General features: G+C 35.0%; 2 protein-coding genes across 2 annotated transcripts; one reads left to right on the top strand and one right to left on the bottom strand.

The window, feature by feature from the left end:
* Window positions 1–30410: 30410 nt before the first annotated feature.
* Window positions 30411–45699, bottom strand: LOC129269572 (uncharacterized). The gene is made up of 3 exons (XM_064105996.1): window positions 45613–45699; window positions 39826–39960; window positions 30411–38682 (listed from the first exon to the last, which is right to left on the bottom strand). Exons 1-3 carry the CDS (start codon window positions 45647–45649, stop codon window positions 37811–37813), a joined length of 1044 nt encoding a protein of 347 aa, XP_063962066.1. The 5' UTR covers window positions 45650–45699; the 3' UTR covers window positions 30411–37810.
* A 2229-nt stretch (window positions 45700–47928) lies between these two features.
* LOC135155828 (uncharacterized) lies at window positions 47929–50133 on the top strand. Its single transcript, XM_064106101.1, has 3 exons — window positions 47929–48176; window positions 48878–48996; window positions 49813–50133. The coding sequence occupies exons 1-3, from the start codon at window positions 48113–48115 to the stop codon at window positions 50131–50133; spliced, it is 504 nt and encodes a 167-aa protein (XP_063962171.1). The 5' UTR covers window positions 47929–48112.
* Window positions 50134–72089: the final 21956 nt, after the last annotated feature.

The following is a 72089-nucleotide window of genomic DNA, read 5'->3' as shown; positions in this document are numbered from 1 at the left end:
AGGTGTCCACAGAGTGAAATTATATGCAAATTGTTGATATTTAGTATCTAAGTGTGAATCACACTTATGTGAGTATATTGTGAACACACATTGAACACACTGTGCATATATTGTGAATACACTCGAAACACACTGTGGACATGATGTAAAAACACTGTAAACACTGTGAGCACACTTTGAATACATTATGAACACACTTTGAGCACACTCTGAACACACTGTGAACATACTGTGAACTCACTGTGAACACACTGTGAACACATCGTGAACACACCGTGAGCACCTTCTGAACACTCTGTGAATACATCATGAACACGCTTAATGCACACTCAGAACACTGTGAATCATTTTCTATAATCATTCTTATGTTTTATTCTTGGTTAACCCTTTTTTCAAGCCTTTGAGGCTTTTGGGGACACCTTTTTCTTTTATTATTTTTTTTTCAAAAAATTTCATCTTAATGTTTCATGATTATATTTGTATATTTATGTTCAAATGTATGATATTTGTATGTTTTTACATGTATATATCATTGGAAGAAATACATGAGAGTATTTTCACTCTCCCTCAACTCAACATTGTACCTGTGAACACATCTTCATGAAGATAGATGTTCAAATATGATATAATTCATATATGTACACAAAGTGTATACACTGTGAACACCTGTTACTGTGCATGAACCCATCTTCACGTTAAAACACTGTGAAACACAGTTTACACACTACGGCATCACTGTTCTGTCTAACACGGATACTCAATGTCATTCAAATGCTTTTGCACTTTGACATGATACAGATAGTTGGCCGTGTGAGCTTGACAGGACTCGGCTTGAATACGTAATTAGCTGAAATTATTAAATGTTGCCTTATACTAAAACTAAGGTATCAGAGACATATCATAAGTCGGTGTCTTTAGAGATTACACTCTTAGGTGCTAATATTACATCATAGAGTTTGAACAAAACACCAAATAGTGTTAAAACAACAAATTTATTGCAGGATTTTCTGCATTTATTGGAATATATACAAAACGAATTTACAATGCTTGAGACATAATCATAATATAGCATAAAGTACATAACCAAGTGACAATCTTATATGTAGTGACTGGAGAAAGACATAAATACAATATATAAAAAATATATATAATAAGTAAAATGCAGAGGCAAACTATAAAAGCAAATATATGCTTGAAGCATAGCAGCCAACCTTAAACATAACACTATAATAATGTTGCCTGTTTATTGTATAGGCATACGTAAAACACCACAGTTTTCGCAGCGGTGGAAAGAAAGTCAGATTTTGAGAAAGAACTTGTTACATGTGAAATGTAAATAATAGAGACCACAATTTTCAATTACGTCTGTTCTTTCTTTAATGACGGTTTACAAAGGCCAACGAAAACTGTTATTGCAGGAAACACAGCCTGAGAGACCACAGAAAATACACGAGGTGACAGTTTTGTTGATTCAATCAAAATGACATAAGGCTTGATCGTGCAAACAATGATTCACTAATATTGACATTTCTCAACTGGGCGCGATTTGGAAATCACTTTAGAAAAGAAAGTAAACTTTATTTGTCGGAGCTTGACGGTGTACTTTTCGATTTGCAACGTTATCTAATAAAACAATCCCCGACTTCAATCACCCTGAATTCCATCCTGACCCCACCCCAACCCCTTCTTCTGTTAATTCGGATTACCTTTACCATGTATGATATTGACAAAATAGTACTTCACGGGAACTGTTACGTAAAACATATGGGCCATTTTTTATACTTTTTGACTTACCTGCGAAGCAGAGTGAGACTATAGGTGCCGCTTTTCCGACGGCGGCGGCGTCAACACCAAATCTTAACCGAAGGTTAAGTTTTTGAAATGACAGCATAACTTAGAAAGTATATGGACCTAGTTCATGAAACTTGGTCATATAGTTAATGAAGTATTACTCAACATCCTGCTTGAGTTTTGGGTCACATGACCAAGGTCAGAGGTCATTTAGGGTCAATGAACTTAGACCATGTTGGGGGAATCAACACCAAATCTTAACCGAAGGTTAAGTTTTTGAAATGACAGCATAACTTAGAAAGTATATGGACCTAATTCATGAAACTTGGACATAAGGTTAATCAAGTATTACTTAACATCCTGCCTGAGTTTCAAGTTTGTTTGTTTGCTTGCATTTATTTCTGCGTTCAAAAACACAATACAAAAATATTTACAATTACAATATACAAAATAATTCACAATATAAACAATGTAGTCATATTACATAATAAATACAAATAAAGATGTGAGTATAAATTAATCTTTTATAAATGTGAACATACATATATAATGTAATAAATGAACGCAGGATCACTAAACGTCCTGTGCGAGTTTCAGGTCACATGATCAAGGTTAAAGGTCATTTAAGGTCAACGAAATTAGGCCAAATTGGGGGTATATGTTGAATTACCATCATAACTTTGAAAGTTCATGGATCTGATTCATGAAACTTGGACATAAGAGTGATCCAGTATCATTGAACATCCTGTGCGAGTTTCAGGTCACATGACCAAAGTCACAGGTCATTTCAGGTTAATGAACTTTGGCCATTTTGGAGGTAATTATTAGATTGCTGTCATAACTTTCAAAGTTTATACATATAGTTTATAAAATGTGGATATAGGGGTAATCAAGTATCACTGACAAGTCTTAGGTCGCATGATCAAGGTCAAATGTCATTTATTGTCAATGAACGTAGTATTGTATCATTATATGAATGGTGTTTTTTGTGAATAATTATTTTATAGTAGTTTTAAAAATCAGCACTTCTGCTATATTGAATCGTGCGATGCAGGTGAGACTGCCAGAGGCGCTCCACTTGTTATTCGTTCCCTAGCCCACATTCGGAATAAAACCAGACACAATTTTGTATAAAACAAATTAAGATTGTTTCTAAATGACATCACTTTATACAGAGGATGTATTGCATGCCTCAGATTAATTTTCTGTAGGAAATGTGAACGATTTTAAAGGATTTTAAATGAATTTTCCATAGTCAGATGCTCGGGGTTTGTAAAGTCCCTGCTGGTAAAATCACAGTGACACATAGTGTAATCACAGTGTGTTCACATAGTGGACTAAATGAAAATATTATTCACGCTGTTAAAATTATCAAATTCAACACTATGACGATATTCACACTAGACACCTCGACAGTTTGAATGTTCACAGCGCGTTCACAGTCATGGTCGACTATTATGAATATGTGATTTACACTGGTGAAATGCTCAAGTTCATCAGTGTGAAGGTGATTTCACATTGTGTCCCACACTGTGAATACACTGCGGTACACACTGTGGGACACTGTGTTCTTTCCAGTGGAGTTGGTCCATTCCCTAACCATTCACTTACAACTCGTCTCTCCTTCTGCATCTGATGGAGAAGTAATTTAGCCACAGTGTGGAATGCAATGTGAAATCGCCTTTAACAGTTAAATTTGAGCATTTCAACTGTTGGAATCACATATATATTCACATAGTCGACCATGTGTATATGCTGTGAATAGTCACACTGTCGAGGTGTCCAGTGTGAAAATATATTCACACTGTTAAATTTGAGCGTTTTGATAGTGTGAATAATATTTTCACAGTCTACTCTTGTGAACACACTGTGTTCACACTCTATGTGATACTGTGTTCTTCCAAGCAGGGATATCTCAGCTATGAATTAAAAACTAACTTTAAACAAATGATTCGGCGCCTACACATTATTACCCCTTGTATTTTGTGGAAGAGCCGGGGTGTAGTGGTTCTGACTCTCGCCTTGTAAACAGAGGGTCGTGTGTTCGAATCCCACCGCGGTCTAGCGTCCTTTGGCAAGGCGTTAACCCACACTTTGCCACTCTCGACCCAGGTGCTAAATGGGGACCCGGTAGGATGCGAAAGATATTGTATGTTTGATTTTGCCAGCGCCATAATGAGGCTGCAATGAATGCCAGGAATGCTCCCCAGTGAGTGGAAATTGTGCACTTTTCGTGCGGGATTGAAATGAATCCAATGACCAGGGTAATAATATGCTGTAACGCGCTTTGAGCCATTCAGGGAAAAGCGCTATATAAAAATTGGCTATTATTATTATCATTATTATTTCGAGACCTGTAATATGCAATTTCTGTTTATTCAGGGTTGCACAGAATAAAAAATCTAGATGACATTCATTTTGCTCCTGTTAGATTTAATATGACATAATTTTAATTATCGCATTCACTTCCCATACAATCCTGATACGGAACAGCTAGAATCATTTTATAATCATTCATTTTTTTCAAAGAAAATGCCATGAAAACAAAATTTGGATAGCGAGGTAAGGACTATCATGTTAATCGTGTATCAGTTGTTTATAAATAGATAATATTGGAGGGTTGAGATTTATTTTATAAGACGATCAATATCTCCTTTGTAAATCGCTATTTCACAGACTCCATGAAAATCCTCCTGAAATTTGTATTTTGTCACGTGAGCTTGACCGCAAGTATACTCGAACACGCATGCAAATTGCAATGGTAGGCAAACCACAAGCCTGATAAACACTGCTGCATACTCGCTTTGCGGTGTACATACTTGTATCACGTTCATCATTATGCCAGGATAGAAGATGAATGGAGCTAATAACACTTCAGTATGGCAGCAACGTGAAACTGCTCACATTGCTCACGAGTGAAAAGGTTATGCGGACACTTCCCCAACCCCCACAAAAAAGGTAAAATAATATAAAATTTAACAGAGTAACACCGAATGTCAAGACCCTGGCTTATATTGTGAGATGCTTCCCTTTTCTTCCTTTTAAACGAAATTTACATAATTATCAGTCAAAGGTATTATTTTCTTTTCACCTTAAAAGATTCTTGGAATCATTTTTTTTTTCGAAAATGTTCTTACATTTTATTTACAGATTGGAATCAAGGGGTGTCCCTCTTCTCAAAGAATTTGCTGGTTAAAGGAGAATGAAACTCTTGGAGCAAGTTAGCTTTTGTGAAAGCAGAAAAATCAAAGAATAAGATCAACAAAACTTTGAGTAAAATAGGACTAGCAATAAAAGAGTTATGAGCATTTGAATGTCGAGATCACTAATGCTATGGAGATCCTCCCATTGGCAATGCGACCAAGATCTGTGATGTCACACACGTACAACTCTCCCATTTGGACACTGAAAATATACCCCAAAACATCTCTTTTTGCTCATTCTAATCATATGACAAACGATTCATCAATGATATAATGTTGTGAAACCTCTGTACTTGTCATCTCATAAAGAGAACACCTTACCTTGTGATAGACTCTATAAAAGTGAGAATATAAGTGAAATAAGTACTAAAGTAATGAGGGAGTTGTACGTGTGTGATATCACAGATCTTGGTCGCATTGCCGTTGGGAGGATCTACATGGCACTAGTGATCTCAATATTCGAATGCTCATAACTTTCTTATTATTCATTCAATCTTCCTCAAACTTTCAACAATATGTTTCTTTGATTTTTCTCTTTGATATGGATTCAGCTGGTTTCAAGGGTTTCATTCTCCTTTAAGGAACTTAATTCAAATTAGTTTCGTTATCTTCTCTTTAAAGGGATGATCCAGGCTTGAAATATTTATATCTCAATAAATACAGGAAAATTCACAGAGCAAAAATGCTGAAAATTTCATCAAAATCCGATAACAAATAACAAAGTTATTGAATGTTAAAGATTTGCATTATTCCGGTGAAACAGTTCTATAGGCATGTCTTTATGAATATTCACTAGGGCTGATGATATCCTATCCCCACAGAAGGGAGAAACTCAGCCTGGATTTCGCAATGTCTTTAACCAAACATCCAACATTCAGTACCTGGTTACCTCCTCCAAAAAACTTAACCATCAATCTCCGACATACTCCTAGATATCAGCAATACAAATGTAAGACAAATCGATTTCGCAATAGCCCCATACCATATTTCATACATCTCCTGAATAAAGACATGCCCAATCAATAAACCAATTGCTCATTTGAAAGCAATACCAGCCTACGTGCAATATCAAGTTTTTTCATGAATGAGGAAATCAATTCTTTTATTTAATATCCATATATTTTTATTGATCTTTTACAGCTTACTTATTTTGTTTTTATTATTCTTAATTTATCTTTTCCTCATTATCTTATGAACATGTATATAAATTTTCATTCCCTAAGTATTCTTGCCTATACACATATTTCTCATGTCAGTTTTTACAAAGGTTACTGCTTTTTAATGTTTGAAATATGTAATGAGTCTTTTAATTGTTTTTACTTTGTATACATGACCAATTCAGCCATTTGGCTGCGACTCATGTTTTTAATAAACCTTGAATTGAATTGAATTACGTATTTTATTATATGAAATTAGATTTATTCAATTTTTTCTACAAAGAACTAAAACAATTGGATTGACAATTAATTAAGTGCATTAGTTATTTATTGCCGTAACTTATTTCATCATAATGGAGACACATTATTTACACATAATAATAATACTAATAATAATAATAGTCGGTTCTTGTATAGCGCATAACACATTATGAATAACGTCTCTATGCGCTTCCAAAGGACTTGGTTATTATTAACCCGGCTGTAGCTCAAGCAGCTAGCTTCCAGCACTCGGCATTTTAAGAAATAAATTCCTGCCAGGTACCCATTCACCTCACCTGGGTTGAGTGCAGCACAATGTATATACATTTCTTGCTGAAGGAAACTACGTCATGGCTGGGATTTGAACCCACGACCCTCTGTTTCAAGTCCGGAGACTAATCCACTTGGCCACAACGCTCCACATGTATGAAAAAGTGAAACAATTATGATTTAATGTAATCTGTGAATTTTACTCAATTTATTTAGATAGAAATTTTTGCAGCCCGGAGCATCCCTTTAACGAAACAAAATAATAATGTGTGATCACGTGTAAACGGATGACAGCGCGAAATGCAACCGGGGAAATTTTTTTTTTTAAAGATCGGCTCGGAAACTATGCACTCTCAGACATGTCAGAAAGAGTATAGAAAAAATTATGATCTTGCATGTTGGTCAAAACAAAATAGCATAAAAAAGACCGGCTTAAACCAGCAGTTATTATTAAATTCATATATGACCAGCCTATCAGATTTAAAAATATAATAAATCAAGTAACAGCTGTTCCGTTAAAGTCAGTGTAATTATGCTGCATAACATGTAGAGTGCTTATGAGACATCTGATAAAGCAAGTGTTAAGTGCTATATAAGTATAATTATCATTAATGTGATATAATATATACTTTATTCAACATCACATTCCACATAGAATGGAATTGTTTAACATAAGCCTTCGCAGTATCCAGTCTGACATCGGTAGCGGATTACACATTTGTAATGATCCCACCACATATGGGATAACTATATAAATAGAACTCATTATTTCCAAGGAAAAAAAATATTCGATAATAATTATCACTGGGAAAGCGGAACCTTCAAGGAATAGCAAATGGTCATTCTACACAAAATAATTAATGATACTGTACACTTTTATTTCATTTTGTTATTCATCCCCTTTTCAATGCTTCCTTCAATACAAGTTTCTTTCAATGTTGGTAAAAACTACAGCCCTTAAAATATATGTGTTAATTTTTTTTTTCGTTAGCGACAGATACAAAAATCAGTATAAAGTGAGTCCTAACACCAATGTCCAACAACGATTGATTTATTTATTCAAGATATAAATCAACACTGCATCGGTAGTTATCAGAACAGGAGCCACATATCCCGTATTTAAATAAAATACAAACCAATAATCTTTAATTTGCAGGAAGAATTCAGTTCAATTCAAAATTTATTTCCAAAGATAAAGGCAGTAATACATTTTCAAAAATCTAACAATATAGTGGAGGTAACAACTCAGTGGCCAGAGCTTGTAATGAGTGCACCGTGTCATATTATAGACAATATAGAAATAATACATTAAAAAAAATATATCCATACAAATTACATTACATAACAAGGGATAAACAAAACCGAAAACAAAACAGGGGAACTTTATAATACATTTTCACAGTACTGAAAAAAAAATCTTCACAGTACTGATTTGAATCCCAAAACAGCAACCCAACTGTCTAACAGTATGCCCATCTTTCCTGTCACCCCCCCCCCTTTTTTTTTAAATCTCATTCCTGAACTGCTCTCATCTCCCCTTTCCCTCCCTTATCTGTTCCGCGCATAGTCCCATTTCAGTCACTTTCTTATTACCAACCACCCTCTTTATCCCTTTCTTGCCCCAGTTTGTAGACTAACGGCACGCTGCATCTCTAGCCCTCGATCTACCACTATACCCCTCCCCACCCCATCTCTCTCAAGTACTGATGGAAGATATCATCTGATTTGAGAGACTGTTGGAATGTGTTTACGATTCCAATGTTGACTGATGTTAGATGCAATTGATCATCCCTAAGAAAGAAAAAAAAAGAACATCCACATCTGAGGAGGTGACGCGATCCGTGTTTACATACAAGGTCGGTAGGAGAGAATAGATGCGATCCATGAGATCCTCCCACTTCTTGAAGGGAATCTTTGTCTTATTACATCTTAGTTTTGTTTCTTGATATGAATCGCGCTATCTTCCGAATTTCTGTTATTTCTAGCGTCCAGCTATTGTTCCCCTGCTCCCCATAACCTTCTTCCTCTTCTTCACCTTCTTCTTCTTTTGTTGTTCGTGTTGTTATTGTTGTTCTTCTTCTTCTACTACTTCTTCTTCTACTACTACTTATTCTACTTCTTCTTCTTCTTCTACTACTTCTTCTTCTTCTTCTTCTTCTTCTTCTTCTTGTTGTTCTTCTTCTTCTTTTTCTTCATCTACTTCTTCTCCTTTTCCAGTCTCATCTAATTCTCTAAATTCGTTTTTCCCTTCCTCAACAATATTTCTTCCTCTTCTTCTTTGAAGTCAATTATCCTCCCCAAGAACAAATTTAATCCACAAATACATAAGAAAAATTAGTTGTAAAAATAGCAAAATAAATAATACAAATATTGAAGGCTTGAGGAAAATCCATCAAATATTAGGAAAGATATTAGAACTATAAGATTTTGATTTCTGACTTCATATACGAGATAATGTAAATATAAAATGCATAAATTTCATTTTTTTAATGGTTCATAGCGCGGTTGTGAAATAATTTGTCTGTTGATATACTGCAATTACAAAAAAAAAACATTATAATTTTTTTTGAAAATGACATTTCGTTGTTTTTTGTTTTTTTATTCACCATACATAGGAAGCTGATTGCATATGACGTCACAAATAAAAAAAAAGTCTAATAACTTTCTAAATCTTTGATGGATTTTCCTCAAACCTTCACCAATTATTGTTTTTACTTTTTTTTCTATTTTTCTGCTATTTTATCAGGGTGAAGTTTTTCTTTAATGATGCAACTTTTTAAAATGAAGGTAATTTGTACGGACACCATTTCTTTTCGAAGGGTGCTAGATCATGTGGATAATACCAAATAAGAATGTTTTACAAGAACCAAGCCACATTACAGAACCGATTAAAAACTCAAAGCATGGAGTACGGATGGGTGAATGCAAGTGACGTGTCTAGGAGAAGACCGAGAAAGCACATTCAAATCTTAAAGCTCCAAGATATATGTTACCTTAAAGAGTTAGATTGCAAGATTGAAATTAGAGGACATCTTCCTATGTAATCACGATAGATGACGAATTCAAGACACATTTTACCTTTTCTCTCAAAGTTTTAGACTAACGTAATCTTTTCTAGAGAAATTGTTATCTTTCCACAGACGCCTGATCAAAAGTTGGATTAAAACTATCATTTTATCTTTCTCCAGTAATATAATTGGTTGGATATCCTTTTTAGAATGTCCCTCCAGAAAAGTCTTTGATATCGTCACGAGATAAAAGAATACAATCAATATTTGAATGGACTGAGATGATATCATTCTATTCATATAGACGAATTTCATTTTTATTCTTATTTCTTTAAATAATCAGCAGGATTCAGTAAGCCTCCTGTAAGGTATTAGAACTTATGACCTTCGAGTTGACCGGCTTTTAAAAAGCCTAGCAGTCATTTCCACGACTGTTTTCTTAATCGAATGATAAAGCACATTAACAGAGGTCTGTATTGTTTCTATTCAAAATGCATTACCCTAAGACCTGGTTCAGCTAATAGTGTACTAATGATAAAGATCAAACATAGCCAATGGCGTGTCTGGTCCTTAGATTAAGTCTGGCATTGGATTGAGTCATGGGAGTAAAGGTCATTCAATTAATGCATTAATATTTTAGATAGTTGATAGCCGTCATGTCTATAGCATAGGCTTTGACAAGACTATGATATATGATACTAGCTATATTGTTTTAAAGGGTGATGGGTAAATTCGTTTTGAAAAGTTCCAAAACTTTTACCCGCATGCAACCTAAAACAGAAATAAATTAAAATGCATTTTAATTTTTTTTATTTTTGTTCGAATAATTTGCATGAAGCTGTCGTATTTGGGGCTAGTCGTTGAAACAATAGTAGTCAAGCGATGAAGGCATTTCTTAATATTTTTATACAGTGCGTATACAAAAAACGGGACAGTTTTGCAAAGTCTATTAAAAAATTGCTTCAAATTATGATATCTTTATTTTGATGTTAATAGATGCTCTAAAATCTTATCTTTGAAATGCCATTTAAAAAAATAAATTTTGTTCATGCTTGAGCGAGCACGGGACGTTTTTGTCGGGGGTTCAAAAAGAGGCTTGCGCCAGAATGGCAGAAATGAGAAATTTGATGATCAGACTTCTTGCCAATCAGCAGACTTCCTCTTAACCTTTTCATTATCTTTGCAATGACTTTCGAATTATGCTGTCAAATTTCATTTACAAATCTATTTATTTACTTGAATTACTTTGTTTTATCATTTTTTCTTTAACCTTTGAATTTTCCTTAAGAAAAGAAGACTTTTTGTCAACCTAGGCAAAAAAGATTTGCATTATTAATTGGGAGAACTTGTGATTATTCAAATCGTATTTTATTATGTTAAACAAATAATGTTATGGTACCTTTAAAAAAACATGAATTTCATATTCAAGGGGTTATTGATTCCTTGACCAAGATTAATTATGTGCTTGACAGGACAAACAGGAAAGGATTCATGTCTTTCAATGACAATGGTGTATTGAGTCAATTTTGAACGAGCTAGATATGGCAGATCGGATAACAATTTATTTTAAAGTTGTGAGCGAGCGAAGCAAGCAAGCAAAAATTTCCACTTTTATTATTAAAATATCAAATTTGTGCTAGATTTTGACATAATATTCAGAAAATAAATCATATTTCACCTTCTATCTTTCCTTTTATTTCCTTTCCACTTTTTTGGGGGGACACCCCGAGCCCCTGCCCATCTGTATGGCACTGTTCAAAGGTACCATAACCTTTGTAGCACACGATGAAAGGATTTGAAAAAAAATGCACGCTCTCCCATACTTTGGTTGATTTTTTTTGTTTTTGCTTAAAGAAGGCATATTGAAAGCTAAAAGAGAACATATCAAAAAGAAACAACAGAACAATTCAAGCAAATAAACAGATTTTAAAATGAATTTTGACCGTATAATTCGAAAATTATGGCAAAGATAATGAAAAGGATAAGAGAAAGTCTGCTGATTAGCAAGAAGTCCAATCATCATATTTATCAGTTTATGCCATTTTGGCGCAAGCCTCCCTTTTAACCCCAGACAAAAACATTCCGTGTTCGCTCAAGCATGAACGAAACAATTTTTAATGGCATTTACAAGATAAGACTTCAGAGCACCTATTAACACCAAAATATAGACATCGTGATTCGAAACAAACATTTTATAGACTTTTCAAACATGTCCCGTTTTTTTATACGCACTGTATATAAATAAATCTCACCACACGAATTTGAAAACGATCGGACGTAGAAAGATGAAAGTATTCGAATATTTAACCAGTGATCATTATGGACGTGTGCCAAAAATAACTTTCTTTAATTTTCCAGCATCGATTTTAAAAAAATCAGATAATAGTCGCCTATAAAAATCAATTAGTGCTGAGCGCAACGGTTAAAATTGTAGTTCCAATAGAAATTCATATAATTATTCGACTTCAGTCGTTTTAAAATATGAAGTAATCTGAGAAGAGTAATTTGATAAACCAATGATTATGATTCCTCTATCGACTGTTTCATCTGATCTATACGCTATTGCTAAGTATATTAATATTAACATATATAACAAGTATTGTTTTCGATTCCGAAACTTTTGCAGGAAGATTTTTTTTGCGGACTTCCTTCCGACTTTAATAGAAAGCATTAAAAAAACATTAAGCCTGTCATTGATTCATGTTACATGTTGTATGATTTCTTGTTCACTCTTTAATAGGTTCAGTAAAAAAACAATATTTGGTGGAAAGGAAACACGCGCACTTAGTTTCTTTTATAGATTCTAAACGACATTGACTAGATTTCAAACGCGTTTTTCTTACACAACGTTAATGTTGAATACCGACTTTAATGATGTGTTGGATAAACCGTGTCAAGATAGTATATGTGTGTTGTTGAGATGTAATAGTTTAGGCAGGGCAATGCATTTTTAGATCAAACATAGACGAAAACTGATCCTTAATTCTGAAATACATCTAATATAATTTATCGCGCCCAAATGACGCAAAGCCTTTCGAGTTGTAATTAGAATACCAATTTAAAGCCTGAAAGACCAATGAATTCTGAGATATTAAGATGGTTACAGTTCGTTTAACAATTCACAAAATGATTCAATTTATTATTTTGACTGATTACTACTGAATGCAGATGACAAAGGTACACATCAAAAACTGTAATGTTAACCGGTGTACATAGAGGACCACACCAGTTATTTTACACCGGTGTTAAATTGACAGTGTTAGTTTAACATCTATAGGTGTTATTACAACACCTTTGGTTGTTACATTTACACTCTTTGGTGTTATGTTCAATCTCTAGGGTGTAATTTCAACACCTCGGGGTGCGGTCCTCTATTAACACCAACTGGTGTCAGTTTTAACACCACAGTTTTTTAATACAGTGGAATAATTTTTTTTACTGAAGTGATTCACCATTTTTAACAATAAGAAATATAGGTTCTGGCATCATCAAGCAAACATTTTGAACATCATGGCAATGTTTGCTCGTGTCAATATGTGATGTACCCGGGGTGATCTAAATCTATGTTATTTAGGCCTACACCTTGTCAAACGGTCGAGTTGAAAAAAAATACCCTAATCAATATTCCGTTAAAAGAGAACAAATCTATTTGAAAGAAAAGGGGGAAGGGGACCGCCCCTAAGCAGTTACGATTGTGGAGTTTAAGATTCTACCCCTGGTACCTCTGTGACGTAATTAATAATCTTCCACGGTGACTTGACCTGTCCTCAGACAACATGTCACTGATATATCACCTCTGAAGCATGCACATCTAAATCAATCGTTAATTATTGAACTGAATCATACTGGTGCAATTCTACAGGATTAGTAATAAAGACAGTATTCCATATGTATTAGTTGATATTGTAAGAGTGCATATTTTTATCACAATATCATTTGGCCAATTCATTCAGGGCGGTTTTTTTTTTTTTTGATAAAAATATATTGTTATAAAGTTGTGTGGATTGATAAGAACAGTATCTCAACACGATGACATGTTTGGAGATAGAATCCTGGAGAAAATAAGTTAATAAAGACGCAACTGACAGTGCATGATATGCATTTATTATAAGCATACTGGTAATATCATAACGAAGATTACTACAAATAAAAATTAATATCACTGGCAGGATAATCTTATTAGCTGTTGTAATTGTATGCGAGTATTACATTGATGGTGGATTGTATTTCAATGTTGAATGATAAAAGAAACCAGACAGATACCATGAGAATTTCCCTACATGTTAACACAGTTAAAAATACAGCGTGTCACTTATCTATTAAACGGTGAAACTATACTAAATCATATATAGGCCTGCATTTAACAACTCGCTGATCAAACACACTTTCTGCATGACTGTTCACATGAAAATGTCATGTCATACTGGAAGAGGAATATTGTCTGGTCATGTTGATACAATAATTTGCCTTTAATCAAATATCTATATGGAATATTTTAACTTTTATAAGTGTTCAAGAACTTTTTTTGCCGAGTGTATATATACCTGTATATATATATATATAAGGGTGTGTGTGTGTGTGTGTGTGTGTGAGGGTGTGTGGGTGCGTGTGTGTGTGTATTAACGTCTGACAATGGGCTTCCTACTCCAAGACCATGTATACGGTGATAAAGTAATGTATTTTGTATAATATATTATGTCGTAGAATATGGTATTCTTCTACTTGAGTTACAAAATACATTACTTTACTCTCGCTCGCTTCGCTCCATACTTCATGCCCCCCCCCCCCCCTTGAGAACGGGGAGGCTCATTACGTCACTGTATAAAAAAGTATACCGTGGTCTCATGAAAGCGGGACTGTAGATTTTAAGTAAGCATACTTTGGTTTCAAAATGTTCTTATATGTTTAAAGCATCTTCTAATGAAACGAATATTACAAAGATCACCTAATTCCGATTTTAGGCGAGGTTTGATTTAAATTCTGGTCTTAATATATATAAAGGTTTGCTTCAAAATAAATACATTGTTTGCAATTTCCGGCTATTTTTAACACATGTACTTAGACCATGGACTAAGTGAAAACTGAACATAGTGTTTAGGCCAAGATGTTCCTCCAGATCAAGATAAACATAATATGATTTGAAATGTATTTTCATTAACATGGTAGCTGTGGGTGGGGAATACTTTTCATGGATTGACATATAGCCAAACAAAACATTAAAGGGGAAGTTCACTCCGACAAAAAAATTATTGTAAGAAATAGCAGAAAAAATGATAATAAAAAAAAAATTCCGAAGGTTTGAAAAAAAAATCAACCTATGAACACAAAAGTCATTAAAATTTTAATTATTTGATTTGTGACGTCATATGCGACCAGCTTTCCTACATATCGTATGGTAAAAAATCAATGAAATATCAGTTTCTCAGAAAATTGAAAATGGTTTCTACTGTACCTTCAGTACATGTATATCAATAGACAAATCATTTCACACTTGTTCCTATAAAGAAAACAAAAATAAGTCATCACGAACCATCAAAAAATTGAAATTTATGCATTTTATATGACATAACATATGAGGCAGCTGCTGGTTTATGACGTCACAAACCCAAAATCTGAAATTCTAATAATTATCGTAATCTCTAATGGGCATTTTCACGGTAACTGACATTACACGGCACAATGTTTTCACACCTTTCATTGTGTGTATCTCTAAAACAACAAATGATGGGAGTTTGCTTTTGATAGAGTTAATAAAGTGAACCTTGCTGTATACTCTGATACTAAGTTTTCCTATGTAACCACATTTTTTTACGCATCAGCAAGCAAAAATGTGTCGGTAACTGACATTACGCAAAAGGCATGCAATTTCAGGGTGTTCATTAAAATTGAAATATCTCATGTCCCTGAGTAGATAGAGTAATAATTTTAATATGTAAATATACCTCCGTTACTAGGTTAAGATGTGTCAAAATATTAAAAAATTCGTTTTTGTCTTTTGGGGAATATGATAATTTTTCCACAACCATGCTGGTAACTGACATTACGGTAACTGACATTACACTTAATTTGCCATAGAGATAACACATGGAAGTCAAATGTGTGGAATCATTGCATTGTATCTTCTGTGCAGGGCTTCACATGAAAGTGAGCTTGATGTGGAAGTATACCCGGGTTTTTTTAGGAACATTTCAATGAAAAACTTTTTCTTTTTCTTAATTCCTTTCTTTGATTTGAACATTTTTATCATTACTTGTCGGTAACTGACAATACACATTAAAATTTACCAGTGCTATATGATTTTCAAAGGCATAATTTTCTTGGTACTTATATGTAAGGCTTTTTAAAATCATAAAAGTTTCATAATACTTCACATTTTTAATTATCAAAAGATAAGAAATGTATGTTTTACTTACTCGGGGGGGGGGGGTTTATAGCAGCAGCTACAAAAAAGTGTCTGATACAAACAATTAGGTACTTGGTAAGTGCATGTAGAAAACAATTTCATAGTAATTTTTTTTTGCACGATGGGAATGCAACTTCCTTCATAATTTCATATAGTATTCCTTGTGAACTATACCTTTTAAAAGTCAATAGCAAGCTCCTTCTGGTGTGACTTGACTTAAATAACAAGTATACAATATTTCTTCACCATAAAATTGACCACATATTTGCATTTCAATATTGGTAACCAATGTTTTATCATGGTAACTGACATTACATCTCGGTAACTGACATTACATTTTCCACTTGGTAACTGACATTACATATATTTAATGGTACCCTATGGCTTCATTGTTAATTGGTAATCTTTAATTTTGGTGTAGAAGGGAGGGGTGTTACCTAGAGAGGAAATCTACCAAGTTTCATATAATATATCCTCTTTTCCAGGAAATGAGAAAAAAAAGGTCATGTTTTCGGTAACTGACATTACATACCATATCACATACTTCATCAATGTTTTTTTATCAGATGAATGAATTACTCGTGTTTCTTTCTGTGGGATTTTAAAAAAGTGTTATAATAGCAAGCTAAATCACAGGCGAAAACATCATGATCAAACCTGTTCTTTAAAAATCTGTCAAAACAAAATATGTATCAATATACTATTTTCAACACTAATTTGTATCCATACTTTGGCAGCCATTTTGAAATAAAAAATGGCTGCCAGAGTCGGAAAAATTTTTTGTCTCAGAAACTTCAGGTCTTGTTTTATTAAAAAACATAAAGCATTTTACATGAATATCAACTTGATTTTTTTGCCTCTGTGTCCATCTGTGGTGAAAATGCCCTAATGGATTTTCCTCAAAACTTCACCAATATTTTTAAATCATTTTTCTGCTAATTTTACAACAAACTTTTCTTCCGGGTGAACTTCCCCTTTAAATGCTGTTGGGCTGCTTCTCCATGAATAGATAAACCAAAATGTATTGCTGTTCACCAAGCACGCATGTAACAGTGCCTGGATATTGAAGAAACACGAGACAGTTTCGATCGAATTGTGTCAGTACCCCCCCCCCCCCCCTCTTATACAGCCAGCATGTTTTTCGTCCGCCTGAAAAAACTCTTGAAAGTTCACGCTTTTTCAGCACAAATATTATTATTCATGTTAAGGCTAAACAAACACGCGACTTAAATCATAGGTTTACAATACAACCGCAATGGGTTCAAGATGATCAAAGAGCATAAATATAGCGAGAAAATTAATGATCAGATACTCATTCGTAAATAATAGTCCACGCTTATCATACCGCCGATAATAAAATATATTGGTGTGCGTCACATTGTGACGTAGAACAAATTTAAATGTTATTCATTATTTATTATGGGTAAATTTTGTTTCTCTATCTTTCATGACTTGGTGGACGAAACCCTACAAGATCATTGATATTGCCATGATCATAATTTTCATGGCAATTAATAGGCCTATATATACACAGTAAAACGCTGTTTAAGATTTTATACAACGCTGTTTACTATATGAACCTTACAGTATTTGTTTAACCGTTTAAACAATCATGTTTAATTTATTGAAAATTAGATATAGAAAATTAAACTTTGTTGCTTAAGATTTAAACACTTGTTTAAACTGTTTAAACAATTACTGTAAGGTCCATATATTAAACAGCGTTGTATAATATTTGTTTACTGTGTACTGTCAAGAAAGGGCCACCTTCCTCTCTTTTTCCATAGATACTGGCTCAATCCTGGAAAAGACAAGCCACTAGACAACTGCGGGAATCTACATTTTGACTCCTTATCCGCACTTTGAATGGGTAAATTCAATTGCATTTAATTACGTGAAAATATTTAAAGGGCACTTGAGACTCAATGCTGAACTTTTAATTTGTCACCATCTTCGGATTAAGAAGGATGAGGAATGGAGGAGGAGAAGAAGAGGAGGAAGAAGAAGAAGAAGAGGAGGGGTGGTGAGAGGAGCGAAGAATAGGAGGGGGAGATGATGGAGAAAGAAAAACCAAGACGATGAAGATAGTATTATTTGAAAGAAAAGAAAAGACACAAACACAGAACAAGCAGGAAGGGGATCGCGCCTATGACTATTTCAGAATATTATATCCATTATATCTACTTGAATGAAACATAATGGGCAACTCTCCCACTCAATTGATGAGTGGGTGTGCGTGTATTTACGGGTACATTATGTGTGGCAATTAATGTTTGGGTTGTTTTTAAGTTCGGAATAGTTTCATATTACACACAACACCTCCATACATACACAGTAAAAAAAATTATACAACGCTGTTTAATATATGAACATTACAGCAATTGTTTAAACAGTTTAAACAACTGTTTAAATCTTAAGCAACAAAGTTTAATTTTCAATATCTAATTTTCAATAAATTAAACATAATTGTTCATATAGTAAACAGCGTTGTATAAAATCTTAAACAGCGTTTTTACTGTGTACGCATCTCCACCCCCCTCCCCCCCCAAAAAAAAAAAAAAAAAAAAAAAAAAAAAATCCTTAAATTAAGTGCCCTCTTCGCTGAAAAAACATGTCCCTGGTGAATACAGTCATGAATGAATGATGACTTATGAAACTAATGAATGAATTTACCTTCACTGTATCCTAGAATATGGTCAGGATCGCAAATCCATGATATATTCCGAGTTAAATCACCTGCCCATGTTACGATTTCAGTCCATCCACATTCGTCGGGGTTACTTCTGGGGTTTGGGTACTTCCACGACAACCAGCCGACGGGGAGCTCGCTATCGCCCTCGCCGCTGATCGCTCCAGGTAGACATAAACATCCAATGAAAGACCAAAAATATACCGTGAATATCAAGCCGTTGACGACGTCCAATTTGGGAGAAATCCTGATTTTGTGTAACCCCGAGAAGCGTTGGTGGAATGCCGTGAGGAAGAAAGAAGGCCGTGGCATAATATTTTAAGGCCACGACGAAAAGAAATAAATCGGACCGAGTGGAAGATGAGAGCGAAGGACTGGCGCTCGATCGCCCACGGATTCGCCAGGAGATTCCCCGCCTTTTCGTCCGACTCGTTACTTATGTGAAAACTTCTCCAAACAGCCAGAAACTGTCACGTATTCATCGCAATCAACTAAATGGAAGCGTCGAAGGTCCCTTTAAATTATGATTCATCTTCCTCGCAGTATCAATAACTCCAATAAATACTAGCAATAATCCAAAATGATCTTCGCAGTTCTTGGTTACCCGCCACTTTAACAAACGACGAGGCAAAATGATTCTAAACGATAGCAGACGAGGAATTCGGTGAATATCGCTAGTAAATTACTGTCGTCTGCAGAGTGCATTTGGAATGAATGCGGCCTTTGGACCGTGGTGTCTATTCATTGTGTACATCTTTCCTTGTGTAAATAAAACAGAATCTAATCGCGAGTTCAACGTGCTCCGTTACCTTTAATGAAGACACATTCATTCATATAATGTTCTCCACAAGCAGTTTTCTTGGAGACCCTCTTATTTCACCGCGGTGGGGCAGATGTTCGCTTTTGTTTTTTAGAATAATACTTAACCTCTGATGTGCGAGGCATCTATCTTTGGCGCGCAATGTGTCAGAGAGGGCGCAAATACAGGCTTGTCTAAAAGTTTCAATCGTGCCAGTGAGTAACACTGTACTGGCTTTAGTTTGGTCATTTATGACATTGTAATAAAGTAATATGCAGTGGCGTAATGAGCAAAAAAAATTAAGAGGGGACATTATGGCAAAAGAAGTATAAGAGTTCTAAAAAAGGCGAGCGAGCAAAAATTATGACCTTTTTAATAAATAAAATCTAAATTTCGGATAGATATTGATATAATATTCCGAAAAAGATAAAACCATTCACTCTTTACCTCTCTTTCTTTTTTCTTTTTTTTTCGTGGTCGTAAAATACTTGATGGGCCGTGGCCCCAAAGATCCCATCTGTACGCCAATGGAACATCGAAAGAACTATGTGGCATATTTCATGGTTATTACTTTTTCAAGTACTCTAAAATAATACCCCAAATAAAGTTTTAATGAGTTTTGATTCATTTACCAGATTCAGTTGAGGATACTTTTTTTTACAAAAGGAGCTTGTTCTTACAGGCCCCATCTTCATATCTTGGAATTTGCTATAATTAGAAAGTTTTTTTTATAACTTAGTATATATATTACTGCAACGTGATATAGCAAGGCCCCTATATTCATGTATTGACAGTTTGACACACAAAAGATTTATTAAACCAAACAACCTAACCTCAACTGGAATAAGCAGCAATGGGGAATAGCCTATATATTTTTATGTCCCTGCATATTATATCCACGTACGGCCTAAATATCCAACTCTTTCGAACACCATTGTAATATAACAATAGGGAATAACTATCGTACCTCTGTCGCTCAAATTCATGAATGTCATGGTAACTTGATTATTTACAAAGAGAGACCATGACCTTTATAAAACTGCGCTAAATTTAGACAAAAGAGTAAATGCTTCTGTTTACATGCCTCGTAGAAGTGAGAAAAACATACATCCTTATTTGATCTAGCAAGGATTGTAAACAGAGAATTTTAACACTCGTGTTTGACTCTCATTTTCAGGTAAACTCTGCATCAAGTTGACGTGTCCTTTATTTGTGTTATAAATACTTGGCCAGAAAGTAAAATTTTTGTAGGGCAGAGGTAGGTAGATCGTACTTTAAAAAAAAGAACTTTTTTTTGTGTGGGAGAAATCTGAAATCTCTTTTTCAGTTAAAATGTGCGCCAAGTTGACGTGTTCCTTATCGGTGTATAAATACTTGACCAGAAAGTAGGATTTTTTGTGGGGGCGGAGGTCATAATTGGAAAAAAACGGTACGTTGTCGGGGAGAACGCTATACCGAGTAGGAGAGGGAGGGGAGGGTGTGATCACGGGTACGGTCTCTCACAGAATATGCAGTAATTGATACAGCCATAGTTATATTTGCTTTACAGATGATACTTTTGGGGTAGAATGTGAGGCAGGGGGAAAAACTGAACGGGATTTGAGATCACGCGATCGAGCGAATGAATTCAAAATGACATTTATATCTTATCAATGCTAAATAGAGTGCGATGTTTATTGTGTGCATCGTCATTTCCTCTTTGATTTACTTGTACACGTTAAAAGATTGCTTTGATGTATATTCTAGATTTATAGGTAATAATCTAATGGATTTATGTTTAACTTATATATTTTTTAAACTAGACGCCCAAATTCGTTACAACTGACGGTAAGTGTGTTTAACTGCATATATGCCTAGCATTGAATAAAACACAAAACAGACAAACTTATAAACAAATAAACAACAAATCTTTTGACGCTATCTCATCTTCTATCAATGAAATCATTGAAATATCTATAGGACTTGATTGCTCACTGTCTTGGTGAGTGACAGTCATGTACACATAATTATGATCAATATTTATTTACTAAAATATTACAATATATTTAATGATATAGTGATTTATATTACAATGCTGAATGCCTGACAATGCCAAACATTCTCCTCTTGAGAAACAACTGATGAATCAAACCACCCTACAGGGAAGAACAGTGTCCCAACGTGTCTGTCACAATGTTGAACACAAATCGCCTTCACATTGTTAATTAGAGCATTTCAAAAGTGTGTATCACATATTCACAGCCATAGCCTACCTATACCGTTATACCGAGGTTGTTTTACCTGACTGCTAAGAAAGCACGAATGCCTGTGAGCAAGCAACCAGGGGACCAACGGCTTAAGGTCCTCTCCGAGGGACCTGGTAATGAGGACAAATGCCTTACCAAAGGGCACTAGCGCACCACTTGGGAATCGAACCCGGGTCACCGGAATCCGAAACCCCCGCTCTACCGACTGAGCTATCGCGCCTCCTAATGAACACACTGTGAACAGTCACACTGTCGAGGTTTTCACAGTGTGAAAATATCTTCACACTGTTGAATTTGAGCATTTTAAAAGTGAGAATATAATCACATAGTTCACTATGTGAACACACTGTGATCACACTGTGCGATACTGTGTTCTTTCCAGCCGGGAAATTGAACTCTCCCATCAAAATGCAATGTTTGGAATTGTTTCCCATGCAATGCAATCGTAATTGGTGAAAATTAACATGGTGCCGTGGTCTGACATCAAAATGACTAAAAATTAATTAGTTGGATTAGAAGAAATAGTTCCCGTGATTAGACCAATCATCACGTTTGGCACGTTCATGTCCAATTGAACTTGTTGTCAACTCTGTCGGTTCAACATACTAGTAGTTCATATAGTGTGGTTCAACTCTCGTCATCTCTCCATCGCTATTACTGGATGAGCTATAGAGGGAGGCATACAAGTGTGTCATCCCTTCGGACTCGACTCGGATGAAGCCCTTTGCGGAAGTTTTCAAAACTATATATATATATAGAGGTTTTACAGGTCAAATGTCCGCAGATTGGAACCAATCGTCCATATATAGGTATTTCAAATATCCGTGTACATGAACAAATGTCCGAATAAGAATATGGATGTCCGATTAGGGATTTCAAATGTCCACGTAGGTTCAAAGTGTCCATATAGTTAAATCAAATATCCGATTAGGGAAACCAAAAGTCGCATAAAGGGATCTAAATGTCCAAATAGAGAGTGAAATATCCCACTTGGGAAAACAAATGTCGTATAGAGATCTCAATTGTCCACGGTTTGAAATAGTGATTACTCGAACGTGATAACTACATTTTTCGTATTTCGCTTGTTCATTTTCTGTCACTCAGCTTTCCCTTTTTCTTCCTGCTCGATCTATCCATTTGTTAGGCAAGGGATTTGCCCCCCCCCCCCCTCCCCGTATCACAAATTTGCTGACCTCCTTGATTTTTATCCTTCTTTTTTATTTATTTATATATTCATGTTTATCTACTCTTTTTTTTTGTGGGGGGGGGGATGGGGGTCTTGGCCCTGTATGTTTTCATCGTCTTATTTATTAATTTATTTTTGTACATATCTATATATTTCTTCCCTTTTCATTCTACCCCGCCCCTGTTTTTAAGCCGTTTATGTCTTGGTGGAGATGGAGCGCCTTTTTGCATCAGGCTCTTTTCTCTTCCTTCCATTCATTTCACCTTTTCAACTTTTCCTCCTCTACTCATTTTTTTTATAGGCAAACAAACAAATGTCATATAGTGATTTCAATAGTCTTTATGGGTGTAAAATTTACCAAATTATTACATTCCTTCCACTACATATCGAACGCCACACAACATGATCTACAGACAAACTACGGATATTATTTACAATATTTTTTACTCCAACCCAGAAAATATAAATCTTAACATCGCATTTAATTTCATAATTCATATGAAGAACTATTTTTTTGTAAAAAAAACTTTGTTCCTTATGAAACCTATTCAACCCATAAAAATAATTATTGTTTAATTCTTCTTATAAAGTATCAGTTTATATATAGATAAATTTCCTCAGTCTCTCACCCATCCCAAACATGTATTTATCTTCTTGCAGGCACAAATGAAAATTATTTCTATTTATGTCTATTTTTATCATGAATATATCTACAACCTTATTTTTGTGCCATACACTGTATGCTAAACCATCTCTTCATGAAAATGCATGTTAATTAAACAAGTGGAATGCCTCTGGCCGTCTCACCTGCATCACGCGATTCAATATAGCAGCAGTGCTGATTTTGAAAACTACTATAACTCGCACAAGATGTTCAGTGATACTTGGTTACTCTTATTTCCACGTTTTATGAACTAGACCAATACACTTATAGAGATATGATGGCAATTCAACAAATACCCCCAACGTGGCCAAAGTTCTTTGACCTTACATGACCTTTGACCTTGATCATGTGACCTGAAACTCGCACAGGATGTTCAGTGATACTTGATTACTATTATGTCCAAGTTTTATGAACTAGACCAACACACTTTCAAATTTATGGCTGTAATTCAACAAATACCCCAATTTGGCCAAAGTTCATTGACCCTAAATGACCTTTGACCTTGATCATGTGACCTGAAACTTGCACAGGATGTTCAGTAATACTTGATTACTATTATGTCCAAGTTTCATGAATCAGATCCATAAACTTTCAAAGTTATGATGGTAATTCAACAGATACCCCCAATTCGGCCAAAGTTCATTGACCCTAAATGACCTTTGACCTTGGTCATGTGACGTGAAACTCATGCAGGATGTTCAGTGATACTTGATTAACCTTATGTATAAGTTTCATGAACTAGGTCCATATATTTTCTAAGTTATGATGACATTTCAAAAACTTAACCTTAGGTTAAGATTTTGATGTTGATTCCCCCAACATGGTCTAAGTTCATTGACCCTAAATGACCTTTGACCTTGGTCATGTGACATGAAACTCAGGCAGGATGTTCAGTAATACTTGATTAACCTTATGGCCAAGTTTCATGAACTAGGTCCATATACTTTCTAAGTTATGCTGTCATTTCAAAAACTTAACCTCAGGTTAAGATTTGGTGTTGACGCCGCCGCCGCCGCCGCCGTCGCCGCCGCCGCCGCCGTCGCCGTCGCCGTCGCCGTCGCCGCCGCCGTCGGAAAAGCGGCGCCTATAGTCTCACTCTGCTATGCAGGTGAGACAAAAACGATTACATTTCATGCACTCATTTGCATTACCTGAGGCATAACGTGCAACAACCTTGAATGCTGTTAGAAATCCTCTTAATTATATTTTGGTAATTCAGATAAACGTCTTAGACGATATAATTTTCAATGTTGGATTTGATTTCAATTACTTTAAGTCGATTTAATTAGACGGGGTGGGTAGGGTGTATCTATTTCGATAAGAAGTAATAATTTTGATAGGCTTACTCAGGCATTGTAGCCGTTTCAAATTCTTGTTAAAAAATTATCATTATGCAACTAAACTTGATTTATTAAAAGTACCTCCTATTCCTTGATTAATTCAAACAATAGTTCTGTCATCTTTATTAACGATTATTCATTTTTTCATATCTTTTTCATCATTGGTTAATTACCTTGTTTTGGATCCTATATGGAAGACTAGCAAAGTGATGCCTACATTGTCATTTGGGACCTTTCGCAATCCTCACGGACGCTAATATTAGGGTCCCCTAACACAAAAGTTAACGCTTAATCATACACTTGATTTTTAAGATTGAATGTGCATTATAGTCAATAGAATCAAACGTAGAAAACTGCTCTACAATCAATGCTAAACTTTGTGTTACAGGGGGGTTACAGGCCCTACAGATCTGCTTTTCTTGTGCAAAATCCTTTTCTGCGACACTCGCACCATACATAGCATGTATATTACGACTGATGGTTTGAGATATTCGAAATGAAGACCTAAAATAGATTATGACATGGATAAGAAAGTGGTTTTTCAAACAAATCGAGTACATATTGAGTGAGGAAAAACTTACTGAATGAAGGCTTAGATATAGATCATTACAGTCCATCGAATCGATATTACATTTAATGTGGATTATTGGTGTATCACTGGCAATTGATTTCATGGGTCAGATCAACCTCTCCAGCCGAACATTTCGCGTGAGTTGATATGTGCACACCATTATGTAATACATTTGAACTCGTTTCTTTTTGTTTCTTTTGTTTATTCCTTCTACACAAACGATATGCCTCTCGCACACGATGTAATGGGCATTATGTTTTACCTCCCCCAGAAATGGGGATTAGATTCAAATTCCGGGGGGACCACTTCCATTAATGAGTGGATACCAGGCACGACCATGGGGTTTCGAAAAATCCCCTAAACAAGCTGGGAAGTAATTCTTTTCCAGATTATGAAAATGCATCTCTTAACAAGAATTTGGCTTGTGAAACCCTACAAGTATTGGATATCCCTTTTTTGTCAGCATTTTAAACATCGTTTTGACACCCTTATAACGTTACATAGGCCTATACGTAACGTACCTGCCCACTCTGTCCCCTTTTACGCGTGGTTGCTCCTGGGATCCACTAATCAATGGAAGTGGGCCCCCCGGGCGCAACCGCGTAGCGAGGATTTCATTTTGGAGGGGGCGGTAAATGCACGCGAAGCGTGCCAACGCTTACAGAGCGCGCGAAGCGCGCTCCCTAGGGGGTGGGTGCAGGGAGGGGGAGTTTCCCCCTCCCGCGCGAAGCGCGAAGCTTTTGGTGTTTCATAAATTAAAATGAAAATGAGTCGTCTCTCTTGTCTCTAGTATCTATATCAGCTCCAATTCAGTTGACTATATTGTGATTTTGAACCTTGTTTTCAAAAAAGATTGTGAACGCACAAAAAAGGAATACAATGGAGGAAATTAAAATGATAATAACCCCGCGCGAAGTGCGGAAGCTAAAGCGTTTTATCACTATTTTTTGCCATGAAAAGGGTCCCGAGAAAAGGATATTCTCAAACATATATTGAATACTTCCCTTGGAAAGATCAGATTTGATTACAAACAATTTAGCGACAGTGCATATCTTTAACTCGCAAAACAGAGGAGAAGAAGTGTATATGCCAGGAGGAAGATATTCCTCCCCGCGCAGAGCAACGAAACTCTGAAATTTCAAAGGGCGGATGTTTCATCAAAATAATGCAGATATCTCCAATACCCCATCGGCTCTAATTCAATTAATTTTCTAAGATTATTGAACTTCATTAAAAGGAAAATAGTGCGCAAAAAGTTGAAACTTCTGTGATTTATTGAAATCATATAAAAAGGATGCCTAATTTCTTTGACTTATCCTGAAGCGCTTCATTTTGAATTATAAAGAAACTTAAGAGTCATTCAAAACTTCAAACTGAGGGCGAAAAACAGGACAGGAGATGAATGTACAGGGAAATGACATGAAGTTGAATAGAATTTGATAAAAAATATTGTACTTTTTTATTTAATACCCTTATACGATACGAATTTTATACCTTCCTCTTTTTGGATTAGGAACCTGTTTGCCCCAAAAATTATGGTTGTTTAGTAATGAGCTGAAAAGCGGGAGAAGTTGACTTTATGGAGGTGACGGCAGAAATTGATATAAAGATTTTACCCGCCCGGAGCCGACCCGACCAGAAGTTGCGCGATCAATTAAAAAAAAAGATAACTTCATATACTTCGGCCTAACCTTACTCTAATTCCATGCCCTAATGTATACATTTGAACTTTAACTGGCAATAAACACATATAGCTGAGGTAGAAAAACAGGGTTAGAGAAAGGGTGGGGGAAGCAATGGAGATCTTCAATATTTTCATTTGACCGCGCGCAGCGCGGAAGCAAAATTCATAATCATAAATTTAGAGCAAGAGTGAAGGAGTTTCTCTTTTGAGAAAAAAAAAGAATAAAAAGAAAAAAAAAAACACAAAGCTACCTTTCTTCCCTTTCCTCCCTTCCCTTTTCCTTTTCTCCTCTCTTTTTTCCCTTCTTTTTTTTCTTTTTGGGGACGTTTTGGGGGGGGCGACCGCCCCCACCGCCCCCCCCCCTGGCTACGCGCCTGCCCGGGCGGCCTCTCGAGCTCTAGGAGGAGTCAAATGTGGCTTTGGAAAGTCGTCCTCAATGAGATATATCGCTGTTACCATAGTAGCAACCAAAATTTTGCACACGAAACGCATATTGAATGTTTCCGTCGCAGATGCGAAACGAAAAAAAAATCTCATGTCACACAATTTGCATTGCAGGACGACCATGATGACGGGCCCAAAAAGTCTCTTCCAAAATCAACTAACGTCGTACGTAAATAAGCGTGCGCGTCCTCAAACGAAAGGTCCGGAGTGTTCGATGAGAACAGGTATTTAGACATAACAATCAATTTCAACGAATTTTCCTTTAAATAAATGTTATTTATGTTACACTCTTGGTATGAAACATGTTTGTTTCTGTTAAGCTTTCAATAAGTGTTCAACAGTGGCGTACCTGGGATTTTTCACAGGGGGGGGGGGCAAAACCGTCCGCCAAAACAAGCAAAAAAAAAAAAAAAAAAAAAAAAAAAAGCCTTCAATCACAAATGAAGGATTTCGTACCAGAAAAAAATATGACAAGCAAAAAAAAAAAAAAAAAAAAAAAAAAAAGGGTCTTCAAGGTCCTCAGGGGGGGGGGGGGGCAGGGATACGTCCTTTGCATGGGTTGTGGCTCGTCAGTACGGGTACGCTAGTGGTGTTCAAGTATTTTCCCCTTTTTATTTCAGTTAACCAAATTGTAATTGGTTTTTACCCTGTTGTTTGAATAATCGTTAGTACTGAACAGAATTTCGATACTTAATGTGTACATTTGTCATACATCATAAGAAAAATTCATTCTCTTTTCAGCATCATTAGCAAATGGACATTTGAATTACCTAAACGACATTTGATTTACCTATGTACGACTTGATGCCTTAATTTATGCATGATTATGTAACAATTGCTATTGAACGGATATTTGAATTCCCTATGGACATCTTATTTACCTATTAGGACATTTGATTTGCAAGATGGACATTTGATTTACCTATTGAAAATAAATTCTTTTGTGCGGACATTTGACTTCTCTAAGGACATTTTATTCATCTACTGGGATAAAATTCTGGCTAATAGGACATTTGAATTCCCTATTGACATTTGAATTACCTAATCGGACGCTTGATCTGACACGGCGGACATTTGACCTGGAAAACCTTTATTATGTTATAGCAACTCCCAATAAATATTTAATAACTCATTGACCAGTACGTCGATGTGGTGGTGGTGGGGGGGGGGGGGGATAAAACAATTACCTGTACACTATCTCCCCCACAGAGCTCGGAAAATCCACGTACAACGGAACGTAGGCCTACATTGTACATCAATGCTTGTACCCCCGGGCCACTATTTTGAACATAGTTTGAACATTTAAGTTCAAGTAGAACTGGAATGGTTGTCATTTTCTGTATATCACCATCTACGGCAGACGTTTGATATTTTACAAATCTTCAAGATATCGCTCCATGGCCCCTATCACTCAGAGACGATTAAAAAAAAAATAAGAAAAATTAAATTTTCTTGGAGCGTTGTGGCCCAGTGGATTAGTCTTCTGACTCTGAAACAGAGGGTCGTGGGTTCGAATCCCAGCCATGACGTAATTTCCTTCAGCAAGAAATTTATCCACATTGTGCTGCACTCAACCCAGGTGAGGTGAATGGGTACCCGGCAGGATTAATTCCTTGAATACGTGAGCGCTGAAAGGCAGGTCGAGCCAAAGCCGGGGTAATAATAATAATAACATCGCGCCTCGGAATAGAATATTTCTAGATAAATGGCGCTATATAAATGCCTGTTGTTATTATCATTATTAAAATATCTTTATCTTGCATGATTCGTATCAGATGATTTTTTTTGGCACTCTTTCAGCCTTTACCCCCCCCCCCCTTTACTTATCTCTCTTGCACTCTTTCATTCGTCCTTTTTAACACTACCCTCTCTGTTTCCATATCTCTCTCTCTCTCTGTATCGGTCTCACTCTGCTACTTTCTTCTTCCTGTGTCTCTAACCACCCCCCCCCCCTCCCTCTCTCTCATCCATATTTCATATTTAATTCGAGATTACATGTATATAACATTATTGCTCCTATTCACTGCACAATCCTTTGATACAACTACTCATCCTAGTACTTCCACTGGAACTTCGTTTCTTTATTCGTATTTCTTGCTCATTAACATCCTTAATAATATGACAGTATTGTTAGCACATTGTTATATTACTCTCTTGCAGTTCTTGCTCATTCTATGGAGTGTTGCAAGAAAAAAATACATGCAATCGCAAATTTATATTGCCATCTCAATAATAATAGTAATGATAATAATATAATAATAATAATACCAACATGCTTATGATAGCATATATCACTGCCAAATGCGTCACTATGCGCTCTTTGAAGACAGAAAAAGCGAGGAAAAGAGAGAAAATTGCCGGTAATCGTGGCACTAACTCATTCAAAATTCTTTTGAAATAATTGATTGATCAATTTTAACTACAGTACATCAATTTATGCTCTTTGTGGCAAGGAGCACAACAGCAATCAGGTGTACTTTTCCGATTGCACTGCATTCATAATTAATATTGTTGTGGGGTCTCAAATGATCACAAGTTCCTTATAATGTTACCTCATCTCTCTTCCAAACCTTATTACCTCACCTCAACTCTCCTGCTCTTTCTTAACCATGTAACCCAGCCCCTCTCTATCTCCCTTTAAGAGTTTACAACAAATCCAAAAGCAAATGACATAAAACCAAATCACGAAAGAAATGTGGATGATGATGCTTTTATTATCAATCCATTCTATAACACAATGGAATAAAACTCAAGGACATGTACAGTCATCAAACAAGAGATGCAAGTTTGTGGGATCATTTCTGACATATCAACACCAGGGAAAAAAATTAGGGTAAAGTGTCTCTTGCAAAACCGAAACTGACAGATCAATGTTAATAGGATCAAAGTAATAATAGTAATAATAATTGTTTGCTCCATCTATTTGGAAAATAATCTATCTTGGAAGGGGGGCACATTAGTACCCCGACTTAAGCTCGAGCTGTTTTCTCAGTGCATTCACCTCACCTGTGTTGAGTGCAGCACAATGTGGCAAGGAAAACATGCCATGGCTGGGACTGGAACCAACAATCCTCTGATTCAAAGATGAGAATCAAAACCACTAGAACACAACTATAGCAAACCAATCACCATTGTCCATTGCAAAATGTATATTGGCAGTCACTTCCAAATTTGCAACTAACAGCAGCATATAGACGAGTAATCCTGTAACCATAATTTTACTTTGTGTCAATATATGCATGTTCGACAATTGCTAGTCAATTTAGAATGGCATACAAAGAAATGCAAATGCTAAATTGATATAAGTGTCACACAACTTTTAATTATACATCATTTGTTTTATACTTCACTGTACTGTATGTATTCAATCATATGCTTGAAAATTCTTACTTAAATGCAAAATCTTCACAATCATTTGCAAAAACAAAAATAATAATTCAAGTTTAGAAGCATCGAACAGGTATTTAGTGAGATTTGAATAATGTGGGGGATTATGTGCATTTGTGTTTTTTCTTTGCAATCTGTGCTTTCAGAATTATTGATCTTTACTCTTTCATGAAATAAATAGCAGCTGTTGATTTAAAGAAAAGAAAACCCTCTGTAAAAAGCTGTGCAAAATCCAGCAAATTACACCTTATTATGCATTACCTCTCTTCTGTTACTAACAGATGCTGAATGATGTGAAATACGGAACTCATGAAGATAAGCAGTTATAGCAGAATGAATGCATAAAGAATGGAAAGTGTAAATTGAAAAAAAATGAATGGAATATGAAAGAAGCATAATAATCAAATCTCATTGTAAATTTCACCATGAACTAATTATCATTTAGAATACCTGCCCAGCTCTCTGAGTAGGGCATTAAGTTCCCATGTAGACCTTATCAGAATTTGGAAAGTATTTGCACAACTTGAGCCACAATCATAAATTTCATACATGCATCTCTAATATTTTGTAGCAGTAATAGTGCAATAAAATGCAATAAAACATGGGGAATAAATATGAAAGGACACTGTTTAAACAATGGTTAATCCACATTTAAAACCAGACATGCGGACATTTATATGAACAGGGTAATAATTCCTTCCCTCTCCATCACATCTGAAGTATTTGAAAGCAGCCCTCAAGTGCAATGACTGTGTGCACACCACTCCATATTGCAACCTCTGTAAATATTTGACAACATCATGTTCATTACAATGACCAAAATATGGGGGTGATACATTTGAATTCACGGAGTCCAAGAAATGCTAATTGCTAAACTGAAATCCTACACTCATAGAAATTTGGATCACTGTTGCTATATAACCAGGAGCTTCCAGTTACATTCAAGTCACACATTATCATTCAAATTCAACTTTAACTCAACAGTATGCATGTAATAACAAAAGTAATGACTATTTCATTGAATAGAAATTATTTAAACATTAATATCTTGCACCATTCTCTGGAACTATATTTGTTTATCAGCTCCTTCTCATTCAAACCTCTAATACCTCACCCCAACACCGCACAATAAGTAGACTGATCATTGTTGCAGGAAACTCTAATAATTGTACGTGTAGGTATCATTAAACATAAGTTATGCATCAACATTATGTTAAAAAGCACACATACATTGGGGTAAAATCTCATATAGACAAGAATTTATAGAAACTCAATGGCAAAATCAATCTTGTGAGATATCATAGAACTCTCTTCATTCAAGTTAAAATTAATGAAAACTTTGAGGTTACATATTTTTTTCCATGAATGGTAGATCATCTGAAAAATAAATTAAGAATTATTCAGCTGATAATGCAATATTCAAATTCAAAAAGTGATTTTTCTTTGGCAAATTGTTCAGTATGAAGTAGATCTACATGTATACTTCTAAACAGGTTGTATGAATCATGCAACGTTAAATTCTTCTGGTACAATCATGATATAAATACAGTATACATTTTGCATTTAAGTAGTGCCTATCCATACTATATACTAACATTCGAAAATAAAAAATAAATAAAAAAAATCACCTAACACTGCTCTCTAGTTCTTAAAATATTTAGAGGATATTAGAGAGAAACTATTAAGTTCTTATGTTGTTCTTGAATAAATTGTATCACATCAAACTGGTGCTATTAGGGAGACTCTTCTAAATATTTGGACCAATGAACCTTCTGCATTCTGATTCCTATCTATTTTGATTCATGACTTCATAATGTTAAAATCATTGCACTTACATGTAGATCCATATCTAAAACATGTAGTCTTACAATAGTTATCCTCTATCTCTAGTGACACTTCAAAAGTTCCTTATGGCATATTTACAAAAATAATGTATCTAACAACGGTAAAGGTGAGATGTCAACATTATCTGTTAAAATTCATGAGAAAAAGTCACTATTCCAGCCAATCCAAAAAGGTGTGAAAATTATTTTTAAATAGCAAATATAACATATGTCTCGATTAAATATACAAATCGCAAGCAAATATACATGTAACTTTCACGAAAATATAAGCTATCAGCTGGATGGAACAACTTTCCTATATTTGTGTAATGATTATATAGAAGATGAGATTATTGATTTTAGCCATCAAGAACACCTGGCATGGATGAACTCAAAATCATTGACATTTTAAAAGCAGCCTTTCTTGTATGGAGGACTAAATAACGTCTTTCAGAATGCAAAAATAATAATACTCAATATTTATAACACGCTTTTCCCACATGGCCCAAAGCGCTCACAATTTCAATTTAACTAATTTATACCAAAGAAAAATCAGAATGACATATTAAATGAAGGCAGTTTCCTGGAACAAAGAAGTTTTAAGGGACTTCTTAAATGACTCAATACTCAATTGTTGGGGATTGTCTAAATGTGAGAGGGAGTTTGTTCCATTCCATTGAGGATGCAACGGTGAATGTTCTATCTCCGATCTGTTTTTGTTTAGTTGGATAAAATAATTTAAGTGATAAATGCTACAAAGATGAAGTTTGGGAATACAAGTCACTCTAGAGTCATAGTTCCAAAGATGTTGAGCTAAATCATAGACTTTGAGCTATGTTTGCAGGTTTTAAAATAGTTGTCTTCCAGAATGCAAGCATTAAAAACTGAAAAGATATATTTTTAGAATGCAATTCATGATAGAATCATGGCTTTAAAATGTTCAAGGACTTTAATTTCAACCTGTTATAGAACTAAACATCTTCCAGAAGGCAAACATGAAACACTGAATAGGATGGATGTGTTTAAACACATTTCAGCAGAATAGTCTCTGAAAATTGTGTGAATCTAATGACCACTTTTTATGATTCCATGAAATAATTGCCTACTTTAGGTTTATAAAGCATTGTTTGCCACCCAAAAATCAAATTTTACGTACAGTAGGCAGTGAAATTTATTGTAACCTTCTCTCGCAGTAAACATGTTTTGTGTTAGAATTTTGAATTATATTTCAATCATGTTGTTATTTGAGCCGGAATTGTTTGAACACACACCAAGATGAATTGAAAAGATAAAAGAGCCTCTCGTATGGAGAGGAACTATAAAGCTTTATATTGATTTGCCAAAACCTCAAGAATGTAATAGCAATACACTCAATCAATATTAAAGCTCACTCACACATCTCTTGATGCAATTAATTCCAAGCCATATGTGAAAAGGATTCTTTGATTTCAAATTAACATCTCTTTTCAAATGCATGAATGGAAAATGATAAAAGAAATGTACATGAAGAGAGAAATAGTAATATTGTGCAGAGAGGATCAAACAGATTTAAAAAAGGCCCGGCCATGTACCATCATGCTTTTTTGATAACACAAGACTTAAACAGAAAACATGGATGTTCTTCTTTTTTTTTTCTTCACCCATTTCAATTTTTTTAAGTACTGCAAAGAAGCAAAAACAGCGATGCCACTCATTTGACCACATAACTCTTCACATATTTGACCAATGATCCCTGCAATTTCAGTCTTTCGCTGTTTACATAACTTCATAATTGATCTTCCATAATAAAGCTCAATTTCTGGAATCACTTAACTTTCTTTTTGTGCATATCTTGAACATCATGAGGGGAGGATATTTTGTCATTGTTAATATCGTTTCTAGGCATACACTTTTCAACCATTCAAGCAATTATTCAGAGGACAGAACTTTAAAACTCAGAAGTAATTGGTTGTAGAACTACCATCATTTGAAGAAGAAAAAAACATATAATTATTAACATATTATGCACAGGACAAAATGCAGAGAACTAGCACATTCAATACCATTTCAAGAAACATCTTTTAGATTGAAAGTTCATTTGGTTTTGAATAAAACAACAAAACAAAACTTTATAAACTGTTTAGAACTTGAAATAATGTGCTGATAAATGTTTCCTCTAATGATAGAAATAAAATAAGATGAACGAAGACGGTAGATCTATCTGTTCTAAACTTGCTAGTTATCATACATTATCATACAATAGAATTCATGTACAATTATTGCATTACAAATTCAATTATGCAATTTACTGTTTGTCTGTTGATTTACATATTTGTATCATACATCATATTCATGTTATATATTCCTCAAAGTTTGGACATCAGAGTGGGGTGTTGCAAGAAAATTTTTGCAATCAATTGCAGTAATTCTGTTGCCATTGTGCAACTGATGTAGCAAATCTCATTACACTGCATTGTAACATCATAAAGTTTAAGCCATATAATGCACTATGTATGTATCCATATGTGTGCAGTACAAGTATGTAGGTGTGCATGTAGTACTGCACGTATGCATGTTTGTAAACTGCACACAAGCCAGACTTCGGTAAGCAAAATACTAAAGCCAAAATATACTACTGAATACCAAAGATGGATGAGTATAATTACCTAAGCAAAATACCAAGTTATATATCTGAAATTCTGGCTCAAGTGTTGAATTCAATACCAGCCCAGTGGGGTGTTTCACAAAGATTTAAATATGACTTAGAGTCGCACTTAAATGCCCATTTTGCGCACGGTATAAAAGGCATGACTGCATTGGTCAGATCATGCCAAGAGGACGCGCACTACGGCCGCGTATTGATCAATATTAAAGGTTGCACGTTGCATATCACGTACCCGTGATTTTTAAGTAATATTTTGTAAAAATCATTGTGAAACACCTCCCAGGTGTGTGACATGGTTTGTGGAACGCCGCAATCATAATTTATGCTATTATCATCCACGTATCACCACTTTTTTATTTTTTTAGTTGCATCTACCCATTGCTGTGTGAAGTCGGTTGAGAGACTCCCACGTTTTCCTTTCTAGCTTGTATGATTTTTATTTTAACTTATATTTTCTCCTTTTTTCAAGATACATCCTGTATTAGAATCTGGGGCATGTTTCATAAAACTTGTTATAATAACAAATTTGCAATAACAGTTAAGAGCTACTGAAATCTCTGTATCTGATCGGCTGATGGTAAATTTGTTATAGAATTGAAGGATTTGTTACTAAAACAAGTCTTATGAAACAGGACCCTGAACTCATACTTTGGGGCCTTGCGCAATTACAATCAAATGGATGCTCTGGGAATTCAGAATTGATTAAAGAGAAGTGATGGATGACTATCAAGCACTTCTTTAGTACGTCATAATTGTCATAACTAGACCAGCGTCATGATATAGTTTCAATGAAAAATTCATGATTGTTTTGGAGGGTACAAGAAAAGGTTGCAAGCACTGAGGCGATCAGGTGTAACGCTTTCAACTACAGCCAAGGGCATCCACAGAGAAGAGAGCGAGTGATATGAAATGAAAATGCATCACAGGAAAGGCCGATTGCATTATCAAGGTCAAGAGCGGGGGTCACAGAACCGGGGGAATGTTGGGGCTCGGTGGGCTTCGGCCTCCCCACTTTTCTCCAATACAATGTGCAAAAAAGTAAAAATGACCATCAGATTGTGATTTTTGCATGGTCAGCCCACCCCGTATATCATGTTACATGGTTTGGAAAAATAAGACATTTGAATCATACACATAGTTATTCAGTTAAACTTTTTCCATTCCCAGCATCCATGTAACTCTTCTTATCCGAATGCTTGTATTTCTTCTTTCTATAATTGATCATTATTATGAATAAAATTATCATAAAAATAATAACTTGATATGAACTATAGATTTTATTATAAGTAATGTGAAGCTACTATTATGATTGGCTTCATGAGAATGGTAATTGCAAAGTCTGCTGCTATAGAATATAGAATGGCATGTAGGATGTGTCTTTTTTCCATAATACCACAACCACAATTCAACCACTAGGCAAGATCTCCACACACAAATCAGACATAAAAGAGAGTCTGTTGTGTAGCTATCATGTAATTAGCAATTCAAATTTATCAAGATCCAGACTATACTGACATTAACATAAAGCCATCATTAGAATTCACTCGATATCATAAGTGCCCCCTAGGGAAATGACGGGGAAACTGAGAGCCTATTTTCATTGCTGGGAAAGAATTTAAGGGATTTCATCATCACTTGTCAGTTTATATATATTTTCTTGTTTTTATTATATAATCATACAGATCTCAAGTAGCTTTTGAAGAGGGAGATAACTGAATGTAATTACCACAGTTGCTTTTCTCCTTCTTCTTCATTGTTTATAAGGATTATAAATATGGTAGACAGGTGGCATTTGTGGGTGAATTCTATATACATGTACAGCACAATATACTTGTATATTCTGTTTAAATTATTTAATATACAATGCCAAGAATCCAGAAAAGGACATGCATGTATGCTCTACAAAAAAATAAATATATATTTATATATCATGAACATTCATCTGTTTTTTTTTGTGTTTTTTTTAGGGGGGGGGGGGGTAAAGGGGGGGGGAGTATGCGCACCACATTATAATTCTGTTTTGCTCATTATTGACAAAGAATCAAAATTGAATTTACATAAGTTTTCATAGGTAAGCAAAAGCATATGATGTTTTTTCCTAGAGTTCATCATAGTTTCATTTCAACTTGCTCAGGAACTCTTATTCAATATCTAATTGACAATACCCTGATTAGATGTATGGACTTTCTATGATGTCTGTAGAACTTGGTTCTCTGAATAACCTTATGACAAAGTTTCAGTCAAGTGTCCACTGGTTCTGGAAAGTCAAATTTAAACCCCTCCTTGGCTGCTAGTTCAATCTTAGGACTCTCTGTCAGGAGAGCCTCCTTTGAAGATGTCCTTGAGTCACTCTGTTGGATATCTTCATTCTGCTTCTGCTGTTGTTGCTTCCGCTTCCCCCTATTCCGTTTCCTACTGGCCCTCTTGGTGGGGGTGCCTCCACTGCTGCTGGTGCTGTCACTGGCGCGATTGTCCAAACCTCTCATCATGAGGTGAGACTCCGGCCCATCTGACTTTGAAGGATGGGTCTGGAAGGGACGGCTTCCTTGATCCAAGTTTTCTTCCTTGATCTCAAAGTTAAACGAGAAGAGCGATGTGCAAGAGGAGAAAGTGGAAGATACCTGACTATAATTGGTATCATCAGTATCTGTCGGAGTCCTACTCGGTATATTCTCTTTCTCATTCTCCTCATCCTCCATGTCCTTCTCCATCTTTAACCTTTTCAAGGAGTTCAGTGTCATTTTGTTGTCCAGCGGTGGTTGTTCATGGAAACCTGCACTCTGGGATGTGTCCTGGACATCTTTGGAAACATGGCAATCATCTGCTTTGCATAGATGCATATCCATAGTTTCCAGTTCCAAACTCTTCATCAATACATCCTCCTCTTCCTCCTCCTCAACAACCGGAATATCACTGTTTAGTTTATCAGCTCCTAGTTCCTTTGTTTCCGACTCGCTTTCTTCATTCAACATCTCAGGGATGGCAGGTTGGGTATTGCGATATCTTGTACCTCCATGCGCAGGTGATGCGGAGGACGTGGCTCTCCTGAAGAATGTTGCAGAGCTCAGCTTCTCACATTCTACAGGCATCAGGCTCTTGCTCTTTGCCATATCTGGAAATCATTAAAAGAAAGTGATGGATAAACTAAGGTAAAACTCAACATGGGCAAGCTCCTGAACAATCATTATCTAATAGCCTATAAGATTAATCAGTATTATTCCTTTGATATATTAATATTCCTAGAAATCAGTGATTTCTTTACAATTTGACTCTCCACTGGACTGACTCTTGATGTAGAGACAGGGTAGGAAAAGAAAACAATTTATTCTAGTTTTCTACTATTACTATTATTATCATACATGTTAGCTTGTGCACCAGGATTAGAAGACTCAAGTGCTTTGATATCAGTCACATCGGTATAATCACTACCAAGTACATGTGCATTATCACTTCTCTGAGAGCTTTAGTTTTCTCCTTTTCCTTTTTTTCGGGGGGGGGGGTGGCTTGTGAAATGTTCAAGGAATATTGCCAAGATATTGGTTTTTTACTACTACTTAAACAAGATATGCAAATTCAACTCTTATACAGTCTTGCGTCTTACATGACATTTGCTGCGGCAACAATTGCTTCCCCTGTTCGAATCACAATCCTTGATTTAACACTACACCATACCCAAGACCCAACACTAAACTTAACATACAATGCTGTTGCAACCCTAACCCTAGCTATACATAGACAAAATAAAACCAGGAGAAATTATCGCAGGAGCAAATGTTGTGTCACCAGGTAAACATGTTTACTACACAACCCCTAGAAACTGATTGTCAATCCCCTTGGTGTATTAAAGAAACTTAATTCTTCAAGTTGAAATTCAGAAACAGCTCTATACATGTATAGTTGAGAGCAGGGTCGGAAATGATTTTAACTTTTTAGGGGCTATCTCTTTTTGCCACATAGGGGCGATTGCAGTATTTTGGGGCTATTTCTTTCATTTTAAGAGTTACTTTTAAGGGGAAACAATTATGCAGTAAAAGCAAAAATACCATTATTTTGCCATAGTTAGAATATTGATTTTCTAAATATTCTAGAATATTGTTTGTAACAGATCTTGGGGCTACTCTAGAAAGAATGGTCACCCCAAAGCATAATTGGAGGGGGGGGTTTAGGGGCGGTTTGGGCTGTCATGAAGACGAAACCGCCCTTCATCCTCGTGTATTTTCTATGCTGACATGTAGAGTAAATGTGTGAAATGTACCATCTGAGTGTTTCTTCTCTTCTTGCTGCATCCTGGCTCGGTAGTTCCCGAAGGACGCCCTCATCACCTGTCGTTTCCTGGCCATGGGTGCCTTGGAGGACTTCAAGATCTTCAGTAATCGCTCTGCCTCAGGGGCTACAATGAGAACAGTCACACAGGGAAATCATCAAGACTATCTATCAAGCTAATAGCTTTCCAATACTTATAAAGCTGAAGACTACGTAATTCTGATATGATGTACAGTTCCAAGTTGGAAAATTGAAAAAATATGGATGTTATCATGAAGCATGGGCTATGTCAAACTTGAAAGTTATAAAAAGGGAAAGTCCATTCCAACAAAAACATTGATTTCAATAAATAGAGACATGTATATCAAACAAGCATAATGCTGAAAATTTCATTAAAATCAGATATCAAATACAAAGAAAGTTATGAACTTTTATTTCATACTTTCCACAAAACAGTGCACATCACAATGATATGCAAGAGAGAGACAAATAAGTATTAGCATTCTACATGTACATGTAAATAATAGAGCATTATCATTAATTTATTGATAATGTCATTTTCAAGGTACATAAAATTCTAATGATTTAACTGTTTCTCTGACTATGGACCTACTATGCTCTGACAATGTGATTTTGTTTTCTGTATAACAAAAAAAATTTGTTGAATCCTACATTCCATAAGAAGTCACAATATCTGGTTTACTCCAGAAAATGTCTGTATGACAATTGACAGTACACGAAGGCACCTGATGAAGATGCCAAGGTCATAATGTAATTAAATTGCTTCAACAATAACAATTCAAATTTATAATCATTTTGAAAACTTATAGAGAGGATGTGCACACCATCCATGGTCGATCATGATGTAGTCTGCAGGCACAGACCCTAATTGAAGCTTTGATCAGCAAGTGTGTTTCCACGCAAAGACTAGCAAATACAAAACTTGCTGTTTCAATTCTGCAAGAGGGCCTTCAGTACACAAGGCATGAGTACATGTAGGCTGCACATTCAGACCCTTAACTCGAGTGAAGGGTTTGCACAGCAGACTGATCATGACGTGAGCCAAGCAAAGTCTCTCTAGTCTTCAGGCACAGACCTTAAAGGGGAAGTTCACCCAGACAAAAAGTAATAAAAAAATAATAACAAATACTGGTGAAGGTATGAGGAAAATCCATAAAAGATTTCTAAAAGTTTTATTAGAATTCAATTTTTCTTTAATTTGTGACATCATATGCGAGCAGCTTTCCCACATTGTATGATAATAAATCAATGAAATGTCATTTTCTCAGAAAATTGAAAAAAGTGAAAAAATTATTTCACACCCGCTCCAGAAAGAAATAAAATAATGAGTCATCACGAACCATTAAAAATCTTAATGCATCTTTATATTACATAACATATTGGGTGACTGCTTGAATATGACATCACAAATAAAAAAAATTATAATAACTTAATCAATATCTTTGATGGATTTTCCAGCAGTATTTTAGATTACTTTCTCTGCTTTCTGTCAAGATGAAATTCCTGTTTAAGTGGTTTTCGCAGTGCTTGTATGAAACATGTGACTACATGTAGATTCACTGAAGTGGCTGCTAAAACGTACTGACAGGTTTGAATCTGGTCTTCAGTTCCACTCTAGAATGGTATAATTTACTATAAAAAAGGCGACTTCCAAAACTTCTAGGCGACCCAGATTGGCTGGCTCCTCCAAAATGGCGCTTTACAAATGCTGTGCATCATCATCATCAAGTGTCAAATTTGAGTCTTTTCTTACAGAATAACACCTCCCAAGTACACCATTGGGTTTGGAGACCATCACATGACATGCACATACATGTATTGATGTACAACACATGATAGACCTCTGATCTTCAGTCCATACTCATCCTATTGATCACTTATAATTCAAGGTCTGAATTGTAATTCTTGTTCTTCACTCTATAGAATGAAATAATTTACTATAAAAGTGTCAAATTTGACACCTCCCAAGTACACTATGGGTTTGGAAACCATCACATGACATGCACATGCCTACAAGTACATACAACACATGATAGACCTCTGATCTGCAAAAAGGTATTTTTTATATCGAACATCTTTTTAAAAATAATTCAATAATTTTCCATTTTCGTATACCTATTGATAATAGTTTCCTGTTTACTACATCTTCATTTTGGGTAAAAAGGAGAAAAGTTCCATTCATGGAATTTTTTGCTGTACATGCACGGTCACGATACCCCTGCCACCCCTCCAGCCAACACAAGTTAATTTAATCTGCAGGAGAGCAGCAATTGACATCTCTACTTTGATAGATGAACAGGCTTTGTCCTACAACATCGTTGGAGTATAGTGAAGTAACCTAATAGAAAAACTGTTTATATAATTTTGAAAAATAAATTATTTTGTGAAAGATGATACACCAACTTGTTGGCATGCACGATATCTTGAAGGAAACAACGGGAAAAGATACTGCAACTATATATTCTTGAAAGGGAATTATTCCGAAAACAAACTAATAGCAGTATCATGCTAAGTAAGACTGCTAAGTATCAAGACCATTTTTTTTCCATTGTGTAAAAATTCATGAAGCAATTATCCTAATGGCCACTCTCTACTACTGTATGCAATATACATGTAAATGTATCCATGCACAAGTACCGGTACCATACATGTACTGTATATTGTACAATCCACTTTATACTGAATCAGTTTTACTTTTTCAGTTAATAATAATTTCATTAAGATGTAAGAAAACATTTTACAAGAACTTGCTGTAGAGTTAAAAGGGAAATTGAATATTGAACAACCAACAATAAATAGTAAGCTAAATTAGGGCCAAAGTTCTTTAGGAAGCACTAAGATGTCACATTAATATTGCAAAATATTGTGTAAATCATTGAAACCTTCTCAGGAGATACTAGAAGAAAAACAATAACTCTACCCTGCTGCAATGATCATAAAACTCTATGAATGATATACCAGTCTATCAAGAACTTGAATTAATTGGTTTTCTCCTTGAATGCCTTCTTAAATATCAAGAAACTATCACTCCAGGCGGTCATCCATGCTTTTTTCCAGATACTAACTGAGAAAAAAATGTGTCAGGCTTTGACCCGCTACACAGGTATTTTGGAAGGGAAATGTCAGCAAAATCCCCAAAGGATTTTAGAAGGGGAGCAAAATTACTTCCTCAAAGTAACCCCAATCATAGCCTTATTTTAGGACAGCCGATATGGATTATTTCAAACCAAGAATGTAGGGTGTACCAAGTATCAAAGTAGAAATAGACATCTGTAATACATATTGTAGCTATCTCAGTCATTCTCTATGCATGATACTGGAAAGCGATCTCCTTGCTCATCATAATTGAAACCGATGCAAGGCTTGTCCCAAGACGAGAAACAAAGCTGGAAAAATATTCATTTCAGATATTAAAGGCACGTCTACCCTACAACCAAGGCCTTATTTCATACTGAGCTACCTTCATTGAGATGGCTTGTAAATGAGCTCTCATCTCCTCTATAAAAAGGAAATTCTTTTCCCCAAAGAATACATCAAGATGTACTCGTACAGGTAATGAAGCCCATCGAAACACTGGAGAAAAATCTTCCCTTATAAGACTATATATTCTTGGCATGGGTCAAGATGATGGACAGACTTTTGCAAAACACAATATGTATTGTACACGATAGTCTATACAGACAATGTAAATGAATACAATATAGGCCTACATGTACATGTAGGTCTATAGCATGCACCAATATTTATTTAAATGGAGGAACTATAATTTCATAATGCAAAATACAAAAAAATACACATCTCAAGATTTTTGCTAGCTAGCCTAACACCTTTCATCCGATTCTTTCACATTGCCAAGATTTGGGCTAGCCAAATCTTTATACCTGTCAGGTCAGCCCTGGTCAGACTTGCACCCAGTGGCGTACAGATGGTGGGGGGGGGGTTGAAAAAATTTCAAGACCAATAAATAACAAAAGAAAAGGATAGAGAGGAGGGTGAAATTAATTTCTGAACATTGTGTCAAAATCTATCAAAAAATTATATTTCGTAATAAAATTGTTCAAATCCTTGCTTGCTTGTTTCACTCGCAACTATTAATAGAATTTATTTGTAACACCATACAGTATCTAGCCACCTCAAAATATTTGGTTCATTTCGCCACTGCTTGCACCACCTCTTTGCCTGGTCCAAAGTTTTGGCAAGTAAATGTTTGCTGGCCGAACAGACTTTGAAGAGAAAGGGTAGTGCATTAACAGAGAAAGAACAAGATTGAATTGATGAATTCCTGTGAGAAAAATACTATTTCAAAATATCATACCAAACAATTTTTCAGAACTGAACAGTAATGATTTTACTTTTTGCTGACAAATTACAATCCCCCCAAAAGCTCTGCCTCTAATATTAAGTATATTGGATTATATTATAACCATTGCCAGTTTTAATACTACCACAAGCATACATGTACATGTACTTAACATGTTGCCAAGAAACGTGATCACCATTGATATCGATCTGGAGAGTAGATGGAACACACACTACCCAACACGTGTACATGTTAGACTGAAAAAGAGACTAGGCGTTCCATGAAAGGTGCCATAACGGTACATTCTCAAGTCAAACAAAAAATCAATTGTAGTCGGAGAAGTAATTAAATTGAACCTTATATCTGGCAAACCCAATATGCTTAATGGATTTTTACATCTGCTTTTAAACCAAGAGGGCTTACAAGGAATTACCTTTATACCCAATATACAACATCTCAAATTACAATACATTTGGTGAGAAGTATGCATAATGTGTGTAGCACGGGTACAAGAGTGTTCATGTAAATTGTTCTATTTCTAATACTTAATAGTATTTTACTTAGAACTCTAGAAAGAGAAATATATTCAACCACATCATGACACTTTCTAATATCTGACCACAAATTGCTTTAATAGTTTGTGTGGACTTCGTATTTTTTTTATTGTGTTTTGCTTTGTTTTCATTTTACAATTATTTGCCATTGCCTATTCATAAATTATCTTTACTTATCAAATCTAATTCATGAATGGATTTATTCAAATTCTATATTGTATTCTTATTAAGGGTGGTTGTCTAGACAATTCCATTAATTAGTTTTTTTATAACCACCCTATTCCAATACTGATGTGTTCTTTTTTTAATATTGTATATTATATTTTAATCTTTCATTGCACAAGTTTAATTAATTAAAGTGTTCATGCAATTGCACGATATATATGTATGTTTTATTGGAATCAAATAAATGAATTGAATTGAACTGGTTCACAAAGGAACATGTAATGTAAAAAAAAATATATAAAAAAAGACAACCATGCCATTAAAAATGTTATAACTTTGAAACTTACCTACATTCATCCGATTTGCTTATTATGCTTGTTTCATTGTCTTATTCACTTAAATCAACTTTTATTTTGGGTAGACTTTAATACACATAGTTTTAATATGAATAGTAGCTCCACAGAGTGGCCAGTATTGAATACTTGTCTTTCATCTTTTTTATATAGAGGATAACTGCATGTGTGTGTTTCATCATGGACTTGTTTGTAACTTACTGTACAAGCGGCTTAATAAAATTCTGGTAACTGTTTTATAGGAACTGATTGAACACCAATTGATGAAAATCAGATGTACATGTATCATGTACCACAAGAAAGTGTTACCAGTTGTTTGTAAAGTTGCTTGTAACTTACAAACAGTTGTATGAAACACCCACCAGTAGTGTGGAAGGAAAGCCTACCTTTCTGTGAGCTGCTTTTCTTATTATCCAAACCCATCTCCAGCTGTTGTATACACCAGCAAAGCTCCTTCTGAAATTTACAGGCAGCAGTCTGCATGCAAAGATATTGGGAGAAAGAAAGAGAGAGAGCATAGTAAGAGAAATTGAGAAAATAGAAAGATAGAGGCAAGGAAGGTGGGGTATAAACAGGAAAGTTATCAAGTGAAACATAAACTAAAAGAGCAGCAGTCCAGGCTTTATCTTCACATCAGATTGTATTCTCCATGCCTATGGTAAGGGACTATTCTATTTGACATAAATTTCTAACTCATTGTTTTGTGAAAAATTAATACAAATTGATATTTTTGATTGACTGAATGATCTGACAGGCCTGCGATAAGATTTACAACATGCCAGTGCATGTAAATGAATAGGCAATATCTCATAAATTTTCAATTATTTGTGCAGAAAATTGATTAAACACAAATTTCTTTTCATAAAGAGGCATGAAAATTTGTTGGTGTGCAAATGAAAGGGAATGATGTTTGAATTCACAACTGTAGGCTGTTAAAACTGAGGGGAAATCCATCCTCATTTCAGGGTGGTTCTTGAAAAATGTGACTGGAAAATCCATTGAAAAATAAGTCTTATGATTCTTTTCGAAAGAATACTTTTTGCGACCTCACATATGTAAAGTGAGCTGTTTTTCCATTCACCATGTCATAAACTGCATTTTTTCTGAGATTCTAAATTAATCTATTCTACCTGTGCATCAAACTAGAAATCAAAGACATTGTACATGTACATGTAATTGCACTTCTTTACAAGAAAATCATTTAATTTTATAATGAACCAGAAAAAGATGACAATTCACAAATACCCAGTACATGAGGAGCAGCTGCTTAAATGACAAAATGACATATTACAATTTGATAAATATTATAATTATAGAACTAATTTCTCTGTTTTCCTTTGATTGAACAAACAACACACATATATATAGGTTTCTCATTTAACATGTTTTAAGCTTTGGTAAAGGCCCTAAGGTGCAGATTGGGGTGGGGTGAGGGTGCAAACTTGAAAATTTGACCCCACCCCCCCCCCCCACAAAAAATATATAAATAAATAAATAAATAAATAAAAATAAAATAAAATAAATAAATAAATATATGAATAAATGAAATAGAATTGAATTATTTTATTAAATTAAAAATAAATAGAACCAAATACACATTCATTTGGGATGGATGACCTTGTTTTTTTTTCTTTGCATCTTAAATTTTTGGGCAAGAAAGTACCCCTTTCAAAAAGATCCTGGATCCATTGCTGCATATCAACAAACATTTCAATCAATTCAAAATGTACATGTAGTGGCCATTGATTATTTTTTTCCACTGTTGATTCTAAGTAAAAAATCTAATTTTCAATTTAGGGATGTCTATTGTAAGAACAGTGAAAAATATTGAAGGTTTAAGAAAAGCTCATAAATTAAAAGATCAAATTATTCGAATTTTTATTTGTGAATTTACATGCGAGCTGCTTCTCCATAAATTGTGTAGTAACAAAAATTTACGATATGTAATTTATTTTAAAAAATCAAAATGGTTTTTATTGTACTTTTAATAATCAAAGGTCAAGACCACCCCAGGAAAATGCTGACTTGAATAAATAGAGAAAAATCAAACTAGCATAGTGCTGAAAATTTCATCAAAATTGGATGTAAAATAAGAAAGTTATGACATTTTAAAGTTTCGCTTATTTTTCACAAAACAGTGATATGCACAACTAGGTGAGTCAGTCGATGATGTCCATCACTCACTATTTCTTTTGTTTTTTTATTGTTTGAATTATACAATATTTAATCTTTCATAGATTTGACAATAAGGCCCAACTTGACTGAACCATATAGTATTAAACAATGCTAATTCCACATGTTCAGGGCGGCATTAATCGTTGTATCACTTGACAATGAGGAGAAAATTAGAATATTTCCTACAATAAAATACAAAAGAAATAGTGAGTGGATGACGTCATACATGTACACTCACAGAAATATTGCCAATGTTAAGTAAAAAAATAGCATGTAAGAATAAATTATACACAATCTATGTAAGATCTGGTAAAAAATGTCTACTTTGCCAGTTTGTAAGCATTTAAAATACATATGTGAATTGTAAAAAGGGTATTTAACCTCGTTTGGGTAAATATTACATAGTAATGGAGTCCAAAATACATGATGATTGGGAAAAGTTTTTCCACATCCGTGTTATGCGAAATGGCGATTGTGATTTATTATTTTTTTTTACACAATGGTGTTTTGTTTTATTGATGAGCGAAATACACGGCGATTGTGAACTTAGATTTTTTACATATCGTGTTTTGTTTTATTGATATGCGAAATACACGGCGATTGTGTATTTAGTTTTTCTACATAATTGTGTTTTGTTTTATTGACACGTGCGCGCAGTGTAAAATTCAGAAGTTCTTAATTTTGAAGTACAAAATACCGTACTCTGGCAACATGGCGTACGTCGAAACGGTGCTGCGAGGATGGGGGCTTGGGGATTATGTGGACAAATTTGAAGGTAAGAATAGAAACTTCTTTTTTATTTCATGAACAAATGATTGATGCTAGTTATAGCTCTTGTAGAGGTAAATTATATGCATGTACGTGAATGTGGTGACTTAAAATTTAATGACTTTAGCCACAGATCAGTGTAGTGTTCTGTCGTGTTCGGTCGTTGCGTCGCGTTGATGACCAACCGCGAACCTTCGCCCCGCTTGCTTTATTTGCAGCGCGGTTGTAAATTAGTGGTCGCTCTTAATTTGCATCACCCGAACACCAAAGTTTTATATGAGTCCAGGCATTGCAATAAAGATAAATCTGCAGATCTGAGGACAAGATTCATTTTCTTTAGATAATCAATGATGAACAGATAAATTTCACATATCAAAGAAAGTGAATAGGACGCGGACGTAGGCCTATACAGCGTCACTCGCATCGCTCCCCGGGCTATTACTAAACACTCGGGTCGCGTCCCCGCGCCGCGGCCCGTCGCGTCTCGCTGAGCCAATTTTTTTGCAATGGTGTCTTCAAATCGGCAAACACCATGGGGAAAATAAATTTTTAAGTTATCGGCTGTTTTTAACCAGTTTCAGTGGTGTTCTCAAAGGGGGTGCGAGAGAAAATTTACTTTGAAATTTAATTTACTTAAAAGAAAAATATTAAATGAAAGGAAAATAAGTCAAGATTTTGTTACTGTTTTTTTTATTTCTTTATATTCAGAGCAAAAGAACAATCTAGCCTTTGGCTTGTTACCAGTACTATTTCCAGGTAGAAGAAAGGGGAAAGGGGGCAGATATTCAACCCGGGAAGCACAACTAGGATTCATAGATGTCCAAAATGTAAGTTGGGTCAGCTTGCTTTTTTTTTAAATTGTAATGCTGTTTGGTCCTGTTAGTTAGCATGTTATAAAGTGTGTATCTTATAGTGGAGATTCTAGATACAACAGAGGCTCAATTCTGTTGCAGCTTAGGAGAAATCTCTAATTTTGCAAGAGACATTTGTATTGTATGTATGATTCTGATCTGGTTACCCACACTGTTTAATGCAAATTCCATGAAAATAAATTTTGATTCTCATAACCACTCTCACAAGAATTGATTTTGTGATTCTCGTAAATTGAACATTTCTTTATGTGCAATTACCCGGTAAAAACACTTAGACAGTGTGCAGCTTTCCCCCTCCCCCCAAACTTAGACAGAATCAGGAACATGAATCACGAACCCATAAAAATGGCTTGTGTTCAATCAAAAAAGTCCCAACTTCCTGATTTGTTCTAGACATGAATAATAAATTTATAAATCGACATAGTTCATTCTTCACATCGAGCAAATGTCATTTCTTTCAGCGAAGAGGACTACGTGTAGTGCAAGTTCCTGATCAAGAATGGATAAAATATGCTTGAACTTGAACATGTTTTGTTTCGGGAAAATAGCCACCTCATGTCATGTGACCAGCCAATGGTCAGGGTCAGTAACTCTTGGTCAACGGTGTGTTCCATGAATTTTGATTCAGATTTTTATTTTTTTTCATTTGAAGATCTGTACTTAAGGTAATCCTGGCTTGAATTATCTATCAAAATTATATTTCCTGCCAATCCAGTTCTGAACCTCTTTTGCATGAATATTTTTCTCTTTTTCTCTCATTCTTCTGTTCAGGAAAACCTTGCACTAGACAAGTTCCTGGAAGATATTGTACCTGAAAGTCGACCTCAACCGTTCATACTAGTCATTGGGTCTCTCCTTAAACCAGTGCAAATTTTCATCATTGTGGAAAGGCGGGCATTGGAACAAAGTAGCTTAATGAAAGCCGTAGATACATGCTATAAAGCAGTGTATGTCCTGGATCTAGAATACCAGCCTCAGTGTTGTGGTGCGTGGGAGTTCCTACAAACATACATTTATGAGATGAAAGGAGCTGTATTAAATGCAGTGCGATCAGGGAGTTCAGAATCTTCGAGACAGCCTATGAGTCAATAATGAATACCAACATCTAACTGTCCTCATGTGAGCTAGCAAGTTTATTGCCTTTCCAGATACTTTTGCTTAAGAGAAGTTCCTGTGTTGATAAATGTTTTGTTAAACTTTCTCTTTTTTTTTGGAGGGGGGGGCGGTTAATTGACAAAGTGAATGTCAAACTGTAGACTGTTTAGTCGACTCGTTATCTGATATCTGAAGCCAGTTTGCAGCCCGCATTCAATAACTATACTTTGTTTCGCTTCAACTTCAGTAGTGATGACACTGTTTTGTAGTGTACGCAATGCTTTACGCACCTGCAAAGTTTCACAGTGATCCTGGGCCGAGATCTCGGGGGGGGGGGGGGGGGGGGGCACTTGATGCCCCCCCAAAAAAAATAACGTAGTCTTTTTAGGGTTAAGTCAGAAAGTTGTTTGTTGTATGAAGTAAGGTCTTAATTATTATATTTTGTTAAGTTGTTTTCTTCAACTGCTTTTGTTTTTTAATTGACAAAGTAAATGTCAAACTGTAGACTGTTCAAACCTGACTTAGTAAATGTCAACTTGTAGACTGTTTAACCCTTTTCCTTTGGGGGCAGCGGGGGGTCAATTTGGCCCCCCTCCCTCAACAATCTGCGTGATAACTCCACAATGCGCATGGGGAGGGGTGGCACTTGATGCCCCCCCCAAAAAAAAAAGTTTTCACAGGGCCCAAAATAACCTAGTCTTTTTAGGGTTAAGTCAGAAAGTTTTTAGTTGTATGAAGTATGGTCTTAATTATAAGTAATTTTATATTTTGTTAAGTTGTTTTCTTCCAATGAACTTTTGCTCTAAAGAAGTTCCTATGTTGAGTGATGTCAACATTTTTTTAAACTGCTTTTGTTTTTTAATTGACAAAGTAAATGTCAAACTGTAGACTGTTCAAACCTGACTTAGTAAATGTCAACTTGTAGACTGTTTAACCCTATTCCAATGGGGGCGGGTCAATTTGGCCCCCTCCCTCAACGATTCACGTGATAACTCCACAATGCGCAGTGATCTCTGCAAGCATAATTGAATTGAAGTATGATTATGCTAAAATTAAGTCATTTCAGCCATTTGAATTTTAAAAGTGAATTTTTATATTGATTTATTGAAACATAGAAATATTGCATTGAATTTGTACCCAAAATCATGTTTTTTAGTCATTTTTTGACTTGATGAAAAGTTTTCAAAGGATCGTGGCCTTAAATCTGTATGTGCAGTCACGATAAATTTGGTGTTGACACTGTTGAAAGTTGTGCGATACTTGTTAAAAAAAATTCATGAAAGCTTGTGCCAAGACCACTATGCATTATGGAGATATTGTGTGAATCGTTGAGGGGGAGGGGGTCATCAAATAGACCCCCACCCCCCCCCCCCCCAGTTGGTTAAGGCCTGATCTGGGTGGTGAACTTATAAAGGCAGTTAAATTGTATGTAAACTAGAGTAGAAATGCACCTGTATGTGATATAATTATTCTGTGTATATTTCAAAACACTTCTCTCATTTCCATCATCTATAATGATTGTTTGTTTGCCCTAATTATCGTTAATAATTAAATGACCTGATATTTTCAATAGGTGTTTTATACTTGACTCATTAGCTTGTCACCAAAAAGAGAATTCCAAAGTGTAGGGTGCCTGCATTTTTCCAATAGTTCGGATGTAGAAGCAATAACATGCCATATAGCCAGGGGAGGCGCCAGGGTGTTTTGGTAGGAGGGGCGAACTTTCCAGGGGGGGGGGGTGACATCATAATATTTTTTGAAAATTGAACAACAGGGGTAAAATCAGGGTAAAATGGCTTATACATGATTAAAAACGCTATTTTTACAATTATCTACCCTTCACCCTTTCTTTTTCTTCCTCTTTTTCTTCTTTTCTCTTAATTTTTTTTCTTTTTTTTTCCTACTCAAAATATTGCAACCGCATCTTTCAGCAATTTACATGGGAGGCCTACTAGTTTTTCAAAACATGACTTAAAGTACATATATAATTTTTTTCCACCATTTTATATTCCTTGTTGTTGTTTTTATAGAATCATCCTAATTATTTGTAAATATTGTAATTAATAGTTATTTTTTCTAATCCCTTATAATTATTTGTATAAATAATTCATGTAATTTTGTTTCTAAATAAACATATAAATATAAAAAAAGTTGTTACATGTATATAATGATCGATGTGTTCTTGTCTGTGTCATTATAATATTACAATATATGTTCTTTTTTTACATGATTTTCTGTATAATTGTTTTATTTTGTAAAATATACCAAACTATTATTTAAGAATTTACATTTCAGCAAGGTAAAAACTTTACATAACTGCTGTGTATTTTTTTAAATGAATCATTTTGGTGTAAATTTTACTTCTGTATTCTGTACCCTTTACTCTGCTAGTACATGGAGAACCTATTGGGTGAACACAATAACATACTAAAGGGTACAGAATACTGAAGAAAAATTACAACAAAATGATGCATTAAAAAAAATTAGTCAGCAAGTATGTAAAATTTTTACCTAGCTGAAATCTAATTCTTACATAATAGTTTGGTATATTTTACAAAATAGGGGTTAGGTAAAACTTTACACAATTGTTGTGGAGTTCTATACGTACATCGCAGATGTGTATTTTTTACAAAATGAAAAAAATTACACAGCAATTATGTAAAAAATTTACTTTGCAGAAATGTAAATTCTTACATAATAGTTTTGTATATTTTACAAAATAGGGGTTAGGTAAAATTTCACACAATTGTTGTGGAGTTCTATACGTACATCACAGTTGTGTAAAATTTAACACAACTTGTGTAAAATTTTCTGTGTGTGTAGTCTCCTCATTTGCATACCAGCCAGGATGTGCATATACTAGTAACTGTTTTGTGAAATTAAGCAAAACTTTAAAATGTCATAACTTTCTTATTTTACATCCGATTTTGATGAAATTTTCAGTGTTATGCTTGTTGGATTTTTCTCTTTTTATTCAAATCAACTTTTTGTTGGGGTGGACTTGTCCTTTAACAAATTATTTCATCCCCGCTCCTGAAAGAAAATCAATTTCTAGTCATCACGAACCATTATAAAATTTAAATTCATGCATCTAATATTACAACATAAGGGGAAGATGTCACCAATCAAAAAAATTATACATCTTTGATGGATTCTCTTCAAACCTTCACCAATATTTTTTAGGATATTTGTCAGGTATTTTTACAACAAACTCTTTTTGAGGTGAAATTCCCCTTTAAATATAGCCATTTGAACACTTATCTTTAATTCAAACTTGGTGATTGGATATTACAGAAAGCAACACTACGGACAAAGATAACATACAAGTATAACATCCTTTTTCAACCCATGTTCCATGCTTGAATGTCGATACATGTACAGAGCTATTGAAGACCAAAGTATGATTACAGTATGCACATAATTTGATTGGGTACCCGATCAGAATAAATTTCATATCACATCGCAAAAATAAAGGACATACATGTAGGTCTACACACTTGGAATAGTGACATGGGCAATTCCACGTTACTCACGTTACACAATTTAGGCACCATAGCATACTGTAATAGCCATATTTTGGTTACTGTGTAGTTTGACAATCTTTATGATATCTTAATACACCTTGGTATGTAATTATAATTCAATTCAACAATTCTATCCAGAAAATATAGACAAGCAAACTCTTGTTACTCACGTTACATTTTTGGACCGCAGAAGGGCAATTCCACATGGGAGAAGGTAAAAACAGTAAATTTCAAAATTAATAATATGGATGTGAATGGGAGTGACCTTTTTACACAAAACCTGATATTTTAAGGAACTGAAAACCTTTTTCAAATATCTTTTACAGTTTTTGCTGAGCGATCTTTTGAATTTGATGACCATTTTCAATTAGAGTACATATATTTTACATTATTTTGGATAAATTTGATAACTAAAAATTTTCTTTACATTTTTGGTTCAAAATAATCTAATTTTGTGTGAGAAGGTGTAATAATTACCAGTAGCAAATGTCTTTATCATAGGTATTTTCAAATTTCTCAGAGAAAATTTTGCAATCTACTACAAAAATGGATGTAATTCCGTTACCAAAAACTGAAAAAGTTTTTCCTATGAACTAAATCCTTACTTGAATTTTATATAATTCTGAATTCTCTGATTTCATGTGACTTACTAAAGGCTTAGAAACATTTTTTTAAAATATCATTTCTAATTCTGCTGTAACTGTGGTAACGGAATTACATGGTAACGGAATTACCATTATCTTATCTTTTAAGGGGTGTGCGTTAGCCCATTTTGTTCCATTTGCATGTTGATATCTTAGCTGTAGTTCATAGTTATGGACATTAAAAGCCTTCTGATTAGTAATTACACTCCAAATCAGGATGTGATTATACAATTACTTGACAGCAAGCTCCTATTCAGTTTAATATTCAGAATAAAGGCAAGATAATGTACATCGGCATTAATAAAGTATATTGATGGAGCATACAATGTAGGTGAATGCCTTACAAATGATAAATGGGCAATCACTTCTTGGGGAGGAGGAGAAGAATGATTATAATATGCAGGATGATCTAAACAAAATTGTTATCCAGATTGATTTTGCCAAAAATGGCACTGCCAAGAACCAGTTCTAATGAGATCCAAAATACTGGACGCACAATCACGGAGCGACCATGTTCACTGTGTGTGCCTTGGAAAAGAATGGCATTTAATTCTTTTGTAAGTGCCTCTGCCCTCTGATAAACTCACCCTCGACAGTCTGTAGTGAACTTTTCAGTAAAAAAAATTATGGGATGGTGGGAATATTTTTCTATGCTTCAAAGAAGTGGCTATATTTTTCAGATGGTACTGCCGAATAATTTAAGCGATATCTTCTCTCCTTGCATCGGAAGATTGGAAATTCTTTGCAACAAGCTATGGTGAGGGACTAGACTCTGGAATTGGCAAACAGTGTAATGAGTGGAAAAGGTTGAAGTGAGATCCATAATTTGTAGTTGTTGCAAGGGCCACATGCCAAAAACATCGTACTTAATCTTGATACAGATGACATTCCAAAAGTATGGTGAATTTTGACAAAGATATTCAATATGTCTTAATTAGCACCAAACTAATACTGTTCTCCACCCCTATGCAATGGATGTTCAGAAACATGCAAAGTTAGCATCATTCAATAATCAGTACTTCATGGATGGATTAAGTGAGTAACAATTATGACCATTCAAGTAAGGATGATACACAGAATGAACACTCCTCTAAGGAGAGGATGGTGATAATGTTGAGACCAACAGTGTCATAAAAAAAAAACATCTGAGAACAGCAACATAACAGAGACAAACTCAATTGGAAATGGGTAGAAATGTACAGCATTCAGCACTCTGCTGTGAAAGAATTCAAAGAGACAGTGGTAGTATTCTGAGATACATTCATCTGAGATAAAATAAAATATTTTATCTCTATTAAAATAAGTGGTATAATAAAATAACCTAAAGTTCTTTCCAAAATGGTATTCCAATAACCTTATTATCTCCTTTTCATCTCTGTGACACATGTCTACATGTATTTATGAAGCAATTTCCAATGAAAAAGGCTGTTTTTTTATAGCACTTATCTCATGCAACCAATGAAAAGCCTTTCTGCCATGAGGTTCGGCAAATGAGTGAGATTGCATCAATCAAATTCCGTGCTTACAGGGACTTAATTGAAAAAAATGAACAATAATTTATTTTAGAAGTCAAATTCACATTTCCTACCTCATTTCATTTCAAAGACAATATTAGTCAATAAAATTATTTGAAATATTTTTTAATCTACAAGAATAATGTTAGAGTAGTACTCTCATGATTAAATGATTTATTATTTTTCCTTCATTTTTATTTCAAAGTTTTGAGCGAATTGACCTAGAAATAGTGCTGAAAATGAAAATGGATACAGAAGATCCTCCACCCAATTTGAAATTCATTGTTTTTCTTCAAAGGAACATTGGCGTAGGCACATCATCTGTGATGAAATGGTTGGGTACGCGATTAACATGTCTACATCCTTGGCACTGCTTTGTCACATATCTTTAGATACGGAAGATAAAAATTCATATCGGATAATTTTTCATATTTTATATGCAAGATAAAATTTTGAAATAGAGATCAATTAAAAGATCTTGGCCTTAGGAAACCACCTCAGGTCATGAATATGACTCATGAATGATCATCATCATCACATCATTGCAGTTTCTTAGTGTCACATCTGGGAAATACATCTGTCCGGAAGATGATATTGACTTTATAAACAGATCTGCTATATTTGCAGTCCTCAGTGAGCCACGTATAGACAGTAAATGAATCCTTACCTTTAAAGGAAATTAGATTAATTGGTGCACTAAATTAAGAATCAATTTATTGCTTAGTTGTCCACAACATTCTTTCAAAATGTGAATGTCAACACTAATTTCATGTGGTTTGAGCATTGTTTCTCGTTTTCAGTACATTGAATAACCAAATAGAAAGTTTTCAGTTTAACTGTTTTAAGATGCCAATTGTATGTAAAGCTACATTTCTTTTGAATATTCAAAGACTTTTTATATCTTAAACTACCATCTACACAATTTTTTGACTAAATATACAGATCTGATCACATGCTGTCCTCAGTTTTTGTAAAATTCCTGATGTGTACTAGTTTGGCTGTAGTCCATGTAATTCCGTTACCATGAGTATTAGTTATGATTTTTGGCCTTTGCATAATTCTTTTCATCAGTACAGCAGGCAAAAAGTGGCTAGTAAGTCCTAATACCCCTGAAGTTGAAAATGAACTAAAATTTAATTACCACTGATCCCTAATATTTTGTAAAACTCTGTTTATTTATGGTAGAGCCACTTATTACATACTATATACTTGTATTTATTTGATATTATAGGCGTTAAGAACTTAGTTTGTGTTAAGTATTAGAGAAGAATATATAAACAAGCTTTATTGAGGCATTTCTTCAGTCATAAATGCCTAAAAATAACATTTTCCTTCTCAAATGTCAGAGGCGTAATTCCGTTACCATTATGTGTAATTCCGTTACCATGTACTTCCCCAAAAGAAAGACCAATCACGAAAATTTGTTGATGATATTTGTGAATAAATTACTTTGAAAATAAAGTTGACATTATAATAAATTCAATCAGACATTAGCTTGGAGCTAGTGTGTTGTAGATTTCAGAGAAACTTTTACTAAACTTTGGGTTGCAAAGTGACTCATTTCTCTGGTAATTCCGTTACCATAGCACATATCCGTCATTCACATCTGAATGTGTGAGGGGTTTTCTAAAAATCTTGGTTCAGAATATAGCACAAGTGGTCATGCATAGTATTAAGTTCAGAAAATGGGAAAATATTGAGATATCTGGATGCTGTGAGCAAAAATAACAGCCAAAATTCTCTGATTTGTAATTCCGTTACCATGGAATTGCCCAGAAGTCAAGAACATGACTTTGTTCAAAAAGTGTCCTCATACTGGGTGGAATAACAAGTAGTGGGTTTATGATTTTTATAACTGGCATAGAGGTTCACAAATGTAGATGCTCAGAATTTTTAAAACATTACATGTTTGACAAATTTACCAAAATTAGCGTTACTCGCGTTACATATTTTACATAAATCCTTGTCATGCTCCTGACCATGAAAATTTGCTTGAAACTTTATATTTAGATGTAATTAACTATTAAAATTATTTTAGGCATAAAATGGAACAGTTTTGTTGATCTCTTTTCTCTTGTGTTACTCCAAGTCCAAGAATTTGCGCGCGTTACATGTATGTATATGGGACATTTCAGAGGCTTTAATGACCTGAAAAATAGTGTTAAATGACTTTGATTAGATTGAATACCCTCATGATGGTAGACATCTAGAAGAATAATCATGGGCTATTCCACGGTTACTCACGTTACATTTGGAGACACCTTGACTCATACTTAGTGCTGTAACTCCATTATTATTGATATGAACTAAACATCTACTTATCACAACAAAGTACACAGTCTGACTATCCTTTGTATAAAAACAAAACTTGGGAAATTTTATTATGCTCCTGGCAAATTTTTGAAATGTGTCGGTTACTCACGTTACATGTACATGATTTGGACATGCATAAAATGAAAAATCGACATAAGTGAAAAGTGTCCTCATACAAGGCTTTTATGAAAGTTGATTATATCCATTTTAAAGAAGTATATTAGGGAGACAAACTTTGTATATAATAAAAAAAAATAAAGAACACATGGTTTTTACTAGGGGTGCAGATAAAGTGGTTACTCACGTTACAGTTTAATACTCACGTTACATTTTGTCCATGTATGGTTAACAGCAAAAATGTCACTAAAAATTCAATAATGTGTGGAAAATTCATTGCTAGGAACACCAAAAAGAGTTTTTATACCAAAAATTGGAACAATTGGAGCTTTGTTTTATGGAGTAAGAGGGAAAAGTATGATTTCGCTTACTAATTTTGCATAAATTAGCATAATCGCTTAATACCAATTTGCATGAAACAAATTACTGTAAAATTTTGGGTGCGATCGCGCGACCAATGGCCGAGATCTCAAGGGGGGCCTGGGAGCCCCCCCCCCCCCCCGGCCATATCAACTCCCAAAATACCCCGGCCTAGATAGGGTTACAGGTAAGGGCATTCAATGTATTGTTCGAACACTATGTAAAGTTTGGTTAATCGAAACTTTAAGTCTAACTATTATGCTCTCGCATTGTAAATACTTTTACTAGTATTCAATTTTTTGTGTGATTGTACATGTATGACCACTGATATTTTGATGAATATCAAAGAGGTGTACCCTCTTTTTGCTTTTAATTAATCAAAAATAACTTCACAACTCACCATGAGACTTCAAACTTGATATCCCACAGAAAATGTTACCTAACTGCATAATTTTCACTAGTTACTCACATTACATGATGGTTACTCATGTTACACAGTTACTCACGTTACAGTTTTTCTTCATCATTTTCATAAAAAATTTGTGTATTTTTTAATGATTTTGATAGTCATCACCGTGTTAAAGATTGTTTGAAGGAAGAGAATTTGAAATCCCACCAATTAACTGCGAAGAATTTTTCGCTCAGAAAACAAAGTCAGTTTTTTGGGTTACTCACGTTACATCACCTGAGCAGGTTGCAATATTTATTTTTAAATGAGTACTACAAATTTACTTGAAAAGCTGTTGTGTATATTAAGTAATTTGACTCTTCTAAACTTCAGAAATATATAAAGTGGTATGATGTTGCAATAACAAAATGGTAATAAGGCATATTTCAATTTTCACTATTTTTCTTGTATTTTGGTACAGAATGGAAGACACAACTTTTATGAAAATAAAATAAACTTTTTATTTTTTGATCCTGAAACTATCATGTATGAAGGACTTAAAGTATTTAAAATTCAAGAAAATATTGAATTTGATTTTTTGAGCTCATGTCCACCAACCTATGGAATTGCCCTCATGCAAAAAATGGTGACATATGACCTTCACCTTTTAGAGAGAAAAGATGTGCCATTACGTACATGTATGGGACGCAGAAAAAAGACAATTTTTAAAACATTTTTTTCAAGTTGAGAATTTTCTGAAAGTATTTCATTTGACAACTTGTAACTTTAGTGTGATAGAAGTCACAATACTCTAGTATATCTAAGGCAAGTTTCAGGTCATAAGCCAAAACCCTCTAATTACAGATACTAATTAAACAAATTAATTACATGTTACATATGGGACATTTTGTCCCCATAGAGAACGTACACAATTTTCCCCATAATTTCAAAAATTAAAATATAGAAATAACAAAAGAGTTTTTTTCTTTTAAAATGTTCTATTGAGATATATTTGATATGACTGAAAAGGAAATTAGCCATTTCAAAAAAAAAAATCTTGTTTTTCATGGTTTCATGAATTTCTTATGTATTTCTATTGTTCTTTATTTTTTTTCAAATTTTTCAATTTCACAATTTTTTTTTTTTTCGATTGCCTTCATTAATCAGTATTCATAACAAATCAGTCTTTAAAAACTAGAGAAAAGGTAAATAATCACTTTTTAGAGCACTCATGAAATTTGTTTTTCTCCATTCACTTTGTACACAAATCTCCCCATTGATATTGTGTGTAAAATTCAAATGAAGTCTTTAGGTAAATTTTTACTGTTTTTCTCAATAAAAATTGTAAGTTGAGTTCAAAGATCAATATTTGCAATTCTTGATGGAATTTTTTGAAAAAAATTACTGTTCCGTATGCCCAGAAGTATACAGAACAAAATTAGATGGGTGACAAGTTCCAAAATATGATTTTAATTTTTCACCCCATGGCACCCATCTCATGGAATTGCCCACATGCACTTTCAGGGGATTTACCAAAACAAAGGTTAAAACAAGAATAGGTTTTAGGTGGGACCCCCTTCTCTTCAAGCCCTCTTTCGTTCACTTGCGCTCCATCTGTCCTCCTCTCTCTCTCTCTCTCCCTCTCTCCTCATCTCTTTCTCTCACTCTCTCCCTCAATTTGTACAATTTCTCAAAGTCACTCGATCTATCCATCATAATTAATGGTAATTGGAAGAACTATCTCAGAATCATGCAAAACTGCAATCCATTCCCAAAGGAATACATGTAAGTTGTTGAATTCATGTACTCTGCACCTTAATAATGAAATGCCGCAAAGACTTTTCTCTATCTGACAGGCATAATGCAGTTCTACATGGTCATAGCTTCTCATAGAGTGAATGAAAAGGAAATGTTTACAATGGTTCAGCAGTAACTCAGTAATTGGTGTGTTATTGTATCATGCACGCAGGTGGCAAACAATGCTTTAATTTGCATAAAAATTAAACTTGGTGTGGTATAACTTAGGCCTAGTATAACTCAATCAATGACCGTCAGCAATACAGCACTTGACAATACTAATTGCCATAATGAACACAATGTTGTTCTGAACTGGCTGTACTGTAAATTACATGTATGTACATGTCAGGATTATTTTAGATCTTTAGAGTTTTTAGGCCTACATGTACATGTGTAATTCACAGATTAAAGACTACCTCTTGGCTCTTCAATGTAATATGGATTCCTCATGAAGAGGAAAAATTTTACACATATTAAACTTTAAACCTGAAAGTTAACCTGTAGTGAAAACTCTAAATGAATCTGAGTCCACAATTTACATGCATTTAATAAACAAGAATGCAATCACCTTGTTGGTCGATACCCTACATGTACTCCTTATCAACAAACCAACAAATCAACTGCCAACTACAACTATTCCATCTTCTGAACACATCATGACATCAACCAACTGATTTAAAAGTAAATTGATTTCTTAAAAAGTAGTGAACATAAAGAATCAAACTTCCAAGTTTAATGTGCAAAAGGGGGCAGGGGTTGTTACAGTCCAGATAGTGTATAGGACACACAATTTTATTTTGTATGGTGCTATTGATCGATCAGTGATCTGTAATGCATTGAAATGAGCTCATGATTCCGTCTCAAACATTATAACTGTAATTCATTTCTTTCAGGCTAAAGTTCCATTACATCATTTGGCCATGACATCATTTGGCCAGGCTATGATGGAGTTATTCATACCTATTTGATACATTGTACAAAGTACAGTACCTCAGGCTCAATTCTTCAAGGAAAAAATCTACATGTACAGTATCTACCTTGACATATTGTTTGTGACATAATTTGAAGAAAAAAATGAGAGAAAATGAATTGATGAATATATTAGGTAAAATCAATCAGAGTAGGCCTATACAGAGAACTACATGTATGATTTTTTTTAGGTTCATAATGTCACATGTGACTGAGCAGTGAGCACTGAGCAGCATTTACATTTAATAAATCATCATTCTTTTGAATACTGTACACATGTATGAAATAGTAATTTGTTTGATTAATGAATGCATATAACATGAAGTAGGTACATTAGGACTATAGTGGAGCGGTTATGTGACAAAAAATGGCCAAGATGCTCGGATCTGGCAGAAAGTGTGAAATTTGGTATACAGGGGTATTTTTGGGCGCTGATTTCAAAAATTGCCGGCCCCAAGCGATTTGACCATCGGGTCGGCCGCCATTTTGAAATCCAAGATGGCCGCCATGAAAAATCATTAAATGTCCTTTTTTTTTAGTTTTACATGGCATGTGACACTGAAATTTGGTATATAGGGGTATTATGAGGCACTGATTTCAAATATTGCCGGCCCCCAGCAATTTGACCATTTGGTCGGCGGCAAAATGGCCGCCATCTTGAAATCCAAGATGGCCGCCATGATATATTATTGCAATCATTTTCTTGAGTTTTATATGAACTGCGGTATTGAAATTTGGCATATAGGCTTAATTTGGGGTGCTGATTTCAAATATTGCCGGCCCCAAGTGATTTGACCATCGGGTCGGCCGCCATTTTGAAATCCAAGATGGCCGCCATGAGAAATCATTAATGTCATTTTCTTGAGTTTTACATGACGTGTGACACTGAAATTTGGTATGTTGGGGTATTTTTAGGCACTGATTTCAAATATTGCCTGCCCCCAGCAATTTGACCACTTGGTCGGCGGCTCAATGGCCGCCATTTTGAAATCCAAGATGGCCGCCATGAAAAATCATTAAACGTAATTTTCTTGAGTTTTACATGATATGTGACACTGAAATTTGGCGTATAGGCTTAATTCGGCATGCTGATTTCAAATATTGCCGGTCCCAAGTGATTTGACCATCGGGTCGGCCGCCATTTTGAAATCCAAGATGGCCGCCATGAGAAATCATTAATGTCATTTTCTTGAGTTTTACATGACATGTGACACTGAAATTTGGTATGATGGGGTATTTTCAGGCACTGATTTCAAATATTGCCAGCCCCCAGCAATTTGATCATTTGGTTGGCGGCAAAATGGCCGCCATCTTGAAATTCAAGATGGACGCCATGATATAATAATGCAATCATTTTCTTGAGTTTTATATGAACTGCGGTATTGAATTTGGCATATAGGCATAATTTTGGGCGCTGATTTCAAATATTGCCGGCCTCAAGCGATTTGACCATCGGGTCAGCTGCCATTTGAAATCCAAGATGGCCGCCATGAAAAATCATTGAACTAATTTTCTTGAATTTCACATAATATGTGCCAATGAAATTTGTAGTATATCGGTATCTGGGTGAGTTCATTAAAAAAGTTGCTGGCTCCAAGCAATCTGACAATTGGTCGGCGGAAAAATGGCCGTCATCTTGAATTCGAAGTTGGCTGCCATAGAAATATTGCTATTGTTTCGTTGAGTTTTATATGATCTGCGGTATTGCACTTTGACATATAGAAGTAGTGTGGGGAGCTTATTTCAAATATTGCTGGCCCTCAGCGATCTGATCCCCTGAGTCAGGGTTATATACGGGCCAAAGATATTCATTCGAGCCAACCCATTTAATTCTCAATTTTTAATTTTGATATTGCTGATTGACAAAAATGAATGAATATGATTGATAATCTAACACTGATTCTAGGGAGGGTAACTTTACTTCTTTCAAATTGGGAAGATATATCACCACTTTGGAACTATTTTTATACTGGCGGAAGTATTGCCATTTTACTGTCTCAAGTGATGAATATGACCCTGTCAGGTGTAGTCTTCATAAATGCGGATTTATTTTGTAAATGAGCTGGTCGAGGTACCCTTTTCTGGTCAGATATGGAATGTCAGACATGTATCCTATCCACTGGACAGGTAGTAAACATTCAATTCTCGAATTTCATCCTTATTTTTTTTTAGAGCGCCTCTTTAACACACGAGTCTATGGGAAATGTTTTAGGCCCGTGATACCTCAGCTGCAAAATCCAAGATGGCTGCCATAAAAAAATCATTAAAAAAAATCAAGTATCATAATTATAACGAAGGTATTATTTTGAAATTTGGCATCTTGGGGTATTGACATTTCCCCCAAGTAATCTGTCAAATAGATATGCTGCAAAATGGCCACCATCTTGAAAATTCATTAAAATCATTTTCTTGAGTTTTAAATAATTTGAGGCACTGCATTTTAGACATACAGGCAGGTTTTGGCCTGCTGGTTTTAGAATATTGCTACCCCAGTGATTGATCCACCGGGTCAGCTGAAAATGACCGCCGCTTTGAAATCTAAGATGGCTGCTACGAAATATCTTTCAAAAATGTTTTCCTGAATTCTACATTACCTGTGACACTGTAAATTGGTACTATGAAGCAAAAACTTGTATTGTATGTTAATTTCAAATATGGATAGATAATGAACATAATTATAACACACTTTATCTGCCATTTTAAATCACACAACATAATGGGGCAGCTGCTCGTACAGTATATGGCATCACAAATCAAAAACTTAAAATTCTAATATCTTTGATGGATTTACCAATATCCTTTTTATATCATATTTTCTTGTGTTTTTACAACAAACTTTTCTCCGGGGTGAACTTCCCTTTTTAATGGATAGAGCAACGTCCGATGTGGCGCTGCTAAGTTGCTGCCGGGCTCATGATCTACAGGGTATGGGCGAAATAAATTTTCGGAGCATTTCTGTTACTGAATTCTATTTTGAACAATAAAATATGTATTATTATCATCCATCATTAATATTAATTTCATCATCATCATCATCATCATCTTACCACTATATAACCATCAGTACATCAAGTCTGGAGCAGTTTTCTTCTTGTCGATTTGTAATAAAATATCGCAATTATTGGAGCAATATTCTGAAACCAGCAGGCCAAAAACCTGCCTGTACGTCTAAAATGCAGTGCCTCAAATTATTAAAAAAACCAAGAAAATGATTTTAATGAATTTTCATGACAGTCGATCCACTCTAGATTTCAAGAAGGTGGCCATTTTGCAGCATATCTATTGGACAGATTACTGGGGGCAATTTCGATATCCCTAGATTAAGCTTACCCTAGATGCCAAATTTTAAAATAATACGTTACGTGATACTAGATAAAGTGATTTTTTTTCAATGATCTTTTTTCATGGCAGCCATCTTGGATTTCAAGATGGCTGACATTTTGCTTCTGACTCAGGGGATCAGATCGCTGAGGACCAGCAATATTTGAAATAAGCACCCCGCACTCCGTCGATATGTCAAAGTGCAATACTGCAGATCATATGAAACTCAAAGAAATAATTTACAGCCTCTCAACAGAAAATGATTGTTCCGGATGGTTATTGTTCAACCAAAGCCACCTCAAATGTGTAACTGCAGAAGAAGCTAGCTGGTCTGTGTATTTATGGTGCTTCATATTTACGTAACATCTATATCGGCAATTAAGGGTGCCAAAGTATTATAATCCTTGCAACGGACAAAGATGTAGTTGTGTTGGATTTGTTTTCAGTGCCAATACAATGGGTTTTACTCACCATTATAATGTTGTACATCATTCAAACTTGGTAACCATATTGGAATTCAAAATAGCATCTATTTATTATGTTTTTTTCATTGATCAAGGATGCAAAGATCAAGTTTTTCTCCAAATTCAAAGTGTTACAGGCCATACGTAAGACTTGAGCAAATTATCTTTCATGGCGGCCATCTTGTATTTCAAAATGGCAACCAAACAGGGGTCTGACAATAATCAGTGCCTAAATATATGCCTATATGACAACTTTCAGGGCCAGAGTTCATATAAAACTCAAGACAATTATCATTACTTTTAATTCATGGCGGTCATTTTGCCGAAACCCGGTGGTTACATTGCTGGTGGCCGGCAAAAATCAGTGCCACGTACTTCTGTATGCCAAATTCTGGTGTCATATATAATGTAAAATCCAAGAAAATTATTTTGATATGGTTTTTCATGGCAGCCATATCTTGCCGCTGAACTGATGGTCAGATCACTTGCGGCTGGCAATATTTGAAATCAGCACCCCAAAATAGGTACTCTATTTGCCAAAGTTCAGAGCACATGTAAAATTCAAGAAAATGATTTTTAGTGATTTTCATGGCGGCCATCTTAGATTTCAAGATGGCAGCTGACCTGGTGGTAAGACTATTGAAATAAGTGCCCTAAACTACACCTACACTCTATATGCTAAATGTCAATACCATAGCTCATACAAAATTAGAGAAAATTATTGCAACGATATTTTATGGCGGCCATCTTGGATTTTAAGATGGCGACCGTTTTGCCGCTGACCTGGAGGTCAAATTGCTGGGGGCCGGCAATATTTGAAATCAGCACGCCGAATTAAGCCTATATGCCAAATTTCAGTGTCACATATCATGTAAAACTCAAGAAAATGACATTTAATGATTTTTCATGGCGGCCATCTTGGATTTCAAAATGGCAGCCATTTAGCCGCTGACCAAGTGGTCAAATTGCTGGGGGCAGGCAATATTTGAAATCAGTGCCTAAAAATACCCCAACATACCAAATTTCAGTGTCACACGTCATGTAAAACTCAAGAAAATGACATTAATGATTTCTCATGGCGGCCATTTTGGATTTCAAAATGGCGGCCGACCCGATGGTCAAATCACTTGGGGCCGGCAATATTTGAAATCAGCACCCCAAATTAAGCCTATATGCCAAATTTCAATACCGCAGTTCATATAAAACTCGAGAAAATAATTGCAATAATATATCATGGCGGCCATCTTGGATTTCAAGATGGCGGCCATTTTGCCCCGAACAAATGGTCAAATTGCTGGGGGCTGGCAATATTTGAAATCAGTGCCTCAAAATACCCCTATATGCCAAATTTCAGTGTCACATGCCATGTAAAACTCAAGAAAATGACATTTGATGATTTTTCATGGCGGCCATCTTGGATTTCAAAATGGCGGCCGACCCGATGGTCAAATCGCTTGGGGCCGGCAATTTTTGAAATCAGCGCCCAAAAATACCCCTGTAAACCAATTTTCACACTTTCTGCCAGATTCGAGCATCTTTTTCACATATCTACTGGACTACTACTCACTTTAATTTTCAGAGAAAATTGCACTCTTTATTTAAACATTATGACACATGGGGGAACTACTTGCAGGAAATATGTCACATTGATTTTTGACAAGTTTTTATTCCTCTCATTATTCTGTTGGTTTTTTTTCTATTAGAACCAAGATTCTGTCACCTGGGGCATTTAATATTGTGTATTATTATACAGTGTACATTAATTACTAAACAACTGTATAGGCCCATCCCTGAAGCAAAACCTGAAAATAAGTCATCCACAGCACCTACAATTGTACAAAATATTATTAATTTGAATCCACAAAGGTGCAAATTACACCAATAGTGCAATAATAAAGAGTTCATCAGAGAGCCCGGAGCTTGAGGCGTACATTAGTACATATGTTATTTTCATTTTTTTAATCAATCATTCATTGTTTTTCCTACAAAGATAAAACACATGCCACTAGTGGAAGAGCTCTACTGCCTTGGCTTGAGCAAGGCACCCAAGCGGAATGAATAAACATCAATAATTGATTGGTTAATCAATGGCAGAGGGGGAAGGTAATGAATTTGCCTATGGCCAAAGTACAATGTAATGAACAGCTGCATCAACAACATTCCTTTGCAAAACAGTATGATTATAATTTTTCAGACTAATGAGGATCACTTTTTCAAACTTGTTAATAGGGCCGTCTGCACCAGCCCGAGTTTTCAAATAATTGCGCTATTTCTGATCCAGCAAATTATCCCGATCTGAACAATCTCTTGTATTGGAGTCGCAATCATCGCGATAGTTCGCTGGATTAATCTGATAGTTCGCTGGATTAATCTTGAGATTGCAATCCCAAGACAACTTAGGATTATTTGGAAAATAGCACGCTATTTTCGAAGTATCCCGCTAATTTGCAGGTGCAGACGCACTCAAGATTCGACTTGGGATTTTTTATTCACGGCGTTGGCCCATAATGCATCGATGCCTCGCTCGAGCACGAATTCCTCTTCTTGCGCTGGTGGACAAGAGGTTTCTTGAATCTTGAGATTAATCGCTAAGAGGGCTGATCACGCTAAAATCTCGAGATTGAGCAAACTTGGGCTGATGCAGCACCGCCTTATGACACATGCATGTATATCTTCTTTATCAATGAATTGAGATACTGGACATTCAAGGTTATTGTCAAAACTTTCTAAATACAGTAAAAATGCTGATAACTCCCCCCCCCCCATCTCTTCATATTCATCAGAGAAGTCACTCACTTTTTATCATTCTTTTATATAGTTCTACATACATGTATCTATGCTATTTTTCTGTCTTTTAATGGTTTTGTAATCCCAAGGATACATTTCTTTCAATTAAAAATAGGACTAAAATGTGTCAATGCACAAAATTTATAACTGTAGTCTACATGCAAATTACAATCTTATATCTTGAACTGCAATTTGAATGTACGTAATTTTGGGTGCCACTGACTGGCACAATTCCCTTTTAAGAATTTGTTGCACGGCTGGCAGAAGGGCACAAATTTCTCGCCAAGCAGAAGGGCGCACACACTATAATCCCATCTAACCTATAAAATATCAACGTATTTCTGACCAAACTTAAATGATGAATACAGAGATGAAATGGAACTAGTAAATACTGAAATAAGTTAATATTCTATAGGTTAGATGGGATTTAGTGTGTACGCCCTTCTGCCAGAGGTGTGACGAATTGCTGTCAAATGAAAATTTCAGCTCTAATGTAAATACAGAATGACAAACATCAAAGGCATCAATTCAATTGTAATAAACTTGTTTACTTTTTAAATTGTATTTCGAATTTCAGCTCTCAATAATAAAACAAATATAGCAGCAGCATTTAAACAATCGTTGCACCTAAAAACCTCATGATTTGCCCAAGGTATCCTGATTTATCAACAATTAATGGTTATCCATTCATTCATTATCAGGCTAAGGAGATCACATTTTAATGTGGGGATGGTAGTTGATATTAATGATATTGATTTACTGTCTTTAAAATAAACAATTAAGAAAACTGTGGCTGGGCTAGCAGTGCCTCATGTAGCACCATTAGCGCCCCTCATCGGGGGGTGGGCGATTCGCCCCTAAATGATTAAAAAGGCACTGGAATACTGTAGCAAGTATTACAGACAAGGATTTTATTGTAACTTACCTCTTCCATCTTGTGCTCTTCTCCTTCTTTCTCCGGAGTAGGTGATCTCTGTTCTGTTCTTCTTTTATTATCTCTCTCAATTGCATCCTATTGATGGGTAAAAAAAAATCATGTACACATCATGTCAGTATGCATCATATCTATTTCTGATTTGTTTCATTCATGGTAAAACAGTTACTACAAAATACCCCAAAACACCTTAATATGCTCATTGTAATGGTATTACTAATAATTCATCCATTATATAATGTTGTGAACCCTCTATGTACATGTATGTCCTTCATAAAAAAAGAACACCTGATCTTGTGATAGACTAGACAAATAAAAATCATGTGAAATAGTATAATAGTATAAATTTAATATCATAAATCTTGGTCACAATACTAGATCTACAGAGCATAATGATCTCATTATTCAACACTCATATTCTTTCAATCTTGCTCAACTTTCATTGATCTTGGTTTTTTTTTATCTAAAAAAGATCTCTTATATGAATTTATCTGGTTTCAAGGATTTCATTCTTTCTTAATAATTTGATACCCAAGTATCATCTACTTTAAAGTGTAATGACCACTGAATCTTTTGTGATCCTGATTGATCCTTTATTTTTAGTGAAAATTTAGAGGGTTTTTTTCTTTCTTTAAAACAAATATGTGTACACCCAACTGTATGTACAATTCCATTTATAGTTACATGGGATAAAAGAGCATAGTTGATTATTAAATGCCTTGCTCACAGGCATCTAATAGATGTTGTGGCCAGGGATTGAACCCCATACTTTCATGTATCTAGTAAGTAGTCAGGCGCCATAGTCCATCCAGCCACGGCACCAAAAAATGTGGAATTTTTGCAAGGTATCTTTTTTGCACCCTCTCTCGGCAATGTTTTCACTTTTATCTTATAAAAATGACCTTTAACACTTGTCCTACAAATATTTTATGATTAATTGTGTTTCCTTCAGTCGGTTATAAAGTGATCATGTTGTTCTCTAAACCAGTGGCAGCGGTGGGATCAAAAACATTGAAGATACAGTATGAACACAGTTTATTCTAAAACAGAAAATGTGCTGACAAAAAACAAACATCGCATTAAATTTTACATAAAAATAACTGTGTAAGCTTTAGTATCATACCACTGGCATAGAGATGGGGGATAGGGGCATGGATGCCCTCCCAAGTTTCACAAGTAAGAAAAAAGGGAGATAAAGAATTAAAAACAATGAAAAAAAAAAGGGTGTCAAAATATTATATTGTTTCCTGCATATTACATCGAAATCTAATACAAAATAAGATTTTTGTACTACAAAATGTTCAGCTTTTAATCTCTTGCAGCTTTCTAGAGATCTGGGCCCGTATTCCATAAACGAGATAAGCATGCTTAAGTCAAAAATCTAAGCATTTTGTCTTATTTTCTGTCTAAGATAATATTCTTAGCCAAAACGCGTATTCCATAAAGAATTGGCTAAGAATTTTGTCTTAGAATTTGGCTAAGAGGTTTTGCGCAACTAAGACAGATATAGGATAAATGGCTAAGTAACTTTTCTTAAAACTGCAGATTCTGTATTTCATAAATACAACATGGCTAAGAATTTAGCCCTAACTTTAAGACAGTTGTGAGCTGTCTTAATTGTTGTAGTTTCAAGGCAATTTCAGCCAACAAAATTTTAGAATTTATACCTATATTGCATTTCGAGCTCCTACCTCATTTTTTAAACCGATTTTCATGAAATTTGGAACACACATTAGTCTTAAGGTAAGGAGGTGGAAGATTTTTTCTTTTTTTTCTTTTTCAGAAATTGTGTTGCCATGGTAACAATATATTATGGCCCAAATTTTGCCGTTTAAAATACTTCATTAGTTTTATACCAATTCTCATGAAAGTTGGCTCACACATTGGATTTGAGGAAAAGATGTGCAAGACACATTTTTGCATGTGTCGGAAAATGTGTTGCCATGGTAACGGTACATTATGGCAAAAATTATGTATAAATCTCGCTGTTCCAACTATTTCTCTAGTTTTCAACCAATTTTCATGAAATGTGGCACAAACGTTAGTCTTGATGTGAAAATGTGCAAAACTTATTTTATGCCTATATAAAAAATGGTGTTGCCATGGTAACAAATAAAATACCAAAAATAAATGAAAATCTTGTGATTGAATTACTTTATCAGTTTTCAACTGGTCTATTCTCCTAAAAATTTGGCATACACATTAGTCTTGAGTTGAAGATGTCTAAGACATATTTCTGCCTGTATCAAAAATCGTGTTGCCATGGTAACAACATATTATTTAACGAAAATAAGGTGAAAATCTTGTAGTTTGAATTCCTTCATCTCTTTTCAACCAATGCTCATGAAATTTGGCACACACATCAGTCTTGAGTTGAAAATGTGCGAGAATATTTTTGTTTACATGTATCAGAAATCGTGTTGCCAAGGTAACAACATATCATACGCCAAAATAAGATTAAGACAGTGGTCAATGCTAACTTTTGTTTGGCTACATAGAAAACTACATGTAGCTGTGGGCTTAGTTATCGTTTTTAATTTTAGGGTGGGGGGCTAGACCTCTAGATCTCAAACTACAGCCCCTAGCTTTAGATGTAAGCCAAAGATCAAGATCCTTCAGTCCTAGAAATAATCCAATGCTATATCCCTAGCTTACTTCCTTTTTCAGGCCTAATGTTAGATGAATAGATCTAGAACTAGAATCTATATTTTGATAGAGTCTACAAGTCTCTACTCTAGATCTCGACCTATTACTTAGATTGATATAGTTCTACTTCTAGATCTAGATAGGGTCTAACTTTTAGTCTTAGTCATTTAGTCTA

The sequence above is a fragment of the Lytechinus pictus genome, chromosome 10 (assembly GCF_037042905.1).
Source record: "Lytechinus pictus isolate F3 Inbred chromosome 10, Lp3.0, whole genome shotgun sequence".
NCBI lineage: Eukaryota > Metazoa > Echinodermata > Echinoidea > Temnopleuroida > Toxopneustidae > Lytechinus > Lytechinus pictus.
Note: the sequence above shows the minus strand (reverse complement) of the source record. Positions and strands in the feature narration are given on the sequence as shown.

Coding starts and splice junctions, on each gene's coding strand:
- LOC129269572 (XM_064105996.1), bottom strand. CDS start 45,649: ATGGGTTTGGATAATAAGAAAAGCAGCTCACAGAAAG. Junction 39,961..45,612: donor GAAAAGCAGCTCACAGAAAG/GTAGGCTTTCCT, acceptor TTCTCATTGTAG/CCCCTGAGGCAGAGCGATTA. Junction 38,683..39,825: donor AGAGAAGAAACACTCAGATG/GTACATTTCACA, acceptor AATGATTTCCAG/ATATGGCAAAGAGCAAGAGC.
- LOC135155828 (XM_064106101.1), top strand. CDS start 48,113: ATGGCGTACGTCGAAACGGTGCTGCGAGGATGGGGGCTTGGGGATTAT. Junction 48,177..48,877: donor TTATGTGGACAAATTTGAAG/GTAAGAATAGAA, acceptor CTTTATATTCAG/AGCAAAAGAACAATCTAGCC. Junction 48,997..49,812: donor GATTCATAGATGTCCAAAAT/GTAAGTTGGGTC, acceptor TCTTCTGTTCAG/GAAAACCTTGCACTAGACAA.